Below are 72089 nucleotides of genomic sequence, written 5' to 3'. Positions count from 1 at the left end.
TTGAAAAAGATCTTTATGTAATATTAAAAGATAATGAAAGGTTTTTGTTTGCCCCTTTGGGTAAAATGCAGGAAAAAAAAAAGGGAGAAAAGAGAAAGATTCAGTTGGCCTCATGCTAACTTCATTGAGTCTTGTTTGGAAAGCTTTGTCTCTTCCATCAAAGTAAAGATTTTTGCCTTTTAAAAAGTTTTTTTGAGTTACCACTTTGGATAAATGAATAACCTATGATCCTATTTTATGATATTCAGTGTTTTAAACCTTTGATCTTTGACAACCTTGCCAAAATCAAATTATAAAGTATGTCATTTTATGATCTAATTAATCCTTTAGACATTCAGTTCCCTGAAGTCCAAAAGTGATGTGTTTGGCTTATTTGGTATAAAAATCATACAGGAAGCATTGTCAAATATGAAATGGTATTTGGCTTTCTTTGGGCTATATTTGTGTAAATGTGTTATTGGTATATGTTCCAAAATTATGTGAAACTCCTATAATTCTGATATGACTCAGTATATGTTATCAGTAATAATGATAATTGTTATGTTAAATTATTGTGTGCCACAGAGGTAACCAAAATTCCTAGTCAATTATGGCTTTAATAATGGCTGTCCTGAGACTTTCTGTCATCCAAAGACATTTGTTGTCTTGTTACAATCCTCTTCAAAAGGTGTTTTATAATAGGCTGTAGGACTTTGAGAGGCATTCTTGGATGCAGCTTTCTAATAACTTTGGAGATTGTGACATTAGAATAGAGGAAAACTTTTAGGACTCTCATGGAGAGCTGAAATGTTCATGAATATCAAGCAGAACAGGAGTTAACTGAATGGACTGAACTAATGGGAAACTGAAGTAATCATTTTTTGAACTTTTTGCTGAAAACATTGCTGATCCTTTTCTTTCCAGAGCCAAGAAAACTTTTCTTTTGAGCTATGTATAGCTTTTAACAACTGAGTAAAATATAATCCTATGATCAAAATTTGGAGCATATTTGTTTCTCTCTACTTGATTTCTCCAGAATTTGGAAACTATTTGAGTATTCTCAACTTATGACAGTATAGTTATTGCATAAGTGCAATAAGAATCTGCTTTCTTTTGTAACAGGACACAGCTGGAGAAACTGGTTACTTTACCAAGACTGGAATGGCATGTTTTCCTTTAAGGAATCTAACTTGACTTACAGAGCCAATAAAAGCCCCTTGGGAAAACTGGCCTTATACCTTGTCTATACAGTCCCCGTATAGGGTTCCTGACTGGTGGTAAGTAAAGCATGTAACTTTTTAAGAGGCCCAAGGGCCCCGGGTTATCCTAGGACCTCAAGAGGAGAGGAATATACCCAACTCATAGTAATTTGACGGTACAAACCCATGGCTGGGCTCAGCTTTTAAAAAATCTTATCTGAGATTCCTTATGAAACAGAGTTCCATCAAAGCCAATTTAAAATGCCTATGTGGGAATAATTATTCTTGCTGCATTTTATGCAAATAATCAGGCCAAATATAATAAGACTAAAGTTTATCTTGCAAACATATCAGTTCTATCATGATTCATTTTTAATAACAATGGGAACTGATGAGAGAAAAATTATGTTTAAAAAAAACCTACAGTACACCTGTTGTTATCTGTTCTTGAGTTTTTTCTGCAGTTTGGACTAGATCCTAAAGTCTTTGTGGGCTACAAGTCTCCAAACTAATGCTTTCAAATCTTTACTTTTAAAACTGGGAATTGCACTCCTTACCCTAGTACTCATTATTTACCTTATAGTATGTTGTTCCCTTAAACACGGTACTAAAACTATAGATGACAATACTAATGCCTTTTCCATGCAAACCTTGGAACCCCAGCCAGACCTGCATGAGTATGCTCAGACAGTTGCAAAGTGGTTCCACTCCTCTCACTTTGAGATCAACACCTATCCTCACTACGCCCTATCAGCAGAAAGAAGTTAGAGCGATCTTCACCCTTTTTCCATCTTCTTTAGCCAACACTTTAAGATTAAGGTGTTATAAAACCCAAAGGGAGAGATTGAAACCACCATTGCAAAACTGTAACTGAGACAGTGAAAGAGATCTGACCTAACCAACTCCATCTTGCTTTTAACTTCCAAGTTGTCCTTGTTGTTTCCTGGGCATAGGCACAACTAACTTTGGGAGGAACTTAGTTTACAGTTTAAAACAAAGAATGAGAACAGGCTTTTTCAAAGGCAAATTCCCTCTTTGCGTGGGGACTAGACTGCCTTTTTAGGACTAACAAATTAGCCACAAGATTAGAAATTATGGGCCGGGCATAGTGGCTCATGCCTGTAACCCCAGCACTTTGGGAGGTCAAGGTGGGTGGATCACATGAGGTCAGGAGTTCAAGACCAGCCATGGCAAAACCCCATCTCTACTAAAAATACAAAGCATGGTGGTGAGTGCCTGTAATCCCAGCTACTCAAGAGGCTGAGGCAGGAGAATCACTTCAACCCAGGAGGCAGAGGTTGCAGTGAGCCAAGATTGCGTGATTGCACTCTAGCCTGGGCAACAGAGCAAGGCTCTGTCAAAAAAAGATTAGAAATTATGGTTTAGGAGTCATGCAGCTGGAGGCTACAATATTCTGACCCTCCCTAAACTGCTCATAAGATCAGTGCTTGAGATATTTTACAGATCCTGCACTTGACGGATTAGCTAGCACCACGCAGATCGATAAACTGGCTCATCTGATCTTGTGGCCCCCCACCCAGAAACTGACTCAAAACAAGATGATAGCTTCTACTTCCTGTGATTTCTTCTCTGACCTAACCAATCAGCACTCCCGGCTCACTGGCTTCCCCCCACTCACCAAGTTGTCCTTAAAAACTCTGATCCTTGAATGCTTGGGGAGACTGATTGGAGTAATGATAAAACTCCAGTCTCCCCCTCACCAAAAAAAGTATAATAAAGGAGCTGGGCATTGTGGCTCATGCCTGTAATCCCAATAGTTTGGGAGGCCAAGGTGAGAGGATTGCTTGAGCCCAGGAGTTCGAGCCCAGCTTAGGCAACATGGTGAAACTCCGTCTCTACAGAAAAGACAAAAATTAGCTGGGCATGGTGGTGTGCACCTGCAATCCCAGCTACTCGGGAGGCTGAGGTGAGAGGATAACCTGAGCCTAGGCAGTCGAGACTGCAGTGAGCCGTGACTGTACCACTGCATTCCAGCCTGGGTGACACAGCAAGATCCTCTCAAAAAACAAAAATAAAAAAGTATGATAAAGGTATATTGTGAACAACTCTCTGCCAATAAACTCAACAACCTAAGGACAAATTCTTTGAAAGATGCGATTATGAAAACAGACTCAAGAAACATAGAAAATCTAAATAACTCTGTATCTCCTTTTAAAATCAAATTAATGACTTAAAATCCTCCCAAAACAGATCCTCCATCCTCAGATGGCCCCATTAATAATTCTTTTTTTTTGCTCAGCTTTCTGATCTACTCATTAATAAGTTCTATTAATCATTTAAAGAAGAAATAATACCAACCTTATGTAAACTCTTTCAGAAAGTAGAGGTGTGGCATTTCCCAATCCATTTCGTGAGACCAGCATTATCCTGATAACATAAACATATATATAAAACATAAAAATGAACATAAAAACATAAATATAAACATAAAAATCTACTTAAAATATTATCAAATTGAATGCAACAATACATAGAAAGAATAAGACCTTATGTCCAAGGATGGTTTATCCCAGATATGCAAAATTGGTTCAACATATAAAAATCAATTCATGTAATTTACCATATCAGTAGAAGAAAAGAGAAAAACAACTTTAATATCTCAATAGATGCAGAAAAAGCATATGGCAAAAAAAAATCAACAATAAATAGAACTGTCAATAAACTCAGAATAAAAAAGAACTTTCTCAAACTGATGAAAGGTCATTCCACAAAACACAGCTAACATTACACTTAATGGCAAAAGACTAAATGCCATCATCCTAAGATAGGGACAAGGGAAGGATGTCTTCTCTCACTGATTCTACTAAATATTGTACTAAAGATCCTAGCTATACAGCATGGCAAGAAAAAGAAGTAAAAAGGCATGCATGTTAAAAAGAAACGAGTAAAACTGTTCTTATTCAAAGATAACACTATCATATACATAGAAAGGCCTAAAGAATATGCAAGGAAAAAAAAATCTACTAAAGCCAATATGTAAATTTAGTGAGTTTCCAGGATCCAAAAAGTCAATCGTATTTCTATATACTAGGCAAAAAAAAAAAAAGCCAAACTAAATTAAAAAAAAAAAAACGGTAATTTATCCACATAACAAACCTGCACATGTACCCCTTGAACCTAAAATTAAAGTAGGAAAAAAAAAGAATTTCATCTACAATATCATCAAAAAAAATTTGTGGCTAAATTTAACAAAATCATACAAAACTTGTACACTGAAAACTACAAAACAATGCTGAGATTGAAAACCTAAGTAAAGGAAAAAATACACCATGCTCCTAAACTGGAAGGCTCAATATTAAGATGTCAGTTCTGGAGGGTGGAGCCAAGATGGCCAAATAGGAATAGCTCCCAGCGTGAGCGACGCAGAAGATGGGTGATTTCTGCATTTCCATCTGAGGTACCAGGTTCATCTCACTAGGGAGTGCCAGACAGTGGGTGCAGGACAGTGGGTGCAGCATACCGTGCACGAGCCGAAGCAGGGTGAGGCACTGCCTCACTTGGGAAGCGCAAGGGGTCAGGGAGTTCCCTCTCCTAGTCAAAGAAAGGGGTGACAGACGGCACCTGGAAAATCGGGTCACTCCCACCCTAATACTGCGCTTTTCCAACAGGCTTAAAAAACGGCACACCAGGAGATTATATCCCACACCTGGCTCGGAGGGTCCTATGCCCACGGAGTCTCGCTGATTGCTAGCACAGCAGTCTGAGATCAAACTGCAAGGTGGCAGCGAGGCTGGGGGAGGGGCACCTGCCATTGCCCAGGCTTGATTAGGTAAACAAAGCAGCCAGGAAGCTTGAACTGGGTGGAGCCTGCCTGCCACTGTAGGCTCCACCTCTGGAGGCAGGGCACAGAAAAACAAAAAGACAGCAGTAACCTCTGCAGACTTAAATGTCCCTGTCTGACAGCTTTGAAGAGAGCAGTGGTTCTCCCAGCATACAGCTGGAGATCTGACAACGGGCAGACTGCCTCCTCAAGTGGGTCCCTCACCCCTGAGCAGCCTAACTGGGAGGCACCCCCCAGTAAGGGCAGACTGACACCGCATGCAGCCGGGTACTCCTCTGAGACAAAACTTCCAGAGGAACGATCAGGCAGCAGCATTTGCGGGTCACCAATATCCGCTGCTCTACAGCCACCGCTGTTCTGCAGCCACCGCTGCTGATACCCAGGCAAACAGGGTCTGGAGTGGATCTCTAGCAAACTCCAACAGACCTGCAGCTGAGGGACCTGTCTGTTAGAAGGAAAACTAACAAACAGAAAGGACATCCACACCAAAAACCCATCTGTACGTCACCATCATCAAAGACCAAAAGTAGATAAAACCACAAAGATAGGGAAAAAACAGAGCAGAAAAATCGGAAACTCTAAAAAGCAGAGCACCTCTCCTCCTGCAAAGGAACGCAGCTCCTCACCAGCAACGGAACAAAGCTGGATGGAGAATGACTTTGACGAGTTGAGAGAAGAAGGCTTCAGACGATCAAACTACTCCAAGCTACAGGAGGAAATTCAAACCAAAGGCAAAGAAGTTAAAAACTTTGAAAAAAAATAGACGAATGGATAACTAGAATAACCAATGAAGAGCAGTCCTTAAAGGAGCTGATGGAGCTGAAAGCCAAGGCTCGAGAACTACGTGAAGAATGCAGAAGCCTCAGGAGCTGATGCGATCAACTGGAAGAGAGGGTATCAGTGATGGAAGACGAAATGAATGAAATGAAGACAGAAGGGAAGTTTAGAGAAAAAAGAATAAAAAGAAATGAACAAAGCCTCCAAGAAATATGGGACTATGTGAAAAGACCAAATCTACGTCTGATTGGTGTACCTGAAAGTGACGGGGAGAATGGAACCAAGTTGGAAAACACTGTGCAGGATATTATCCAGAAGAACTTCCCCAATCTAGCAAGGCAGGCCAACATTCAGATTCAGGAAATACAGAGAATGCCACAAAGATGCTCCTCGAGAAGAGCAACTCCAAGACACATAATTGTCAGATTCACCAAAGTTGAAATGAAGGAAAAAATGTTAAGGGCAGCCAGAGAGAAAGCTCAGGTTACCCACAAAGGGAAGCCCATCAGATTAACAGCGGATCTCTCGGCAGAAACTCTACAAGCCAGAAGAGAGTGGGAGCCAATATTCAACATTCTTAAAGAAAAGAATTTTCAACCCAGAATTTCATATCCAGCCAAACTAAGCTTCATAAGTGAAGGAGAAATAAAATACTTTACAGACAAGCAAATGCTGAGAGATTTTGTCACCACCAGGCCTGCCCTAAAAGAGCTCCTGAAGGAAACACTAAACATGGAAAGGAACAACAGGTACCAGCCACTGCAAAAACATGCCAAAATGTAAAGACCATCAAGGCTAGGAAGAAACTGCATCAACTAACCAGCAAAATAACCAGCTAACATCATAACGACAGGACCAAATTCACATGTAACAATATTAACCTTAAATGTCAATGGGCTAAATGCTCCAATTAAAAGACACAGACTGGCGAATTGGACAAAGAGTCAAGACCCATCAGGGTGCTGTATTCAGGAAACCCATCTCACGTGCAGAGACACACATAGGCTCAAAATAAAAGGATGGAAGAAGATCTACCAAGCAAATGGAAAACAAAAAAGGCAGGGGTTGCAATCCTAGTCTCTGATAAAACAGACTTTAAACCAACAAAGATCAAAAGAGACAAAGAAGGCCATTACAGAATGGTAAAAGGATCAATTCAACAAGAAGAGCTAACTATCCTAAATATATGTGCACCCAATACAGGAGCACCCAGATTCATAAAGCAAGTCCTGAGTGACCTACAAAGAGACTTAGACTCCCACACAATAAGAATGGGAGACTTTAACACCCCACTGTCAACATTAGACAGATCAACGAGACAGAAAGTTAACAAGGATACCCAGGAATTGAACTCAGCTCTGCACCAAGAGGACCTAATAGACATCTACAGAACTCTCCACCCAAAATCAACAGAATATACATTTTTTTCAGCACCACACCACACCTATTCCAAAACTGACCACATAGTTGGAAGTAAAGCTCTCCTCAGCAAATGTAAAAGATCAGACATTATAACAAACTGTCTCTCAGACCACAGTGCAATCAAACTAGAACTCAGGATTAAGAAACTCACTCAAAACCACTCAACTACATGGAAACTGAACAACCTGCTCCTGAATGACTACTGGGTACATAACGAAATGAAGGCAGAAATAAAGATGTTCTTTGAAACCAACGAGAACAAAGACACAACATACCAGAATCTCTGGGACACATTCAAAGCAGTGTGTAGAGGGAAATTTACAGCACTAAATGCCCACAAGAGAAAGCAGGAAAGATCCAAAACTGACACCCTAACATCACAATTAAAAGAACTAGAAAAGCAAGAGCAAACACATTCAAAAGCTAGCAGAAGGCAAGAAATAACTAAAATCAGAGCAGAATTGAAGGAAATAGAGACACAAAAAACCCTTCAAAAAATTAATGAATCCAGGAGCTGGTTTTTTGAAAGGATCAACAAAATTGATAGACCGCTAGCAAGACTAATAAAGAAGAAAAGAGAGAGGAATCAAATAGACGCAATAAAAAATGATAAAGGGGATATCACCACCGATCCCACAGAAATACAAACTACCATCAGAGAATACTACAAACACCTCTACACAAATAAACTAGAAAATCTAGAAGAAATGGATAAATTCCTCGACACATACACCCTCCCAAGACTAAACCAGGAAGAAGTTGAATCTCTGAATAGACCAATAACAGGCTCTGAAATTGTGGCAATAATCAATAGCTTACCAACCAGAAAGAGTCCAGGACCAGATGGATTCAGAGCTGAACTCTACCAGAGGTACAAGGAGGAACTGGTACCATTCCTTCTGAAACTATTCCAATCAATAGAAAAATAGGGAATCCTCCCTAACTCATTTTATGAGGCCAGCATCAAACTGATACCAAAGCCTGGCAGAGACTCAACCAAAAAAGAGAATTTTAGACCAATATCCTTGATGAACATTGATGAAAAAATCCTCAATAAAATACCAGCAAACCAAATCCAGCAGCACATCAAAAAGCTCATCCACCATGATCAAGTGGGCTTCATCCCTGGGATGCAAGGCTGGTTCAATATACGCAAATCGATAAGTGTAATCCAGCATATAAACAGAACCAAAGACAAAAACCACATGATTATCTCAATAGATGCAGAAAAGGCCTTTGACAAAATTCAACGCTTCATGCTAAAAACTCTCAATAAATTAGCTACTGATGGCACGTATCTCAAAATAATAAGAGCTATCTATGACAAACCCACAGCCAATATCATACTGAATGGGCAAAAACTGGAAGCATTCCCTTTGAAAACTGGCACAAGACAGGGATGCCCGCTCTCACCGCTCCTATTCAACATAGTGTTGGAAGTTCTGGCCAGGGCAATTAGGCAGGAGAAGGAAATAAAGGGTATTCAATTAGGAAAAGAGGAAGTCAAATTGTCCCTGTTTGCAGATGACATGATTGTATATGTAGAAAATGCCATTGTCTCAGCCCAAAATCTCCTTAAGCTGATAAGCAACTTCAGCAAAGTCTCAGGATACAAAATCAATGTACAAAAATCACAAGCATTCTTATACACGAATAACAGACAAACAGAGAGCCAAATCATCAGTGAACTCCCATTCACAATTGCTTCAAAGAGAATAAAATACCTAGGAATCCAACTTACAAGGGACATGAAGGACCTCTTCAAGGAGAACTACAAACCACTGCTCAATGAAATAAAAGAGAATACAAACAAATGGAAGAACATTCCATGCTCATGGGTAGGAAGAATCAATATTGTGAAAATGGCCATACTGCCCAAGGTAATTTATAGATTCAATGCCATCCCCATCAAGCTACCAATGACTTTCTTCAGAGAATTGGAAAAAACTACTTTAAAGTTCACATGGAACGAAAAAAGAGCCCGCATCGCCAAGTCAAACCTAAGCCAAAAGAACAAAGCTGGAGGCATCACGCTACCTGACTTCGAACTATACTACAAGGCTACAGTAACCAGAACAGCATGGTATTGGTACCAAAACAGAGATATAGATCAATGGAACAGAACAGAGCCCTCAGAAATAACGCCGCATATCTACAACTACCTGATCTTTGACAAACCTGAGAAAAACAAGCAATGGGGAAAGGATTCCCTATTTAATAAATGGTACTGGGAAAACTGGCTAGCCATATGGAGAAAGCTGAAACTGGATCCCTTCCTTACACCTTATACAAAAATTAATTCAAGATGGATTAAAGACTTAAATGTTAGACCTAAAACCATAAAAACCCTAGAAGAAAACCTAGGCATTATCATTCAGGACATAGGCATGGGCAAGGACCTCATGTCAAAAACACCAAAAGCAATGGCAACAAAAGCCAAAATTGACAAATGGGATCTAATTAAACTAAAGAGCTTCTGCACAGCAAAAGAAACTACCATCAGAGTGAACAGGCAACCTACACAATGGGAGAAAATTTTCACAACCTATTCATCTGACAAAGGGCTAATATCTGGAATCTACAATGAACTCAAACAAATTTACAAGAAAAAAACAACCCACCCCATCAAAAAGTGGGCGAAGGACATGAACAGGCACTTCTCAAAAGAAGACATTTATGCAGCCAAAAAACACATGAAAAAATGCTCACCATTACTGGCTATCAGAGGAATGCAAATCAAAACCACAATGAGATACCATCTCACACCAGTTAGAATGGCGATCATTAAAAAGTCAGGAAACAATAGGTGCTGAAGAGGATGTAGAGACATAGAAACACTTTTACACTGTTGGTGGGGCTGTAAACTAGTTCAACCCTTGTGGAAGTCAGTGTGGCGATTCCTCAGGGATCTAGAACTAGAAATACCATTTGACCCAGCCATCCCATTACTGGGTATATACCCAAAGGACTATAAATCATGCTGCTATAAAGACACATGCACACGTATGTTTATTGCAGCACTATTCACAATAGCAAAGACTTGGAACCAACCCAAATGTCCAACAATGATAGATTGGATTAAGAAAATGTGGCACATATACACCATGGAATACTATGCAGCCATAAAAAATGATGAGTTCTTGTCCTTTGTAGGGACATGGATGAAATTGGAAATCATCATTCTCAGTATACTATCGCAAGAACAAAAAACCAAACGCCGCATATTCTCACTCATAGGTGGGAATTTAATAATGAGAACACATGGACACAGGAAGGGGAACATCACACTCTGGGGACTGTTGTGGGGTGGGGGGGGAGGGATAGCTTTAGGAGATATACCTACTGCTAAATGACAAGTGAATGGGTGCAGCACACCAGCATGGCACATGTATACATATGTAACTAACCTGCACATTGTGCACATGTACCCTAAAACTTAAAGTATAATAATAATAATAAAATAAAATAAAAATAAAACAGGGAAGAAAACAAGAGCTCTAGAAATGAAAAAAAAAATGTGGCACATATACACCATGGAAAACTATGCAGCCATAAAAAATTATGAGTTCATGATCTTTGTAGGGACATGGATGGACCTGGAAACCATCATTCTCAGCAAACTATCGCAAGGACAAAAAAACAAACACCGTGTGTTCTCACTCATAGGTGGGAATTGAACAATGAGAACACATGGACACAGGAAGGGGAACATCACACTCCGCGGACTGTTGTGGGGTGGGGGGAGGGGGGAGGGATAGCATTAGGAGATATACCTAATGCTAAATGATGAGTTAATGGGTGCACCACACCAACATGGCACATGTATACATATGTAACAAACCTGCAAATTGTGCACATGTACCCTAAAACTTAAAGTATAATAATAATAAAATTTAAAAAAAAGATGTCAGTTCTTCCCTACTTGATCTATAGATTCAACACTGTCCCTATCAAAATCCCAGCAGCTGTTTTCATAGAAACTGACAAGGTGATTATAAGATTTTTATGGAAATGCAAATGACCTAGAAAAGCCAAAATCATCTTCAAAAAAATTTTAGAAACCAAGGTGCAAAACTTATACTAAACATTTTCAAGACTTACTAAATAGCTACTTATCTACTGACTATAAAGCTACAAACCTGTGTGATGTTGTCATAAGCAAAAATAAATCAGTGAAACATAACAGAGATTCCAGAAATAGATACACATATATCCAGTCACTTAGCTGTTTATAAAGGTGCTAGTGCAATTAAATGGGGAAAGGAGTAGTCTATTCAACAAATGATGGTAGAGCAACTAGGTGTCTAAACGGAAAGAAATAAACCTTGGCGCTCTCTGTATCATGGCCTTAGCATATGATATGCCAGAATTAAGTTAAAATGGAGTTGAGACCTAAGCATAAAACTACAAACCTTCTAGAGAAAAAAACAGGAGAATATCTTTGTGACATTGCAGTAAATACAATTTTTTAGACAGGATAAAAAACAAAAACACTAACCATAAGGGAAAAATGGGTAAGTTGGGCTTTATTAAAATGTTTTAAATTATATTCTTCAAAGTTATGTTAAGAAAATAAAAGGGCAAACCACAGACTAGGAGAAACTATTTGCAATACCTATAACATAATAGTGACAAGACAAACAACCCAATAAAAGGGCAAAAGATTCAAACAAACACATCATAAAAGAACATATGCAAATGACCAATGATATATGAAAAGATACTCAACATCATTAGTTGTCAGGGAGATGAAAATTAAAATTACAATGAGATACCACTTAACAGACACCAGGAAAATGGCTCAATTAAAAACATATGAGAACCAAGTGTTGCCAAAGATGTGACACCACTAGAACTGTCATACATTGTTGAGGGGAGTACAGCGCTTTACGACCCCTTTGGAAACTATTTCGCAGTTTCTTAAAATTAAATACCTATCTACCATATGATCTAGAAATTCTACTCCAAATATTTATTTAGAGTAAATGATTATGTTATTTATTTGCATATCTTCTTTTTGATGTGTCTGCTGGAATCTTTTGCCTTCTTGCTGGGTTGTTTGTCTTATCACTACTAGAAGTTATAGGTATTACAAATATTTGTGATATTTAGTTAAGAGAAAGGAAGACTTACATTCACAAATGACTTGTATCAAATACTCACAATAGTTGTTTTCACAATAGCCCAAACAAGAAACAATCTAAATGTCCATCAGCAAGGATAAACAAGGATAAACAAATTGCTGTATGTTTACCCAAAAGAATGCCACCCAGGACTGAAAAAGAACAAACTGCTGATAAACACAGCAACGTGAATAATTTCACAAGACATTACGTTAAGCAAAAGAAGTAAGAAACTTTTAAAAGACTATATATAGGCCAGGTGTGGTGGCTCATGCCTGTAGTCTCAGTACTTTGGGAGACTGATTCAGTAGGATCACTTGAGCCTAAGAGTTCAAGACCAGTGAGACCCCATCTATACAAAAAAAAAAAAATTAAAAATTAGCCAGGCATGGTGTGTGTCTATAGTCCCAGCTACTCAGGAGGCTGAGGCAGGAGGATCCCTTGAGCTCAGGAGGTCAAGGCTGCAGCAAGTTATGATTGCACCACTGCACTCCAGTCTGGGCATCAGAATGAGACCCTGTCTCTTTAAAAAAATTAATTAAAGAATATATATAGTATGATGCCATTCGTATGAAGTTCAAGAACAGGCCAAACTATCTACAGTGCTAGAAGTCAGACTAGTAGTTACCTCTTTAGGTTAAAAAAAAGTTCAAGGTAGGCCAGGTGCTGTGGCTTACACCTGTAATCGTGGTGAGAGGTGACAGCGTGCTGGCAGTCCTCGCAGCTCTCGCTGGCTCTCGGCGCCTCCTTTGCCTGGGCTCCCACTTTCGCGGGACTTGAGGAGCCCTTCAGCCCGCCGCTGCACTGTGGGAGCCCCTTCCTGGGCTGGCCGAGGCTGGAGCCGGCTCCCTCAGCTTGCGGGGAGGTGTGGAGGGAGAGGCGCAGGCGGGAACCGGGGCTGCGCACTGCGCTTGCGGGCCAGCGCTAGTTCCGGGTGGGCGGGCGCTCGGCGGGCCCCACACTCGGAGCAACCAGCCAGCCCCACTGGCCCCGGGCAGTGAGGGGCTTAGCACCTGGGCCAGCAGCTGCTGTGCTCGACTTTTCACCGGGCCTTAGCTGCCTCCCCGCGGGACAGGGTTCGGGCCCTGCAGCCCGCCATGCCTGAGGCTCCCCTCGCCCTGGGCTCTTGCGCCGCCCCAGCCTCCCCGAAGAGCGCCACCCCCTGCTCCACGGCGCCCAGTCCCATCGACCACCCAAAGGCTGAGCAGTGCAGGCGCACAGCGCGGGAATGGCAGGCAGCTCCACCTGCGCCCCAGTGCGGGATCCACTGGGGGAAGCCAGCTGGGCTCCTGCCTCTGGTGGGGACTTGGAGAACCTTTATGTTAGCTAAGGGATTGTAAATACACCAATCAGCACCCTGTGTCTAGCTCAGGGTTTGTGAATGCACCAGTGGACACTCGTATCTAGCTACTCTGGTAGGGACTTGGAGAACCTATATGTCTAGCTAAGGGATTGTAAATACACTAAGGGGCACTCTGTATCTAGCTCAAGGTTTGTAAACACACCAGTCAGCACCCTGTGTCTAGCTAAGGGTTTGTGAATGCACCAATGGACACTCTGTATCTAGCTACTCTGGTGGGGACTTGGAGAACCTTTGTGTCTAGCTCAGGGATTGTAAACGCACCAAACAGCACCCTGTAAAAACAGACCAATCAGCTCTGTAAAATAGACCAGTTGGCTCTCTATAAAATGGACCAATCAGCAGGATGTGGGTGGGGCCAGATAAGAGAATAAAAGCAGGCTGCCTGACCCCCAGTGGCAACCTGCTTGGGTCTTGTTCCACCGTGTGGATGCTTTGTTCTTTTGCTCTTTGCAGTAAATCTTGCTGCTGCTCACTGTTTGGGTCCACATTGCCTTTATGAGCTGTAACACTCACTGTGAAGGTCTACAGCTTCACTCCTGAAGCCAGTGAGACCACTAACCCATAGGGAGGAACGAACAACTCTAGACACAGCGCCTTGAGAGCTGTAACTCTCACCACGAAGGTCCGCAGCTTCACTCCTGAGCCAGTGAGACCATGAACCCACCAGAAGAAGAAACTCTGAACACATCCGAACATCAGAAGGAACAAACTCCGGGCACGCTGCCTTTAAGAACTGTAACACTCACCTTGAGGGTCCACGGCTTCATTCTTGAAGTCAGTGAGACCAAGAACCCACCAATTCCAGACACAGTGGCACTTTGGGAAACTGAGGCAGGAGGATTTCTTGAGCTCAGGAGTTCGAGACCAGCCTGGGCAACAGAGGGAGGCCCCATCTCTACAAAAAATAAAAATAGGCCAGGTGCGGTGGCTCACACCTGTAATCCCAGCACTTTGGGAGGCCAAGGCAGCAGATCACAAGGTCAGGAAATTGAGATCATCCTGGCCAACATGGTGAAACCCCGTCTCTACTAAAAATGCAAAAATCAGCTGGGCATGGTGGCGCACACCTGTAGTCCCAGCTACTCAGTAGGCTGAGGCAGGAGAATTGCTTGAACCCGAGAGGCTGAGGTTGCAGTGAGGCAAGATTGCCCCACTGCACTCCAGCCTGGCAACAGAGCAAGACTCCATCTTAAAAAAAATAAATTAATTAAATTAAATTAATAAAAAATAAATTAGCCAGGTCTGGTTTTGCATACCTGTGGTCCCAGCTACTCAGGAGGCTGAGGTAGAAGGATTGCTTGAGGCTCAGAGGTCAAGGCTGTAGAGAGTTGTGACCACGCACCTCTGCACTCTAGCCGGGATGACAGAGCAAGACCCTGTCTCAAAAAAAAAAAGTTCAAGGTGTACACTTGAGATGCGTGCATTTTAATGTAAGTAAAATATGCCTCAATTTGCATTGTAAATTTATTTTTAAGCCACCTCACTATTAAGCCTTTGATGATTTTTCTGTCACTACTCTTCTACTAGCAAGGTTATGCCCACAGGTACCCCTATACTTTACCAATTTTTACACTGCTCAAAGTCCATTCAGTGGTGGGATTTCCTGCATCCTCCCTAAACTGCTAACAATTAGTGTCCAGACCAGCTGCCATTTTGAATGGCAGCTACAAGGTCAGCTATATTTATGAAGCACGATATGTAAAAACAATCTACTGGAACACTTTGTTGGGGAATTTATGTTCCATATTTTTCCAAATCAGCAGAGACTCCACCTCTGAGCTCTTGTCTGGCTGAGTGATAAAGGCAATCAGATTCAGACCAATCACCAGAATGACCAGCTACTCAACAACAGTGATCATGCAGAGAGGCTCACAAAGCAAGGTTGTTTAAGAAACCCACACAATGCACAATGCCTGGTGGTCACTGACCTTTTCAAAGGCTTATGGAATTATTTGAGACTTGGAAGAAATAATGTACTGTCCCAAAAACTTACAAAATTAAAGTTATAAATGTTTAATTAAATGTCTACAAAATGTATGATGTTAGTCAACTAAAACCTACCTCAACATATATATGTAAATTATACTAAATGTGCTATATGGCTACATTTTAACGTGTTTGGTGTGAGGTAGGATGAGGCATCCAACACAGATTTGTCTTAATTGCATGAAGATTGGGAAAATGCGGCCTTGCTTGCATGTCATGTGGTAGCTTTTCTGTTAAGTCTAATAAGCTCCTCCTTTTTTTGTGGACATAGAGATTGCAATTGCTTCCTTCATTTCTGGAACCATAAGGGAAGTCAGCCTACATGGTCCTAGCAACCAAAAGCCCAAACTCGACAAGGCAGGAGAAACAGCCATCTGGTACCAGTTAGAACCTTTCCTTTCGTGAGACCCCCTCAGCCTGTGACACATTTGAAGTCACTTTATTTCTTACTCTGCTTGCCCTGTGTGCCGTCCCAAGATGTCAACTGATAGTTTCTGGGGTCACAGATCCCAGAAAATTCCTGGAGCGTAAGTCATTTGAATGTGTGCTCACTGCGTTTTTTTTTTGTTTGTTTTTTTGTTACCACTGACCTTCAGGATGGAGTGGAGAGAATATTCTTTTGGAATGGAAAATATATGTGCTTAGGAGTTACCCAGACCTGCATCATTCATGTTTTGGTCATCATTTAGCAGTGGTTGGAAACAGCGCTGGGCTGGAGTGGGGGGTGGTTTTGTCCAGGTTCTACCACTTACAGGCTTTGTGACCTCACATAAATCTTTTCTCTCTGAGCCTCAATTATCTCATCTGTGAAATGGAAGGAAGAACCCCAGTTTCACAGAGCTGCTGGCATGAGAATTAATAAGGTATGTATATCATGATATTAGCACAATGCCTGGCATGTAGTGAATGCTCTCAACACTGTCAGACAGAAAGAAAGTTAATGGTTGCCAGGGGCTGGAGATGGAGAGTGACTGCTGAAAATGGTTATGGGGTTTCCTTTGGAATGACGAAAATGTTCTAGAACTAGGTATTGGTGATGGTTGCGCCACATTGTGAATATACTAAATGCCATTCAATTGCATGCTGTAAGGTGTTAAAAATGATCAACTTTACATTACATGTATCTTACCACAATGAAAGAAAAATAACTGGTAGACCGTCTTTTCCACCCCATAGGGTTAGTGGGGAGAAGGAGGAAATTAGAATCTGCCCTGAATCCCTCCCAGAAGGGCAGGAACTGAGAATCAAGACAAGAGCAGATCCTTGAGCATCAGCCTGGTGAAGGAGGGAGAGCTTGGGTTGGGGCATCACTGAGTGTGGCTCACTTGGTGAGGGAAGGGGTAAGGGCAAGTGGGCAGCAGGCAGGGACAGAGATGGCACTGCTCTGAGATTTCAGATAACCAGTTACATGCAGTGAACGTCACTGAGGATGCAGAGTGTGAGTCATAGATTAGAAAGGAGACAGCAAGCCTGGAAAAAGTGAGTCATGGGGAGAGGAAAGAAAACGTCATTCATATAAAGAGGAAAAGAATGACCAAAGGCAGCATGATACAGTGCAGAGGGCTCCCTCTGAGGCTTGTGGATAGAATCATCTGGAAGTGCATCAATATCACCAATGTCCACCACCCTCCACTCCCCCATCCCTACTGTGGTTCTGGTTCTAGATGATTTGGAGAGGCCACATGGTGGAAAAGGCCAAGCTTTGGAATTTCAGGTGACCTCCTACCACTTTGTAGCTGTATGACTCCAGACAGGTCACCTAATTTTTCTGTGTCTCAATTTCATCCTTTGTGAAACAGGAAAACTACCTACAAAGTTGTTAGGAGGAGTTAATAAAATAGGCAGGTAAAATACATGCCCCAGAGTAGATGTCTAATAAATATATGCTCTCTTTCTCCTTCTCTAATGGTACGTGTACACTCATGAATCCATTTTCTGTTTCCATCAGTCCATGAAGCAAGAGAAGACACAAAAGGGAATTTTGAATAGAGAACTGGAACCATTTCCCATAAGAAGTGTATGTAAAGATGATGTTTTAATTACAGCCCTCATTATAAGAGTTAAAATCGGCCTGGCGTGGTGGCTCATGTCTGTAATCCCAGCACTCTGGGAGGCCGAGGTGGGCAGATCACGAGGTCAGGAGATCGAGACCATCCTGGCTAACACAGTGAAACCCCGTCTCTACTAAAAATACAAAAAAATTAGCCAGGTGTGGTGGCGGGCACCTGTAGTCCCAGTTACCCGGGAGGCTGAGGCAGGAGAATGGCGTGAACCCGGAAGGTGGAGCTTGCAGTGAGCCAAGATCGCACCGCTGCACTCCAGCCTGGGCGACAGAGTGAGACTCCGTCTCCAAAAAAAAAAAAAAAAAAAAAAAAGAGTTAAAATCTACCCTAGAGGGCAGTTTTATTCATAATAGTAAAAAGAAAATGGAAACAACCCAAATGTCCATCAACAGAAGACTAGATAAATCAACTGTGATATACGTTAGTTACACAGCAATAAAAAGATCAAACTGCTGATATACCCAGCAACATGGATGTCAACAAATGTTATGTTGAGCAAAAGAAGGCAAACATACAAAAAAGTACATACTTTATGACGCTATTCAAATGAAGTTCATGAGTAGACAAAACTAACCAAAAGTGATAAAAGTGAAAATAGTGGTTACCTTTCAGTGGTTTTTGACTGGGAAGGAGCACAAAAGAGCCTTCTAGAGTGCTGGGAATGTTCTATATCTTGATTTCTTTGGCGGTTTGTACATGTGTAAAAATATGTCGAATTATGCACATAAGATTAGTGCTCTTTGCTGTATGTTATACTCCAGTTGAAGGCAGGAGGGAGACCGACCTACCACAGAAATCTGCAAGGGTGTACTGCCACATCGTGCTGAAACCCAAGCTGCAATTGTACAAATGGCTCAAAATCCCTTTTGACTAAAGGATAAAGATTGAAAGCAAAAGACGTATTTTGACCAAGTGTGGAGGGAAACCAACTTTGAATGAAACACGAATAACAGATAAGACAATGAAAAAAGTGCTTCATTGTGATTCTCTTAATAGTACTCAATAAAAGTATCTTTTAAGTTTTAGTATTTCTTTCTGTCATTCACACATAGCTGTTTTAATTTAGAGTCCATTTTTATAGGAAAAGCATGATAAAGTTGAAAACTGGGTTGTAGGCAAGTCTAACATATTTTTGTGTGAGACATATTTTGTGTGTGGATACATAGCAGGTGTGTATATTTATGGGTTACGTGAGATGTTTTGATACAGGCATGCAATGCATAATAATCATGTCAGGGCAAATGAGGTGTCCATCACCTCAAGCATTTATACTTTATGTTACAAGCAATCCAATTCTACTCTTTCACTTATTTTTTAATATACAATTAAATTATTATTGACTATAATCACCCTGTTGTGCTATCAAATATAAGATCTTATTCATTCTTTCTATTTTTTGTACCCATTAAACATCCCCCTTTCCCCCCAACCCCCTACTACCCATCCCAGCCTCTGGTAACCATCCGTCTACTCTCTAGCTCCATGAGTTCAATTGTTTTAATTTTTAGCTCTCCAAATAAAGTGAGAACATGCAAAGTTTGTCTTTCTGCACCTGGCTTGTTTCACTTAACATAATGACCTCCGGTTCCATCCAAGTTGCTGCAAATGAGAGGACCTCATTCTTTTTTATGGCTGAATAGTACTCCATTGTGTATATGTCCCACATTTTCTTTATCCATTCATCTGTTGATGGACACTTAGGTTGCTTCCAAATGTTGGCTATTGTGAATAGTACTGCATGAACATGAGAGTGCAGATATCTCTTTGATATACTGATTCCCTCTCTTGTGAGTACATACCCACCAGTGAAACTGCTGGATTGTATAGTAGCTCTTTTTTTATTTTTTTGAGGAAACTGCAACCTGTTCTCCACAGTGGTTATACTGATTTACATTCCCACTAACAGTATACAAGGGTTCCCTTTTCTCCACATCCTCTCCAGCATTTGTTATTGTCCTTCTATTGTCTCACTCCATTTTAACTGGAGTGAGATGATATCTCATTGTAGTTTTGATTTGCATTTTTCTGATGATCAGTGATGTTCAGCACCTTTTCATATACCTGTTGGCCATTCATATGTCTTTTTTTTTTTTAAGATGGATTTCTGCTCTCATTGCCCAGGCTGGTGTGCAATGGCATGATCTCGGCTCACTGCAACCTCTGCCTCTGCAGTTCAAGCGATCCTCCTGCCTCAGCCTCCCGAGTAGCTGGGATTACAGGTGCCCAGCTAATTTTTGGTATTTTTAGTAGAGACGAGGTTTCACCATGTTGGCCAGGCTGCTCTCGAACACCCTCAGATGACTCACCTGACTTGGCCTCCCAAAGTGCTGGGATTACAGATGTGAGCCACCATGCCCAGCCTCATATGTCTTCTTTTGAGAAGGGTCTATTCAGATCTTTTGCCCATTTTTAAATTGGATTATTAGATTTTTTTCCTGTAGAGTTGTTTGAGCTTCTTATATATTCTCATTATTAATTCCTTGTCAGATGGATAGTTAGCAAATATTTTCTCCCATTCTGTGGGTTGTCTCTTCACTTTGTTGATTGTTTCCTTTGCTGTGCAGAAGCTTTTTAACTTGATGTGATCCCATTTATCCATTTTTGCTTTGGTTGCCTGTGTTTGTGAGGTATTACTCAAGAAATCTTTGCCCACTTCAATGTCCTGCAGAGTTTCCACAGAGTTTTTGCATTGTGGTTTTGTAGTTTGAGGTCTTAGATTTAAGCTTTTAATTCAAAATTTGATTTTATTTTTGTATATGGCAAGAGATAGGGGTCTAGTTTCATTCTTCTGCATATGGATATTCAGTTTTCCCAGCATCATTTATTGAAGATTAACTATCCTTTTCCCAATGTATGTTCTTAACAACTTTATCAAAAATGAGTTCCTGTAGGTGTATAGATCTATTTCTGGGTTCGGTAGTCTGTTTCATTAGTCTATGTGTCTGTTTTTATGCCAGTATAATGCTATTTTGGTTACTATAGCTCTGTAGTATAATTTGAAGTCAGGTAATGCGATTCCTCCAGTTTTGTTCTTTTTGCTTAGGATAGCTTTGGCTATTCTGGGTCTTTTGTGGTTCTGTATAAATTCTAGGATTGTTTTTTCTGTTTATATGAAGAATGTCATTGGTATTTTGATAAGGATTGTATTGAATCTATAGACTGCTTTGGGTAGTGTGGACATTTTAACAATGTTGATTCTTCCAATCTATGAATATGGAATATTTTTCTGTTTTTCGTGTGTCCTCTCCAGTTTCTTTCATCATGTTTTATTTTCCATTGTCAAGATCTTTCACTTCTTTGATTAATTTCCAGGTACTTAATTTTATTTGTAGCTATTGTAAATGGGATTACTATTTTCAGAATTTTCACTGTTTTCACATAGAAATGTTACTAATTCTTTCTTCTCTTTGATCAATTCTGCTATTAAGAGACTCTGATGCATTCTTTAGTAGTCAGTTGCATTTTTCAACTTCAGAATCTCAGCTTGATTCTTTTTAATTATTTCAATATCTTGGTTAAATTGATCTGATAGGATTCTGAATTCCTTCTCTGTATTATCTTGTATTTCACTGAGTTTCCTCAAAATAGCTATTTCAAATTCTCTGTCTGAAAAGCCTAGAGGTGTAGATATGTGACCTTTCTCTGAGAGATAGAGAAAGATCACGTATTTCTATCTCTCTAGGATAAATCCCTGGTGACTTATTTAGTTTGTTTAGTAAGGTCACGTTTTCTTGAGTGGTCTTGATGCTTGTGGATGTTCATTGGTGTCTGGACATTGAAAAGTTAAGTATTTGTGGTAGTCTTTGCGGTCTGAGCTTCTTGGGAAAGCTTTCCAGGTATTCGAAGGGACTTGGGTGTTGTGATCTAAGTTTTTGGTCACCGTAGTCATATCAGCATTAGGAGGCACCCCAAGCCCAGTAATGCTGTGGTTCTTGCAGACTTGTAGAGGTGCCACTTGATTGTCTTGGATAAGATCTGGAAGAATTGTCTGGATTACCAGGCAGATATTCTTGTTCTCTTCCCTTACTTTCTCCCAAACAGACAGAGTCTCTCTGTCTCTGTGCTGAGCTGCCTGCAGCTGGGGGAGGGTGGCACAAGCACCCCTGTGGCCACCACCACTGGGACTGCACTAGGTCAGACCTAAAGCCAGCACAGCACTGTGTCTTACCCAAGGCCCACTATAACCACTACCTGGCTACCACCTTTGTTTACTCAAGGCTTTAGGGCTTTACAGTTAGCAAGTGGTGAAGTCAGCTAAGCTTGTGTCCTTCCCTTCAGGGCAGCGAGTTCCCCCAAGCAGGTCCATAGATGCTGTTTTGGGACCAGGGCCTGGAGTTGAAAATCTTAAGAATCTGCCTTGTGTTCTATTCTACTGCAGCTGAGCTGCAGACAAAGCTACAAGTCAAGTCTTTCCCACTCATCCCTCCCCTTCCCACAGGCAGAGGAGTCTCTCCCCATGGCCACCACCACCACAGGCCCATGGGGAGTACTGCCTGGCTACCACCAATGTTCACAAAAGGCCAAGGGCTCTTCAGGAAGCTTGTGGTGAATGCTGCCAGACCTAGGACTCACCTATTAGGGCAGTGGTCTCCCCTCTGGCCCAGGTCAGGTCCAGAAATGCTGTGCAAGAGCCAACGTCTGGAATCAGGGATGCTTAGAGCCCACTTGGTGCTCTGCCCCACTGTGGCCAAGCTAGTACCTAAGCTGCAAGATGAAATCCCCTTTACTTTTCCCCCTGCTTTTCTCAAGTAGGAGTCTCTCCCCATAGCCACCACAGCTGGGAATGTGCTGGGTCACACCTGAAGTCAGCACATCTCAGAATCTCACTCAAGGGCCGTAGTGTGTACTACCTGGCTACTGCTGTTGCTTATTCAGGGCCCAAGGGCACTTTAGTCAGCAGGTGGTGAATACTATCAGGACTAGATCCTTTCATTCAAGGCAGCAGGTTCCCTTCTGCCTTATATGGCCCATATAAGCCCAGGGTATGTCTAGAAATGTCATCTGGAAGTTAGGTCCTGGAATGGGTGCCTCGGGACTCTGCCCAGTGCCCTAACCTACTGTGGCTGAGCTGATATCCACGTGGCAAGACAAGTCCTCTTTTCTCTCCTCAAGCTGAAGGAAGGAGTCTTTCAGAGCTGTGAGTTGCACTGCCTAGGGTTGGGAGACGGGTGGCGCAAGCACTCCCTTGGCTATCTCAGCAGGTCACATGCCCCTCAAGTCCACTGGCCCCAAGTGCAGATCAGACTTTCCCAGGAGTTGTAATCCTTGTGGCCTATACTGCCTTTCAAGTTTATTTAGAACCCCAGAGCCCTTTAGCCCGTGCAGCAACTGGGATGGATGGTTCCCCTCTGGCTAGGGCTGATCTAAATTCTCCCTCAGGGGTATTAGCTGAGTTCTGCCTGGTGTTGCTTTCCACTGTAACAAGGAAACACTGAGTTCTAACACAAAGTCCTACAACCACTACACTCTCCCTACACAGATTCTCTGTGCAATGTGGCTGCTGCCAGGGATAGGGGAGGGATGGCTCTGGCAATTCAAGACCATGCTTCCTACCTTCTTCAGTGCCTCTTTCAGTAATATAAAGTTAAAACCAGGTACTACAATCATTCACTTCAATTTTTGTTCTAATGAAGGTGCATTTTTTGTGTAGACAGTTGTTAAATTTGGTGTTCCTGCGGGGAAGACAATTGGTAGAAGCTTCTATTCTGCCTTCTTGCTCTGCCTCCTGCGTTTCTGACACTTTTTTTTAACTCAAAAATTACTAAAAGAGTGGACTGTGTGTACCCAACAGTCTTTGTTTCTCTGTTGTTCTATAATTACATAACTTCACTTCTTAAGCTCTTTGCTTGCAACTGTATTGAGCTGCTACCAGGTCAACAGTAAGGCCATTGTGATGGTCTTTGTAACAGTCTAGGGATAGGGCCCACAGAGGCAGAACAGAACTAAGAAAATTCAGATTCACTGAAGTAGACTTTCCACGTTTCCCAGCCCCTCTGAACACCTTTCCTATGTATGAGGAATTTTCCTCATTATAGGTTCCTCCTTTTCAAGGCACAAACCAGAAAACTCACTTTCCATTCTTTCTTGTAGCTGCAGGACAGACACATGAGCTGGGCTCCACCAATCGACACAAAATAAAGATAATTTTAATTCTAAATAGAGAAAAGAGAGGAAGCAAGTGTCACACAGAATCCATTTTCCAGCAAAAGTGGCTGTAGAAGCAGCCTGTTTTGGGAGGCAGCAGTAGTGGGGTTTGGGCAGCAAAGGTGTCATTTGAGATGGCTGTGTCCATGGCAGTAGTAGAGGCATCTCCAGTGCACAGTGGCCACCATTCCTAGGTGCAAAGCCTCCAAGCCTAATTCCCTGGTCCTCCCAGTGGCTCCATGAGCTATGTAATGTCCTATAATAAATTCCTTCCTGCTTATACAGGCTAGAGAGTGTTCTGTTGTTTGCATTGAGAGTCCTGAATGAATCACCCATTGTATTAGTCAGGGTTCTCCAGAGAATTAGAACCAATAGAATATATGTATATTATTATTATTATTATTATTTGATTTCCAATAATCAACTAATACAGTGGTTTGTGTATTAGTTGATTATTGGAACTTGAATAATAATATACATCTATTGGTTACACGTTTAGGTTGTGGTTTGTTACACAGGTAAACCTGTGCCATGGTAGTTTGCTGCACAGATCATCCCATCAGCTAGGTATTAACATTAGCTATTCTTCCTGATGGCCCACCTCCCACCCTCCGACAGGCCTCAGTGTGTGTTGTTCCCCACCATATGTCCATGTATTCTCATCATTCAGCTCCCATGCATAAGTGAGAACATACAGTATTTGGTTTTCTGTTCTTGTATTATTACTGAGAGAGGTAGAAATATATATATATATATATATATATATATTTGGTCTTTATATATATATATATTCGGTCTTGAAATATATATATATATATTCGGTCTTGAATATATATATATATATTCGGTCTTGAATATATATATAGTCAGTCTTGAAAATATATATATATATAGTCAGTCTTGTATATATATATATTTGTAGTCAGTCTTGAATATATATATATATATAGTCAGTCTTGAATATATATATAGTCAGTCTTGAATATATATATATATATATAGTCAGTCTTGAATATATATATATCTATATAGTCAGTCTTGAATATATATCTATATAGTCAGTCTTGAATATATATCTATATAGTCAGTCTTGAATATATATATATATAGTCAGTCTTGAATATATATAGATATATAGTCAGTCTTGAATATATATATATAGTCAGTCTTGAATATATATATATAGAGTCAGTCTTGAATATATATATATAGAGTCAGTCTTGAATATATATCTATATAGAGTCAGTCTTGAATATATATCTATATATAGTCAGTCTTGAATATATATATATAGTCAGTCTTGAATATATATATATATAGTCAGTCTTGAATATATATATATAGTCAGTCTTGAAAATATATATATATATATATAGTCAGTCTTGAATATATATATATAGTCAGTCTTGAATATATATATATATATAGTCAGTCTTGAATATATATATATAGTCAGTCTTGAATATATATATATATAGTCAGTCTTGAATATATATATATAGTCAGTCTTGAATATATATATATAGTCAGTCTTGAATACATATATATTTTTTCAGTCTTGTGTGTGTATATATATATATGGAGGATATACATATATATATATGCACATATCCTCCATATCCATGGGTTCCACATCTGTGAATTCAACCAAATGCAGATCAAAATATTCAAATACAATAAAAATAATACAAAGAAAAAATACAGTATAACAACTAGCATTTATACTGTATTAGGTATTATAAGCAATCTAGAGGTGATTGAAGTTATACATGAGACTGCACATAGGTTATATGCAAATACTATACCACTTCATATAAAGGACTTGAGGAACCACAGATTTTGGTACCCGTAGAGATCCTGAAACAAATCCCCCACAAATACCAAAGGATGGCTCTATATAGCTTTATTTTTAGAAATTAATTCACATAATTGTTGGGGTTGGCAAACCTCAAATCCATAGGGCAGACTATCAGGCTGGAAACTCAGGCAGGAGTCGATGGCTATAGTCTTGAGGCAAAGTTTCTTCTTTTCCAAGAAACTGCAGTGTTTGTTCTTGAGGCCTTTCAACTAATTAGGTGAGGCTCACCCAAATTATTTAAGTAATCTCTTTCACTTAAAGTCAACTGATTGTAGATGTTAATCACATCTACAAAATACCTTCACAGCCACACCTAGATTAGTGTTTGATTAAATAACTGGGTGCTATAGCCCAACCAAACTGACAGATAAAACCAACCATCACATCCACCAAATCAAAACTCCAGGAACAAATGTTTAAATTACAAGCATTAAGATTCTTCACTCTGAAGAAGCTTTCTTGGTGCATTTAGCCTGTTTCCCTTTGCAAAACTTTCATGTGCAGTTGTCTGTACTAAGCAAAGTCTGCCTAATCTAGGCACCTGCATTCAAGAGAGGAATACCTCTGGAACCCATCCCATTCTTCCATCCTCAAAGCCCTTCCCCTAGCCCCAGCTGCCATCAGCTCCTGGTTGGACCACGGCTGCAGCCTCCTCAGTTCTGCTAGCTTCCTGTCCTTCCTGCTCTGCTCTGTCATCCACCCTTCCCGAGGGTGCTCTTTCCAAAACACTCGTCTGATTGCATGTTCACTGACTAAAAGTCCCTCCAGGGCATTAGAGTGCTTGTGTCACTCAGTCCAGCAGCCATAAAGGCTTGATTACAAGCAACAGACACAAACTCCAACTGATTTAAGCAAAAGAGGAGTTCCTGGAATAGGCCACCGGATGGAAGGAAAAGCTAAAATCTTGAGAAGGGCAGGGATCCAGGCTGCCCTGGGGATCTCGGAAGCAGGAACAAATGGACCATCTTGTCAGAGCCAGCTGTGGGGATGAATCAGAGTCAGTGACCTCAGTCTCCATGGGCCAGTTTTTAAGGAGAGGGTGTCTGATTGCCCAGGATTGATTCACAGGCCCACCCCTTGGCCAGAATGCACCCCTGATAGAACCACCAAGACTGAAATTAATAAGAGAGGAGAGGATTCTCAAGCAAAGTAAGAGGTATTAGCAGAAGAGGGGAAATAGAATCTGCAAGAAAGGACAGGACACAAGCTCTTCATGGAGAATTCCAGCACCCGAAGGATCTTTCTACGTCAGAGCAACTGCGAGAGCAAGCAAGGATTGCATTCCCTGCATTCAGCAGGGGCCAGAAGGAAAGATGGGAGCAGTTTCCAGCCAACTAAGGAGAAACAGGAATTTCTGGACCATAAGACAGGAGACTTAACCCCAAGGACTGTCAGACTGAACTCTAGTTTCCCCTGTTATTTCTGGGCCATAGCTCTTCCTCAGAAATGCTAAGGCCAAAGTGTGGATCATGAAGAACCTTCCCTCAACCCCTCATCTTACCCCTCTGTCCTCTCTCCCTGCTGCCTACAGAGGTCCTGAGGAAAGGGTCTCGGAGCTGGAGTGAAGGGCTGTCTGCCCTGAGATCACTGCTGTTGGGTCTCTGGTCTTGAGAGCACAATAGGGGAGGACAGAGCAGAGGGGGTTAGAAGGGAAGTCACACTCACCTTGTATATATCTTACTTCATTGTTTCCTTATTTATGGTCTGTTTCTCTGCCACTGGAGTATGAGCTCCATAAGGGCAGAGCCTTGTCTGTATTGATTACTCACTGCTGTGTCCCCACACGTGTTACAGGAACTGGCACATAGCAAGCACTTAGGAAAATACATATTTGGGACTGAATGAGTAGCCTGAATATCAGATGGAGGCTACACTCCACCATTCTGTCTTTGATCCTGAGCCAGACAGGCAAGATCAGGCCTGGAACTGAGTCAAACCAGGAATCAAGAGAAGCACAAGCTCTGGACTCAGCCTGTGTGAGGTGTGTCACTCGACCACTCTGAGGCTGCTTCCTTGGTTTTGAAATGGAGATTATAGCATGCACTTCACACTGTTGGTGTGAGAACAAATGAGAATTAAAAGTGTGAAATTGGAACACAGTATGTGCTCTCCTCCCCAGGTGCCCCCTCTGTTGTATGCTCTGTAAGGGAGGAAGTTGTTTTAATCAGATGGTGGGAACTGAATGTTATATTTTCCGGGGCTGGGGCAATGGGTGTTTTAAGAGAGCTTCCTGAAAAGGGCAGTGCCTGGCCCGCAGGGAAAAAGGAAGCACCAGTGGTAGCATGTCTATACAGTGATGGGCCCAAGGATCCCAGCAGAAAGTCTCATGCTGCAACCTCTAGCACGCCCAGCCATGGCTATGAGAAAGGCTAGTCACGTTCCAGTGTTGCCTCTGCTTTGGAGGATGGGACCAAAAGAGATATATAACAGGCAACTTTAGAAAGTGAATTTTATTAACTTCATGAGAAACAGCTGCCATGAGTCAAGACCTGGATGGCGATAGAGCTCTGGTAGCTTCCAACCAATGGCGTGAATAAAGCCCACCTGTTCTCTCTACATCCTCAGACTAGGGTCTTAGTGGGGGTCCCAAGAAGAACACCCCACCTCCTTGCCCTCTCAGTGCAGGCACAGATTCAGGGAATGCATTCTTGTTGGACCTTAGGATATCCCTCTCTCTGATATCTCACTGAACAGGAAAATGAATCAAATCCACATTCTAGACACTCAGATGCTGACAGATTTGGGACACGAGCCACTGTTCTGGATCATCAGCCAGGAACACAACACTTCGAATCACCAATCAGAAAGTCAAGATTCTGGAATGCAAAATAAGAACCCCCTAACTTTCTAGCAGATTTCATCAGTAGCTCCACATTCTAGAATGACTGTGTTACAAATCAACCAGAAATCTGACATTCTAGGTTGTCAACTAAGAACCCAGTATTCTGGCAGACCAAATGAGAACCACTCCTAACAATCTGAAGGGCTAACAAGGAGTTCAGCATTCTGGAAGAATAAACAGAATCACAATATTCCAGATAATGGGTGAGACTTGAAGTTCTAAATGTCAACCCCAACACTCACCATGCCAAACCAGAAAATGAGCATTTAAGACCATCAGCCCTGGCCTCAGCACTCTGGAATGACAAGCACAAAGCTCTCCCCTCCAGAATGCTGCTTTCCTGCCCCTCAGAGCTCTGTGGATGGTCGCTCCACAGCAGGCCCATCATCCTGACTGGCATCCGGCACACGGAAGGAAACGTAGGGACAGGTCTTGGTGTTGAGGCAGACCAGCTTCTTCAGTGTGGCCGTCTTGACGATGTTAAAGCCCACCTCGCCGCCAAATGTGCTCGGCTTCCAGTACTCCGGAGAACAGATGGGATTCCCTAGGAGACCCTTGAGGGAAAAGGGAGCCCCAATTTCTATCATACTCTCCCCAAAGATAGAGTTTGGATGGCACTTTTCAAGAAGCAGTCCGGGGTAGAACTCCAACGCATCAATGTCTCCATACAATTCCTCTAACTCTGCTGCCATCTCCTTCTCTCCTACAAGGAGATAAGGGGAAACACTAGCGTCAGATCCATGATGCCATTAAGGTCAACCTGGGATGGGACCCTTCCAGGTCCACATTTTTCTGGGGATAATAGGGACTCCAGGAGAATAACTTGAGCAACTGAGCATGTGCCCTAGAATTTGGCCTGGTTGGCACTGGGGAAAAGGGTCAAGAGGAAAAGCACAAATTGCCCCTCCTCAGGGACTGGGTCTAGGGAAGGAAAATGCTACTAAAGAGAAAGTCAGGGGCCTAGATCTGCCACCAAACAGCCTATAACCTTGAGCAACTCTGGGCCCTAATTACCTGATCATTACAGAAGGGAGAATGCTCCCCATCTGGCTTCCTTCACAGACAGATTTCAAGACCTTAGCCTGGGCCAAGCCCTTTTATTACTAGAGCTCGAAGATGTAACATGTCTGAGCTCACACAGAAATTCAGCGGCAGTGTTCCTTCTGCCCCCGGGGACCATTTGCCATGGGAGAGTAAAGAATAACTAAGATGCTGTTCCAGGATCACGGGGAACTCATGCACAGAATCTGCTCCACTCTGCAATACCCACACGTTCATGGATAGCAGCCAAGGGGAGACAAATGTGGAGCTTCCCTTCTTCCCTGCCCAGTTCCTCAAATCCATCCTCCATTGGGAACTCTCATGGGCCATAGCACACCCTGCTTCAGGGGCTCCCCATTGTATGTGACAAGGGTTGGCAACCTGGTTGCCCAACATCTGAGGATATTGGGAGAAATATATATATACACACACACACATATATAAATATATATATGTGTATATATATGTGTGTATATATAAATATATGTGTGTGTATATATGTATAGATATTTATATGTATATATTGATATATATGTATATATACTCTATTCATATATATATATTCATATATATGTATATATACTCTATTCATATGAATATGCAGATTCTTGGGCACCACCCAGGCTGGTTGAATCAGAATCTGTAGGAGAGGCATCTGAGATTTGGTATTTTAATCAGCTTTCTAAATGATTTTTATGCAGCTGGCCCATAAGTGGGTACTTAGAAAGCACTAGACAGAACAAAACCCAAAATATTTAGTATGAAAACAAAGATTCTACACGGTTTGGCCCCAACCTCCCATCACTAATCCCACAACATAAGCCCCTTGCTCCAGCCACATCTACGACTATTTCCCCAGATACCTGCTGTCTGACCTCTATGCCTTTGCACTTTCTTTTTTTTCTTTTTGAGATGGAGTCTCTCTCCGTCGCCCAGGCTGGAGTGCAGTGGTGCGATCTCGGCTCACTGCAGGCTCCGCCTCCCGGGTTCACGCCATTCTCCCGCTTTAGCCTCCCAAGTAGCTGGGACTACAGGCGCCCGCCATCACACCCGGCTAATTTTTTTGTATTTTTTAGTAGAGACGGGGTTTCACCATGTTAGCCAGGATGGTCTTGATCTCCTGACCTCGTGATCCGCCCGCCTCGGCCTCCCAAAGTGCTGGGATTACAGGCATGAGCCACCGTGCCCGGCAGCCTTTGTACTTTCTATTGCTCTGCCTAAAACACTCCTTCCTGTCTTCTCCCACTGGAAAATGCCATTTGTTCTCCAAACCCAGTTGAAAAGTCACCTTCTCTCCCCAAGCAGGATTATTTACCACCCTGGCAAAGCACTTCCACGCCCATTGTAAGTCTGGTTGTTACACATTGCCGCATGTATTGTCCCGTTCTATTTCCTTGATGTCTCCCTGACTTTGCTGCCAGTCCCTCAAGGGCAGGGACTGCATCCAGGAAACAGCTGCTCACCTACGAGCTCTTGGAAGGAGGTGTAGGGCTTCATGCCAAACCTCTTGCGGTACTCATTGAAGGGCTGCAGCCGCATCTCCCGAGACTCCCTGATGACATCCACAGCCACGTGCAGGACGTGGTGGTCCATGTTCCTGCCCCCACCGATCTGCCGAGAGAGAAGCACAGCAGTGGTCTGGGAGCCAGGCCAGGCTGTTCTGGAACCTAGGTAAGTTCCTGGGACAAGAATCCCTTCTGAGCTAGGATGGAGAGTGTTGGGCAGCCTAGCAGTTGTGATGCTGCAGACCTGCCCCTGGGCCTGCTGCTGTCATGCTCTCTCAGGAAGCCCCTCTGAGTCTCAGCTTCCTCATTTTTTTTTTTTTTGTGGGTTTTTTTTTTTAGACACTGTCTCACTCTGTTGCCCTGGCTGGAGTGCAGTGGCACGATCTCAACTCAGTGTAGCCTCAACTTCCTCAGGCTCAAGCGATCCTCCCATCTCAGCTTCTCAAGTAGCTAGGACTACAGGCACATGCCACCATGCCTGGCTAATTTTGTTTTATTTTATTTTTGTAGAGGTGAGGTCTCACTATATTGCCCAGGCTGGTCTCAAACTCCTGGCCTCAAATGATCCTCCCACCATGGCCTCCCAAACTGCCGGGATTACAGGCATGAGCCACCACACCCAGCAGCTTCCTCATCTTCGAAGTGTGGAATGGGCCAAGAGGACCTCTCTTGTGGCTCACACTGCTCCCCAGTCCATTGAATTACACCAAGAGGTAGTGTAACCCCCTGTGAAGGGAGGGAAAATAGAACTCAAAGCCCAGGTAACCTGGTGAGATAAAAAAGGCTGCAGAAAAAGATTCTGATTACTAACAGTTAAGGTGCATTAGTCTAAAGAAAGCTCTGGTGCTGGCCAGGCACAGTGGCTCATGCCCGTAGTCCCAGCACCTTAGGAGGCCGAGGCGGGTGGATCACTTGAGGCCAGGAGTTCGAGACCAGCCTGGCCAACATGGCAAAGACCCATCTCTACTAAAAATACAAAAATTAGCTGGGTGTGGTGGCAGGTGCCTGTAACCCCAGCTATTTGGGAAGCTGAGGCAGGTGAATCACTTGAACCCAGGAGATGGAGGTTACAGTGAGCCGAAATCACAACACTGCACTTCAGCCCAGGCAAGAGAGCAAGACTGTATCTCAAAAAAAAAAAAAAAAAAAGAAAAGAAAAGAAAGAAAAGAAAGCTCTGGTGCTTAGGAAGAAATAATAACATTCATGCTTAAGTGATAGTCATTTTGATAGAACAACTATAATTGGGCAAAAAAGAAAGGCACAGTTGGATGAAATCATACAAGCAAAGCAAGCGGAGGATGGTGCCAATTACAGCTTTACAAGCTGTGGGGCTGTTGAGGGTTGAACTGTGTTCCCCAAAATATTAAATATGTGTTGAAGCCCTAACTCTCTGCATTTGTGAATGCATCCTTATTTGGAAATGAAGTCTTTGCAAAAGTAATCAAGTTAAGATGAGATCCTACTGGATTAGGGTGGGCTCCAATCCAATAATTGGTGTCTTTATAAAATGAGGAAAGACAAGCTCAGGGAGAGCACCACAGGATGATAGAGGCAGAGACTGGAGCGATGCCTCTGCAAGCCGAGGAATGCCAGGGACTGTCGGCCACCACCAGACGCCAAGGAGGCATAGAGCCTTGAGAGAGAACATGGCACTGCTGACACCTTGAATTCAGACTTCTAGCCTCCATCTGTTGCTCTGAGCTTCCCAGTTTGTGGTACTTTGTTGCAGCAGCCTGAGGAAACTAATACAGGGACCTCAGGCAGCTGTTCAAGCTAAGTTTGAGTTCCTGTATATGTAAAAATGGGGAAGGGAAGAGCATCTACCTGATATGGCTGTGGTCAATTTAAATGGGATAAACTATGCAAAGCTGTTATCTCAGTATCGGTCACATGGGAACCCCTGAGAGGGCAGCCATGGACAATGGTTATCAGGGGAAGCCCTGTCTTATCATCACTCACTCTTCTTAATATCCTGAGAGTCTCCTGTAATCCCAGCACCTTGAGAGGCCTAGGCGGGCAGATCGCTTGAGCCCAGGAGTTCAAGACCAGCCTGGGCAACATGGCAAAACCCCATTTCTATTTAAAAAAAAAAAAGAAAAGAAAAAAAGTCTTGAGAGTCCATACATCTCTGCGGCCTTTCTGCCTTGTGCCAGGTACAATGCTGGGGCTTTTCACGCACATCATCATGGTCATTCCTTGAAAACGTTCTGAAAACCGTCCAGCCTCACACAAAGGCTATTGTCTCCGTTCATGTCTTGTGTCCCCACAAAGAACCATAAAGAAACCGACAAAGAGGCCATAAAGCAGCCAACAGCTGCCCACCGGGTCACCAAATGCTAATTTCAGTCAAATTACCAGAAGGAAATGGAAATCTATGTGTGCCACAGCTTCATGACAGGGTTTAGGGACAAGGATTAGAGAGAAGCAGAGGACTGTGAGGCAACGGGGGAGCCAGAGACTGTGATGAAGCAGATGGGAGCTTCCGAATGTGGAGAAGGGGAGATTGAGGAAGGCGTTGTCTGGGAATTCCAGGGAAACAAAATGTGTTTGTTTGCTAGGGCTGCCATGACAATGTACCACAGACTGAGTGGCTCAAACAATGGAAATTATTTCCTCCATCTGGAGACCGGAGGTTCAAGATCAAGGTGTCAGCAGGGTTGGTATCTCCTGAGGCCTCCTTCCTTGGCTTGTAGACGGCTTTCTTCTCCCTACATCTTCAGGTGGCCTGCCTTCTGTGTGTGTGACCTAATCTCTTCTTCTAAGCACACCAGTCACACTGGATTAGGGCCCACCCTAATGACCTCAATTAAACTTAATTACCTCTTTAAAGACCTTGTCTCCAAATGCAGTCACATACTAAGGTTCTGGCGGTTAGGATTTCAACATACGAACTTTAAGAGAGCCTCAATTCAGCCCAGAGCGGTGGCTTATGATTTAATAAACACCATAGACAAGCACTGTTACATACATTACCATGCCCTGAATGTCCTTCTGTTCCTCAAATTGCCATGTCCTCTGACTTCCATGCCTTTCACCCCTGCCATCATCTCTATTTGGAACACAGCCATCCCCTGCCACTAACACCACCTCTTACTCTGGGAAATCTCTATCCCTCCTTCCAATTTCTGCTCAGACATCACTTCTTTTCCCATAACCCGCAACTCTGGGTCAGATGTCCCTCCCTGACTCCCAGAGCATGGTGAGCTTTTGTACTATGGTTTATAACATACTCTTAGAATTCTGATAACATAGGAGAAGCTCTTAGAGCAGTGCCTGACACACAGTAAGGGCCCTAATGCTGTTAGCTGTCATATGATTGCCATCACTTTCTAGGGTGTGAGCACTGAAAGATGAGCCAAGAACCACATAGGTCTTGTTCCCACTACATTTCCAGTACCTGGAGTAATGTCTGGTATTGTGGAATGAACAAATGAACCAATGAATTCATGCAGGAATGCTTACATCTGCCCTGTAGAAGTGACATTAGCCCCATTTTACAGAAGAAGAACCTGGAATTTGGACCCAGGTCTGCTGGATCCCTCAGCCCACCTGCCCTCACCAGCACTCCTCTGGGGCTTACCCGGCCAGCACTCTGGCGAGAGAAGGCGTCCACCAGGGCCTCGACCCCATAGTCCACCAACATGGAGGTGTTGAACAAGAACTGCTCGTAGCTGTACTCCTGGGAGCCCACCTTGAAGGAGTCAGGCATGAGGGGGTGCCAGTGGTAGAGATGGTTGAACTCCATGGCAATGCGGTTGCGGTATTGGAACTGGACACCGAACAGCAGCTCTGGGTCAAATTTTAGCTGCAGGAAGTAGCCGCTCAGCTGCTGCACGTACTCCTCAATGACAATCCTGATGGTCTCCCCTGGGCAGGGGAGGATTGGAAATAAGGTCAGCCAAGCACAGTGATTTAGATGCCCAGCTTGGAAAGCAGGCCAGTTCATGAGAGGTGCTTGCTTTTGGTCTCTTTATTGTTGTTGTTGTTGATGTTTATTTTTATTTTTACAGATGAGGTCTTGGTCTGTCACCCAAGCTGGAGCACAGTGGTGTAATTAAAGCTCACTTCAGCCTGAACCTTCCCGGGCTCAAGCAATCCTCCCAACTCACCCTCCCAAGTAGCTGGGACCACAGGTGTGCACCACCACACCCAGCTTTTTTTTTTTTTTTAAGAGATGGGGTCTCAGTATGTTATCCAAGCTGGTCTTGAACTGCAAGCCTCAAGCACTCCTCTCACCTCAGCCTCCCAAAAGCCCTGGAATTGCAAGTGTGAGCCACCACACCTGGCCTTGCTGTTGATGTTTAATTTTGTTTGGCCTCTTCCATTTTGTCTCTTTGTAACAGGATGTGAAAATAGAACTTTTGGTCTATTTTGACTGAGGTCTCAAGACAAGAGCACCAGCTACTCCCACATTTCAGAGGGAGGTTCTAGGCCCAGCTAAGCAGGACATGCAAAGGAGGTGATCAAGAATTGGTCTTGTGACCTCCCTCCTGAAGCCCATTAAAAGAAGGTGGAGAGACTACAAAAGATGGAAAAGTGGAGGATTTACTGGTGAGAGCTGTCATCACGCTGACACCCTCGGTGATAGAGGGGGACTTCAAGGAGACCACTCAGAGCTGCTGCAGTGGCAAAAGAGAATACTGAGGACAGAAGGGGAGCCTAGCCCTAAATATATTTCAAAAAACATATTTCCTATATGTTCTTATATAACAGGATTCTTATAAATAAGTTTTTTCTGTGCCCCATTTGTAGCTATAACCAGCTAGAAAGCCAAAAGCCAGGGAAGATGCAAATTGAACATTCTGTAACAAAATTAAAACTGGGCAACTAGACATTGAAAGAAACTGATATTCAGGCCAATTAGCCATTAGACAAATTGGCTTTTGGAAATTGACCTGGAGCTACAGACTGTGGGATCAGCAGACCTGGATTCAAACCTTGGCTTTACCATTTCCCACCACCTGAGCTTGGGCCGAGTTACTTAATCTCTCAGAACCTCACTTTCTTTAACTGTAAAATGTGTGTTATAATAATATCAGTGCAGCCAGGCGCTGTGGCTCATGCCTATAAACCCAGAACTTTGGGATGCCGAGGCGGGTGGATCACCTGAGGTCAGGAGTTCAAGATCAGCCTGGCCAACATGGCAAAACCCTGTCTCTACTAAAAATACAAAAATTAGCCAGGCGTGTTGGTGAGCACCTGTAATCCCAGCTACTCAGGAGGCTGAGACACGAGAATCGCTTGAACCTGGGAGGCAGAGGTTGCAGTGAGCCAAGATCACGCCATTGCACTACTGTCTGGGCAACAGAACAAGACTCCATCTCAAATAATAATAATAATAATAACATCAATGCAATACTATATTAGGGTTGTTGAGAGAAGTAGACAATGAATACAGCGAAACTGCTGGCACAACGCCTGGCATAAGAGGGGGTGTCCATATATGTCGGCCAAAAGTAGGAATACTAAGTGTAGACACGAGGGGGAATCCCTTTCCAATACTCACATGTCACAGATCAGACTCAGGCTTGCAACCCCTTCCCATTCAAGAAGATCCCCCTTTGTGATGGAGTGGAAGTAGCATAAATTTTGGTGGCAACCAGACCTCAAGTCTCCATGTGCTGAGTGTCCCTGGAGAATTCACTTAACCTCTCTGAATCTTGATTTTCACAGGGTAATCATACCTGGCTCATGAGGTTGTAGGGGAGTTAAATGAAGCACTGGATGTGTGGTGCCCTAGGGTCCTGCCTTTGGACACAGCTTCATCTCCAGCCAGTGTGCTGGACAGCCTCCAGCTCTCTCTGGTCAAGGTCTTTGCGATGCTAAAACTTCAGAACCAGCCTCTCTTCCCTCTAATGACTGTTCCTATTCCCAATGTCTGGCTCTTCATGGCTCCAGTGAATTAGGCTCTATAATTGGGACCAGCCATGCCCAGTGGTGCCCAGAGGTGGGGGAAGGGAGTTACTGGTGACTCAGAGTGAACATGGTCTGGACAGGGATGTCAGGGGCCAAGCTCCCAGGCAGGAAACCATCTGACATTTTAGGTTGCAGACTCGCCCCCGTAGGGAACACAAAAATATCCTGTCCCTGAGTCGCCTAGAAGCTACCAAACTGCAAGAAGGTAGATACATGCAGGCAAGGGAACATGAAGATTCCTGAAGGCCGGGCAAGCTACAGTTTGGACCCTGCACATGCTGGGAACCACAAGTATGCATCTGGGTGCAGCACACGGGGGAAACCGAGACTCAGGGTGGCTAATCAAATGTGCTGAGTCACCCAGCTAATAATCAACCATCACAGTCATCCATTTTCTGAAGGCCTGCTATGTGCTAATTGCCCTCCCATTCATGATCTCAATAAATCCTTACAATCATCATTCACCCCGATGTACAGATTTGGAGACCAAGGCTCACAGAGGTTGAGGGGCCTGCTCAAGTTCTTCTAGCCACTAAGCAGAAGAGTGAGGATTCTAATCCCAGCCTCCACCTCTAAGTACCACCCCGCCCCCAACTTCTCAGGATGGAGGGCATGACCTTCCAGGGCAGGGCAGGTCTGGAGTCCTCACCTATGAGGATGAGGCGGGTCGTCTGGAAAAGCTGCTCATCGCCCCAGGTGGGGTGCTCAGCTTTCAGCAGGTCACACACACGATTGTGCTCGCGTAGCCAGAGCGTGGCATACAGCATGAGCCCGGGAAGCAGCCCAAACACCTCCTGGCCCACAGCCATCTGGCTCTGGGGCGGGATGCCTCGGGGGTAGTGCATCAACACAGGCGCCTCTTCTACCGAGGGCGGGTACATTTCTCCGTCCAGCACCTGTGGGATGGGGCCACCTGGCAACCTGGGGTTGGGGGTCACCCGCGGCTGCCTACAACCAATCCCTCCCACTCCTGCCTCCAGCTGCCAGTTCCCCTCAGGCAAGGCTGTTGATTCCACCTCCAAAATGTCTCTTAAAATCAGTCCCCTCCCCTCCATCTCTACCACCACTACCTCAAGCAACCCCCACTCATCTTCCACTCTGACTCCTTTCCCTAAGTGGGCTCCCTATTTCCACTCCTATCCCCAGACAGGCCAGTCTCTGCACTGCACCCAAGCAAAAAAGAAAAAAAAGAAAAAAAGAAAAAAAAAACCTTAAAAAAAAAAACAAAACAAATCTTGCATCATGAGCTGACTTAAAACCTTTCCAAATACTCTCTCTGCTCTTGGCAGAAAGTAGAATTCCTTAACACGGTCCCCAGAGACATCTCCACCTTCCCGTAAAGTCATTCTTACCCTCGATCACTAGGCTCAGCAAACGCTCCCATTTTTACACTCCCTCCAAGTCACCAAGCTGCTCTCCACCTCTAAGCTTTTGTACTTGCTAAACCCTCTACCTGGAAAGCCCTCTCCCATTCTTAGCATCCCTAACTCCTCCTCATCCTTCATGCAACTCTGTGTTTATTTGTAACTTCCTAGGGAAGTTTTACCCATCATCCAAACGTTCTAGTGGCACTCACAGCTTCTCCCTGGTGGCAGCTACAAGTGTACCTAATCACATGGCAGCTTCTTCATTCATTCAGTAAATACCTGCCAAGAGACTACTACGTGCCAAGTACTGTCTTTAGCCCTAGAGATTCAGCATCAAACTTTTGTTTTGGTGCTTGCCTAAGATTTGCACGATCCAATATGGTAGCCACTAGCCATGTGTGGCTACTGAGCACTAGAAATTTGGCTAGTGTGAATGAAGAACTGAATGTTACTTAGTTTAATTTATTTTATTTAGGTTTATCTTAATTTCTATTTGAATTTTAAAACTGATACTTCAGCTATTGGAAAACCTTTAAGTATGCGTGGAACAAGTCAGACATATCACTACTTATTCAGCTGTACATTTTATGAAATCTTAATACAGATTAGATCACTCCAGTGAAAACGGAGCATCCAAATTGAGATGTCCTGTGAGTGTGAAATATACACCAGATTTTGAAGCTTCAGCATGAAAAAAGAATGTGACATATTTTATTAATAATGTATTGATTACATGCTAAAATGCTAATTACCTGGACATATTGCATTAAGTAAAATGTATTATTAAAATCATTTCACCTGTTTCCTTTTCCCTCTTTTAATATGGACATTAGAAAATTTTAACTATGTATGTGGTTCACATTATATTTCTGTTGGACAGTTCTGATTTAGACAAAAGCCCTCATAGAATGAGCACCCTAGAATTTGTCTGTAGTTTTCTGAGGGCAGGGCCCATAACTATAATGGTCACTACTCAATCACCTGTGCCAGGTATATTCTCGTGTCCAATTAATATTGTGGAATAATTAAATAAATAAATGCAGAATACAAATGTTCATCTCCTATTGAGCTCCAAAATCCACCTCCCTGGCTGACATGGGAGGCCATGTCTGCTCCTCCCTGGCTTCTCATACCTGCTGCCTCCTCCCAGGGTATACTGTCGCTCCTGGCACAAGCCTCCCACTCCCACGGGTGGCCCTCTCAGGACATGACCCAGACCCCCCCGCCAAGCAGTCTTTGCCAGGGGAGACCATGGGAGACCCCTCCCTCTGCCCTACCCCCTGGCCCAGCACTACCTGGTACTTGAGTTTCCCATCCTTAAAGAGCCGCAGTTGATACTGACGCTCCAGATTGTCTCCATAAATGTGGCCGAGGTCTACCTGTGGACAGACAGGGGTTCCCTCAGGTCACCAGGGTTCCAGCCCACTGTCGATGACATGCGTGTGCCAAATTAGGTCCAGAGCAGTCCCGAGCCCCTCCTAGGTACTCACTCCATGGCCCAAGGCCTTGGTGAAACCAGGACCCATCTTGCCAGCAGTTTTGAAGAACTGGTGGGTGAAGTGTTGTGCAAAGAAGGCAAACATGAGGTTGGTGCCTTGGGGGTCAGGTATGAATTTCCTCCTGAGCAGGAAGCGGCGGGCCAGGAGCTGGGCATCTGGCAACTGCTTCTTCCCTGGTTGGGGGGTAGGAAACAGCAGTAGCTTCTCCTAACTGGATCTTGCTGCCCTGGGGACATCTGGGCTCACCAGGCAAACTGGCCCAAGCAGGAAGCCCAGAGTGGCCTCCTCAGGACCACCTCCCCACCACCACCAAGTAACCCACTCTCTACCAAAAGACCCTAGAAGTATTTATGGGTGAAGTGGCATGATTTTTAGAATTTTAAGTGGCATGATTTTTAGAATTTGATTTAAAATACTTTATAAAAATATGAGAGGGGAGAAGTGAAATAAGATGAAGAAACTGTGGGTAAATGTTGAAATTGAAAGATGGGTACATAGTTCATTCTGCTTTTTTCTCAACTTTTGTGTACCTTTGCAATTTTTCCATAATGAAACATTTCACCAAAAAGAAATAAAGAAACAGAAAAAAACAAACGTGAACTCCCTTGCCCTGAGTCAAGGTAGCCTGTGTTTGCAACTGACTATGCTATTTGCTAGCTGTGTGAATACAGATAAGTCATCTCATCTATCTGAGTGTCAATTTCTCCATCTTTAAAAAGGGGCAAATGATACCCATTTGATACAGTGAATCTGAGGATTGCAAGAGATAATGTAAGCATGGCAGAGAACCAGTGGGTAGAATTTTTTAAATCAAAGGTCAGCAAGCTTTGTCTGGAAAAAGCCAGATAGTAAACATTTTAGGCTTTGCAGACCATACAGACATGTCACATCTATTCAGTTTTTGCTACTGTAGTGGGAAAGCAGTCATAGATGACACATAAACAAATGTGTGTGGCTGTGTTCCAATAAAACTTTATTTACAAAAACGGAGAGGTGGGCTGAATTTGGCCTGCAGGCTGTAGTTTGCCAACCTATTTATTTATTTATTTATTTATTTATTTATTTATTTTTGAGACAGGGTCTCACTCTATTGCCCAGGCCAGAGTGCAGTGCTGCAATTATGGCTCACTACAGCCTCAACCTCCTGGGCTCAATTGATCCACCCACCTCAGCCTCCTGAGTAGCTGGGACTACAGGCACACACAACTACACCCAGTTAACTTTTGCATTCTTTTGTAAAGAAGGTGTCTCACCATGTCATCCAGGTTGGACTTGAACTCCTGAGCTCAAGCAATCCACCCACCTCAGCCTCCCAAAGTGCTGGGATTACAGACGTGTGCCACCACACCTGGCCCTGTCAACCTATTTTAAATGATGCCAATCTTTCTATGTCTGGCATAAAGACAAGTCATCCTTAGAATAAGTATTGAGAGGCCTTCCTTAATTATGTCAGTGTCAAATGAGTTGTCACCCAATGCCCTCACAGAAAGGAGTAGAATTTTTTGAGTTCTGGTAAAGGCATCTCTTCACAATGCATCAAGATGTGAGCCCTGATGTTGAAGGTTCAAGATCAATGGAAATTACTTGGATTAAGATGGCTGACTGGGTTCCTCTGGCAGGAAAAAATATCAAGTACACCTAAAGAAAATCCACCAAAAGGGAAGTTAGAGGGAGTGATCTGTCAACCATAATTTGGAATCATCACTCACTGACACTGGGCAAGCATTGATTTCAGCAAAGTTGGCAAGACCCAGCTATCCTGGTAGAATGGTCAGGCTTTGGGAATAGCAGCTAACCATATGATGGAAAACCGTCACAGTAGTGCTCTTGAGACCCAAGCAGGGACATGGTGCAAGGTTTTGAACCCAAAAAAGCACGTAACCATGAGGCTGCACAGGACTGGCATTCAACAGTGCCACCATGCGGCAAGAACTGAAGTACAGCAGCAGTGGACTGATGAGCCTCCCTTGTCCTCTCTGTACTTGATGCTGAACTGATGGGTCTGAAATGAATAATATCCCAGGTTTTTGGATAATTACAGGTGGCATGGGAAGGTCTTACAAGGAAGACCCCTGCCAGTGTGGCTAAGTGGAGTCTTGAGCAACGAAAGAGAAAAATGTGACTTATTTGTACCTTACACTGGTGAAGCATGTAAAACTATTTACATTTGTAAAGAACCAAACACAGAGACAGCACCCAATAAATAGCTCACTATTCATTCTTTCCTACGTCTCAACTTCTAAGTCACTTCCACCCCAGCAGGACCCAACTCATCATTAGAAAAGGATCAAGCAAAGAGGCACCCTGGAACTATGGAAACATTGGTCTGACTCTAGGTGACCTCAGGAAAGACCCTCTGCTGCCCTTTCCTGTTCTCAGCCCAGGCTCTGGACATGTCATATGTCTTGCCTCAGTCTAGCCATCTGCAGAATTGGGTCAATAATTGTTCTTCTGCCTGATTTTTCCCAAAGAGAAGAACTGAGCACCTCCTGTGATCCCCAGGCCCAGCTCCTCACCCCATTTTACCTTTGGTTCCCATGGGTGTGGGGCAGTCTTTAGGCACAGAGGGCAGAATACGAGTGTAATAGCTCACGTTGGAGAAAGACTCCCAGCTGATGTAGTCATGTGCTGAGTTGTAGGTGGGGGGACTGGGGATAAGGTTGGAGCGCACTGCAGAGAGCAAAAATAATGAATAATGGTGACAAGCGTGTTTCCACCCCCAGGTCCACCCCAGTTCTTGCCTCCTCCTGGGTGGGGGCTTATTTTATCAGGCATCATAGACTCTCCCCACCCACTACCATTATCAGATGCCAAGAATCCAAAAGGACTAGCAGGCTTGCTTGCTCCCCCAGGTCAGGGGGCCCTGTCCCACACCCACCTGTGAGTACCAGGCGCATGAGCATCTCTCGGATGAAGGTGGCATTGACAAATTCCCAGAACCAGCGCCCGTGAGTGAGCAGGAAGTGGGTGAAAGAGGGGCTGGGCCGCAGTGAATTCCGGAGCCAGGTCCACAGGCCAGCTGCAGGGCCAATGGGAGTCACTCAGTTGGTCCTTCCTACCAGGACCAGAGTAGCCAGAGTGGAAGATGGGGCTCTGAGGACAAGGGCCAGGATGGAACAGAGTAGCACCTATGGGGAAGCGGGTAAGGATGGAACCTTGGGAGCAATGACACATGACAGAGCCAGAACCAGGCGTGAGGACAGGGGCCAGGGCATGTGGTGAAGACTCACCATGGAACCCAGAAGCAGGGAGTGAGGATGGACCAAGAGCGAGAGCTCATGCTGAAGCCAGGTCAGGGGGAGGGGCAGAGCCAGGCAAGGAAGGAGAACAGGGCCATGGCCAGAGAGGAGGGTAGGAAGTTAGGGTCTAGGAGAAGGGGCCCGGGGAGCAGAAGGGCTCAAGATGGAAGGAGTGAGGGCTGAAGGCCCAGCTCACGGATGGTGCAGTTGGGGCCGGAATAGCCCGTGCGGGTGCAATCACACTGGTAGCGGTCAAGGCCGAAGCGGATACAGATGCCCTGGTGCTGGCATGGATAGTAACAACAGGGATTCACTGTGGGTGAGAAATGGAGGTCAGAGACCATGCTAGGGTGGCCTCCTGACCCCCATCTAGCCCCTGATGGGGGAATGAGGGGCCAGAGGCATGGACTTAAGTCGCAGCTCCATCCTGAATCATTGGGTGCCAGGGCTTCAGGGTTCCCCCAAGGGCCCCCCCGTTCCCACCTCTCTGAACATAAACCCCTCATCCTGACATTTCCAGGCCCTGCTCTGGAACTCCAGCCTAGCCCACATCAGGCCCCCAGGGGAAGTGCCCCCTCCCTCCCTATTGCCACCAAACGGCGGCAGGAGAAGAGTCCCCGGCTGTGACACTGAAGGTTAAGAAACAGCTGATAAAACTCCACAGCCACGGGCTTCTAGAGCGTTCACTTCCTGCCTAGTCAGAGTTCAGCAGCAAGAGCAGGCCGGGGCGGGGTGCGGGGGCAGTCAGAAAAGGGACAAGGATGAGGAGGGGGACTTCTCCCAGAACACCACCCCAGGCTCTGAGCACCTGAACACTAGGAAAATGAGATCCCTCACCATTCCTCCATTTCTGCAGAAGGTAGAGAAGAGCAGGTATCATAGTGTCCACATTGCAGATGGGGAAATTGAGGCCAGAAAAAGGGAAAGCCAGATCTATCACCCCACAAGTCTCACCAGACCAAATGCCCATCCCTTCACTTCCACTCCACCCCCACAGCCTCAGCAGCCAAGTCTAAGGAAAGAAGTTTTCCAGAACCCTGGGGACAAAGGGTGGGTGTGCAGGAGGAGGGGGACTCCAAGGTCTCAGCTGCCTCAGCCCGCATTCCTGATGGAATCAGACCTGGCCCACATCAGGGTGAGGTCTGGGCTCTAGGATACAGAAGAAGGTCACAGACCAAGGGAATAGGAGAGTTAGGGCTGGAAAATCTCCTGGGAGGGTGCATGGAGAGCTCTGGCATCCGCCCTGCTGCCTCCTGGAGAAACTCTGTAAGGAAATCCCTCTTGGCATCTAATCCAGATCCCTCAGACCACCACCCCCTTGCTAAATCTGCCTCAGTGATTCTTTAGCAGCAAAGTTAATGACTCCTCAGGTTCAGTAGGATCCACCATCACCCCCACCACCATCACTGTTCAGTGAAGGAAACTGAGGTTCAGGGAGAGGTGACAACTTGGCCAAGGAAACAGAACAGAGCTGGGCAGACCAAAAACTCCTAGCGCCTGGCAGGAGGCTCCATCTCTGACCTTACACAGAAAACGCCGAGCTCCTTTCTGCAAACATACTTCCTTGTCTGGGCTCAGAGCCAACGTTACAGGGAACATGTATTCTTTGTGCAACTGGTTATTGCAGGTCAAAAGGGTAGTGAAAGGCCGGAGCAGCTGAGGATGAAATGCTGTCATCTCAGGGTGCTAGGATCAGAGAGCATGACCCTGGGCAAGACCTGCCCCCTATCCCCTGCCCTGGTCTCAGTCTCCTCACTTCACAGCACAGGGCTTGACCTGGGCAGCAGAGTCCTCTTGGTCCCCATGTCGAAGACGGCAACACCACCTCACATACACACACACACACACACACACACACACACAAGCAAGGACCACAAGAATCATGCAAATTAGTTTTGCTTAAGCCCTGGCAACTCCCCACAGCCCCACAATGGCCCCAGCAGGGGTGTAGAAGGGAGGGGTCAGGGGAAGAAGGCTGGACAAAAAGGCTTTATCAGGCAGCCACAGGCGAACCTGGCAGGCAGGATCCAGGGAAAGGGCCTGGCAGTACCCCAGCCCCCGCCTCCCCCAGCCACAGGCCCAGAAAGGCCAAGAGGCCTCCGGATCAGCCCCCGTGCTGGCTCAGAGCTCTGGTTCCCCCCAGAAAGGATTTGTCACCCTGCTAGAACTCTTCTTTTTGCCCCTCCTGCTGGCCTGGCTCTCTCACCTGCCCAGGAGCCCCTGTAGCACCCACTGCCCACCTCCCAACCCTGGCACACAAGGTCCCCTAGGACTCACGGTCCAGTTCTACCACTCTAAGGGCACAGGGGTTAGGCCTCCCCTAGGCTCAATTTCCCCATCTCTGCTACAGCAGGGATCTCAAAATGAACTCCAGAGGTCCGTGCAGCTCAAACATTCTGCGCCAGCCCCTCCCTTAGCCCCAAACCCTCAGCATCTCCATCCTTCATCCAGGCTGTTAGCCTCCTTAATACATTTCCTCCAAATCAGCTGAGCCCACGCCTTGCCTCCCCAAGAAGGCTTCCCCGAATGTCCACACTCCCTCCTCCCACTCTCCCTTGCCCTGGCTCCGGGTTCCAATTCAACCTGCTCTTCTCCACCATAAGCTTCCAGGAGAAGGGACCCCCCCTTCCCTTACGGCTTTCTCTTCCCCCAGCACAGGCTATGCACACAGTTGGGGCTTAACCAGGTCTGGGATCCAGATGTGGTAGCCAGAGCTTAACGAATGTTTGTGGAATAAATAAAATGAAGTGAGGAGATTGGTCATGCCCAGCCTGACCAAAAGGAGTCCCTCATCTTCCAGGCCCTCAACAGCTGTCTGAGGTGGAGCCGGAAGGCCTCCTGCCGTGGTCCCAGAGCTCTGCCTCGGCAGGCAGAAGAGCCACAAGCTCCAGACGCCGAAGCTGGAACGGCTGCCCACACGCTCCCTGCCAAGAGAGGCTGTGCAAAGCTGAGGCTCCTCCCTCCCAGGCCGGCCCGTCCAGCTTCCCCCCTTCTCCCCCCTTCCCACGTTCTTTCCATAGACACCACTGCTCCAGGGCAGGAAAAGTTCTCCCAGGAAGGACAATAGTGGGCCTGCTGCTGGTGCCCCAAGGTGTCAGGGTAGGCGGAGAGGAGACTGGGTGCCACTAGACTACAGCTGGACCATCATAGCCCAGCCAGAAAGCCAGGGCTCCAGCCGACCAAGTCTACAACCTTCCACACCCACACTCATTTATCTCCCCAGCACTCCCTAGGAGAGGTAGGTGAGACTCCCCATTGCACAATGAGGAATGTGAGGCCCAGAGAAAGCAGGAGGCTTGCCCAGACCCCACTGCTTTGAAGTTGCAGAGCCAAGACCTAAACTCCCTCCTCCTCCTACTCCTGGAGGTGCCCAGGACTGGATATGGGGAAGGGATGGAAAGAGAGAGTCGCTTTGATGCACGGACTGGGGATGACCCAGGTGGGGTGGATTTGTCACATTCCTTCAAAGTGAACCTTGAAAATCCAGAACGAATGAAACCAGGACCCCAGGGGGATCACCATCTCTTGCCACAACCAGACCTTTAGGAAGTATTCATACAGGAAGGCCTTCCTTCGGTCTAACTTCAATCCTGCATGTTTTCATGCCAACTCAGTTCTGTCCTCAGTGGAGGACACCCCTGTTCATCAAGAAAGAGAACCAGGGAGATGCAGGCACCAAGTCTAATTCACTTTGAGTCCCCCATACTCAGCACAGGGCCAAGCACCAAGTAGTTGCTTGGGAGAGCTGTATTAGAGAGTGGCTGCTCTTACTGGCTGTGCATTCTTGGGCAAGTCCCTCCCACCTCTGGAGCCTCATTTTTCTGTATATCCCATGAAGGGGGTTTAGCAGGCGGGCTAAAGGAGGCCTTCCTTTTGATGTCCAGGCCTTCTACTCCGGGTAGAGCCAATCTGTCCCTCTCCATTATTTGTATCAATACAACCCTCCCACAACTGCCCCATCAGCAGAGAACATTCCCATTTGCTCTCACTGAGTCCCCAAGACATGCGGAGGCAGAGATGATCAGCACACCACACTGCATGCCAGACACACACAGCCGAAAGGTCAAGCTGCTAGTCCCCATCCCCACAGATGAGGACTGTCCAGGACTGCCTGGTTCCAGAACCTTTCCAAGGGTTTGGGCAAGGAACACCCCCTAGCGCAAAAGTCAGGGCTCCAGGTCCAGGACTGAGCGTGACTAGGGGACAGGCACAGCCAGGGAACACCAAGTCCTCCAGGATGCAGAGGCGTCAGGCTTCAAGACTGCCCAGTGAAGAGGCAGGACCCAAATCCCCTAAAGAATAATATTTAGAGAGGCTCTGGGGACCTGGCAGCCAGAGAGAAAAAAAAAGGTGGGGGACCCTGACTGGTCTGGCCTGGGCCCCAGTCCCCACACCTAAGCACTACCGCACCAGACCCAGACAACTGGGCCCAGCAGCTGGAAGAGCCTGCTGGAAGGGAAGCCCTCTCCCAGCCCACAGACCCAACTGGTGCTGGCGAGAGCAGGCGCAGGCGCCTGGGCAGCCTTGCACAGTTGGGATCTTGCCCCATGTGCCCGGGTCAGCTGGCCTGGGGCTCCTCTGCCTGGCACGCAGCTCTGGTTGCCAGGTCATGCCCTATCCCCATCTAGAAGATGGGCACTGAGTCAAGTCCAGAGACTAGAGGGGAAGTACTTGAGCATTCAGGCCCCCCCCGGCACAGCCTTGCCTCCAGGCTGGCCTCCATCTCCTCACCCACCAGAGAGGCGAAAGCAGCATTCTCTCCCTCCGCCTGCCCTCTTAGGTGAGTGCAGCCCTCATCTCTTCATCTCCTTTGCCTCTAGAGGCAAAACACAGGCTTTGGCTTCCTGAGGCAGACGCCCAAGTAGCTTGGCCTTCAGTTTACTCACAGACTTGGAAATACGAGGGCAACCCAGACCTTCTGCCTCTGCACTCCACCTGTCATTCGTTCTTTCCTAGATCCTTGCAGGAGCCTCGGTACCAGTTTTCCGGCCTCCAGTCTCATCTCCACATTACGCATCCATCCTCAGCCTCCTGCTCCACATTACCCTTATGGTGTTTCCTGGTCAAGTTTCTTAGTGTTTCCCCCACCCGCCACCTCCTTCAAGGTCCAGTCCAAATGTTATCAGATCCAAGAAGCCTCCCTCAATTCTTCACACTGAGAGGCAGCTGCTCCCTCCCCTGAGCTCCGCACACCCCTGCTCCCTCCCCTGGGCTCCCCACACCCCTGCTTCCTCCCATGAGCTCCGCACAGCCCTGGTCCCCTTGGATGACAGTCTGTTGGCATTTCTGGCTCTACCATCAGCCTGTCAGCTCCTCCCAGCTCTGTGTCTCCAGGTCCCATCCAAAGACTGGCATAAATAAGCCCTTGGGAATGAAAAAAAACAATTCTGTGTAAACATTTATTATATAAAAGGGAACAGAAAAGGCAAAAAACAAAATAGCACAGACCGTAGCTCATTGTGCGTTAGTGAATGGACTGAAAAAGAATACAGACGGGTGGGACCTGTATACCAAGGGTGCCTGGATGAGGCCAGATGGGGCCTCAGAGGAAGTGCTGGGCTGATCCAGGGACTGACAAGATGGGTCAGCGAGGCAGCCTGATGAGCCCCTTCTACTCCCCACCACCAGCTCACTGCGGGGATTCAGACAAGTGGCCTCACTCCCTCTGGGCCTCAGAGTCCCCTTCTGTAGACTGAGTCTAACGCATCTCTCTGGCAGGGCTGTTGAGAGCACCAAAGAGGTGGATGTCCACAACCAACCTTTGTAAACTTTAAAGTGCTGGCCACATGAGTCTTCCTCCTCCTCTTCCCATAAACCAGACTTTTATTCAACCCAAACCCTTTCCTAGAGCACCCTCCATCCTCTCTTTGGGTTCCCTAAATGCCACCCACCCAAAGCCTCTGTTTCAGGAAACTTGGTCTGATCCAAAATCCATGTACATATCTTTCCTCTCTCCCCCACGCACCAGATCCTTAGAGCATCACAGCAGAAAGTGCAGATTCCCTCTGCCCCCTCCTGCCCTCTCTGGGCCTCATTTTAGAGATTTTACACAGCTAGGTGGTGGAGGAAACTATGTCCAGCTGGGACACACGCTCACATACACGCACACACACAGAAGCAGTGAGCTGGGGGAGGAAGGTTGGCTGAGTGAGGAACTGAATTCCTTCACCTGGAACCTGGCACATGCATGGGGGAGGGAAGGGCGGAATTTCCCCATCAACCTCCCCCATGAAACCCAAAGTGGCTCAGGGTCCATTGTGGGTAGAAGCAGCTTTCTGTGGAAAGACCTTGCGAAGTGTGTGGACGCAGACAGACCTGAGTTCAGATCCTGGGCCCACCATGTATTGTGTGAGCTTGGGGGATCATGGCACCTACTTAGCCTCAGTTTCCTCATCTGCTCAATGGGGATCTCTTAAACCCCAGAGGAAGCATCCCGGCTCGTAAATGTATTTCCATCTCCCATGTTCTCCCAAAGTCTTCACCAGGGGAGACCTTCTCCACTGGCAATGGGAATCAGGATGGGTTCCCAGACGGTTAGAGGCTGGAGAAAGGGAACTCATTTCCCTTGGTGCCTGCGGCTTCCTCCCAGAGGCCCCTATAGGAAACAGCGGGGTTGTTGGGTACAGAGGCTACTTAGACATCTGGGGCCCAGAACAGGTGAGGGGGATGGATAGGGACTGTCCCTTCTCCCCAAGTTGGCACCAGATCCCAGTCTGCTGTTTCCCCTGAAAGAACTAGATAGCCCATTAGCCAAGGCCACACCCCCGGGGGGCTTCAGGGAGCCCCCATCCCACCAAAAGACTCAGCCTCGGTCCCCTTTCTCAGCACCGCGAGCAGAAAGGGGAAGCTGGGCCCGCTGGAGGGGAAAGGAGGGGGTTGAAACCAGGCCAGGGGCGCAGGACCGGGGATTCCCGTGGGGAGGGATGGGACCGCCTACCTGGCGTGGGCGCCCCTGGGTCCGCGAGCAGGACGGAGAGCGGCGGGAGCAGGAGCAGGAACAGCAAGAACCGGAGCAAGAGACTCCCTGCAGAGGAGAGAGACGAGGGGCTGAGCCTGGCATTCAAGGCTCCGCCAGGAGGCCAAGAAAATTCCCCACCGGGCACCGGGGTCGCACTCACGGCTCATGGCGCGGCTGCTGGGGTGCGGGACGCAGAGTGCAGGCTCCTGTGCGTGCGCCTCGCACACTGCCCGGAGCTCCGGCCCATCCCCTCCCCACCCTTCCCCCGGCTCCACCCCCGCTCCTCCCTCCAGCTGTCACCTCGGCTGCCCGCTTACTTCCTCTGCCCAGCCCTGGCCGAGGCATTTTATTAATTAGTGTATGATCGCCGCTAAAGCGGCTTTTCACCCCAGATCCTTGAAGCACTTACGTTTCTAATGCCTGGTGGCACTAGATATAGACAGGAAACTGAGGCTCAGAGACGATGCTCAATGTTGAGGTCACCCAGGGCTTACGGACAGAACTGGGGATGGAAGCGGCTCGTCTGAACCACACATCCTGCCCCGCAGAGAAGAAAGGGTCTCAGAGTCCCCTTCTGTAAAATGGGTCTAACGCACTCTACAGAAAAGGGTAGAGAAGAAAAGGGGCTAGAAACAGGGCAGTCTGCAGAGAAGAAAGGGGGCTACAAATGGGGCAGTCCAGCCTGGCCTGCTGGTGGTTTCCTAGATAAGAAACTCACTACTCCTCAGACAGATCTAACAGGAAGGACTTACTTCCCCCATGGGCTGGTCTCGGCCCTCTGAAGCCACAGGTCTCTGCCAGAAATGAAAAGACCGGGCTCCAAAGTCCAAGAGAGCCTAGTTCAAATCCAGACTCCACAGCTTACTGGCCGTGTCACCTCGGACAAGGTACTTATCTTTTCTAGCCCTCAGTATTCTCATCTATAAAATCGGCTTAATAGCAAAAACCATCCCAGAGGGTGGTTGTAAGATTCAATGAGGGAATGCACACAAATCTCCTGGTGCAGTGCCCAGCATGTAGTAGGTCCTCAGTTATCAGAAGGCATTTTTTCAAAGATCTCTGAACTCAGATTCCAGGGCTGGCCAGGGTCCATGCTGTAGCTAGACTCACAACCACCAACGAATTTACAGAATCCCAGCATCCAGCTCTCCTTTTCTCCAGCTCAGGAAATACCTAGAAGGAGGAAGGAATAGGTCCAAGATCACCCAAAGTCCCCTGGTCCTGGCACCCACAAGTCATCTCCCTCAGTTTCCCCAGCACACCCAGCCATCCTGTGGGCCCCACAGTGGGGAAAGCTGGCAGGAGGGCTCAGAGGTTCTTGTGCTGGCTCCTGGGCATCGCTGGGTGCGGGTGCAGGGTAGAAATTAAGCCAGGTGGGAGAGGCGAGACCTGTTGGGAAGCCCCTCCCCCATTCTCACCCAAGCTGTTCCCATGCTCCCCGGGACAAAAGCCAGCTGCCCTAGGGAGACAGAGCAAGCCAGGGCAGACCTGGAGAAGGAGTGGGGCAGGAGGAGGGCCTGGGGCTCTCAGGGTGCCAGGACCGGCTTCAGCCTTCCCTTCCTCCCCAAATCAAGGGCCCCCTGGCATTTACAGGGCAAGGAGATGGGATTATCAGCAAAAGGGATGGGGACAGGGTACAGGTGTGGGGGTCCAGTTGTCCAAAGAAAGGGGGAGTTTCTGGTGAGAAGAAAGGAGAGACAGGTTTGAATGAGGTTCCATCTTCCACTCCCAGGCCCTCCCTCCCTTTGGGCCCTGAGCCCATCAAGTCACCACACCTGTGCCTCCTGCTGACTTCCAAGCCACCCGTCTGCACTCAAAATGAGAAACACTTGTGTGGCCCTGGGGGCAGAGCCTTCGCCTCAGAATCAGGAGTGAGTTCAAGTCACTTCTTCCATGGTGTGCTGTGGTCACCTTAGACAAGCCTCTAGGCCTCACTGGGCCTCTGTTTCCCCATTTGAACAACAGAATGAGCAGATCAGATGGTCTCTGAGGACTGGTCCAGTTCCAGCATGGAGCAATTGAGCCCTCACTGCAGTCAGGCTCTGTGACCAGCACCGCAGATCTCAACACAGCTGCAATACAGGAGAGGATGGAGTCTGAGAGAGCAGGCAGGTGCCGAGGCAGCCCTCCAGGGATGAGGCAGGACGAAAAGCATGGAGTGGGGAGAAGGTAGATGAGAGAAATGGTGGCAGAAGTGCCAGGGCTTGGTGACCGATTAGCACTAGAGCTTAGGGGAAGAAAGGTACTGAGGACACCTAGCTTTCTGGCTCAATGCTGGTGGTAATACCCAGGGAAGGGGAGCTGGCATGGATAGGTGGAATTTGAATTTGGGCTTCTTGTGTTTGATCCACCTCAGGGGATGAGGAGGATCAAACCTTCCCTGCCTTCTCCAGCTTGGCCCATGAGCCGGCACCCCCAACTGCCCCAGCATGCAGCTGGATACACAGGGGAGAGGTCCGGGGTAGCCCTTGCCCCAGCCCTGGGAAAAAGACCACAGCCCAGGGTCACCTTTTCCTGCTCCCTACTGCAAAGCTATAGTCTAAATGTCTAGGACTGGTGTCACCATCCTAGTCCTCAAGATTGTGAGCTTCCACTCATAGGGCAAGTCCACCTCCCATGTCCCCTGGGAGGCCTCCTCTAACATGCCTCCTCCTCCCCTTTCTCTCCTCTAGGAAGCCCCTGTGCCTTCCCTGGCCACAGCAGTGCCACTCCTGATCACATTGTCCCTCTGCCCCCCACCAACCTTATGAGGCTATGAGAGTCTTGGTCACTCTTGTAGCCCCAAGGCCAAGCATAGGATCTGGCGGATAAAAGACATCCAGGGAATGTTGGTTGCTTGAACAAAGAAATGAATGAGTGTCTAAAGGAGTAGTGAATGCATTAAAAAAACAGACCAGGTCCAGCACCAGCCTCATCAAAGTGACTGCCAACCACCCATCTGCTGTGACGGCCACCAAAAGTATCACTGCCTGCCTCAGTTTCCCTACCTTCTCCAGCTTGTCCCATGGGCCAGCACCCCCAACTGTCCCACAGGTCCAGCTTCACCCCAGGCCCTGAGCCCTTCCCAGCTAAGGCAGCAAGGACCTCCTTCCCTATACCCCACTGGTAACAAGGGGTAGGATTTCTCTCTGCATAGCCCCTTCCCCATTATCCACACCAATCACATGCCCTCCTGCTCACCCTAGCTACAGCCTGGATTGTAATGCTCCTGGAGAGGTCTCACTCCTGCTGGGCCCCACCCACTATTTGGAAAACCAGAGCTGACTCTTACCTGAATCACTCGTGGACCCAGCCCCACCCGGCCCCACCTGTAGAGGCAGCTTCTCAGTCAGGCAGGAAGGCTCTGGATTCAATCCAATATCTCTTCAAATCCCAGTCCTCCACCCCACCTGACCTCTCAGTGTGACCTTAAGCAGCAAACTGCCCTTTGTGGGCCTCAGTTTCCCCACCTGTAAAAACGTGGTTAATAATGCCACTCTTGCAAGAGTTGTTGTGAGGATGAAGTAAGATAGTCCCTGTGAGCATCCCCAGCATTCAGTAGGAGCTCAATGCTCGTTCTTTGTTGGCCCTCGCTTCTACTCCCTGCCTGAGCAAGAGGGTTGCATGAAAAATTCCCTTCCTCCTCCTCTTTACCTACTCAGAACCAGGCTAGGGTTGACCATTGGAGGTAATAATAATAATGGCTAATATTTCTTGAATATCTACTATGTGCCGGGTAGAATGCTATGTGTTTTAAATGCACTGTTACATGTGATTTTTCTCAACAGCCTTATAAAGTCAGTATTATCACTTCCATTTACAGAGAAAGAAACTGAGGCCCAGTGTTGAAGCAGCTTGTCCAAGATGCACAACCAATAAGGGTCAGGTTTCAAGGCCCAACCCTTTTGTTCTGGAATACTGGGTACCTGTACCCAAGCCCCAGCATAACCAACCAGTGTTTGAAGTTAAAAGGAAACAGAAAGGCTCGTTAGGGTGGTAGTTGGCTTGTGGAGCGATGCGTGGGATCCAATTTAAGCAACATAGTTCAGCTGAGAAGCTGAGAACTGAGAGTCACAAAGTAATGTTTTGGTTTTGGTTTTGGTTTTGTTTTTGTTTATTTTTTGTCAGGGTCTCACTCTGTTGCCCAGGCTGGAGTGCAGTGGTGCGAACTTGGCTCACTTCAGCCTTGATCTCCTGGGCTCAGGTGATCCTCCCACCGCAGCCTCCTGAGTAGCTGGAACTACCAGGTACACATCATTATGCCCAGCTAATTTTGTTTTATTTGTTTTTTTTGTAGAGACGGGGGGGTCTCACTATGTTGCCCAGGCTGGTCTTGAACTCTTGGGCTCAAGTGATCCTTCCACATTGGCCTCCCAAAGTGCTGGGATTACAGGCATGAGCTACCACACCCGGCCCACCAAATGCATTTACATCCCTTTCTCATTGAAACCCTCACAATTGCTGGAAGAAGAAGGTATCATGATCCCCATTGTGCAAAGAGGAAAATGAGGCTCAAAGATGTCCCTAGATTATGCAGAGAGGAAGAAAAGTGGGAGGAGTTTTAACCACTTCTGGAGCACTTACCATGTGGCAGACATTATGCTAAAGATTTTTGGTGCATCATCTCCTTTATTAACTCCCAACAGCCCCATGAGGTAGATTTTCCTCTTGTCCCCATTTTTATAAACAGGAAAATTAACTGACTTGCTATAGCCTATACCACGGGCTATAGATAGGTGGTAGAGCTGGGATTTGAGCCATGGCCTGTATGATTTCAACATTTACAAGTGTAACTCCCTATTATGCTCATGGCTAGTTATCTTGGATCCCAAACCCTGAATCCTTAAACAAACACCCAAATCCCGCCAGGGATGGGCCAAGAAGACAAACAAGACTCTAAGTGGAGAGTCCCCAAGTTCATCTGGGGAGTTTCCACTGCAGGTGCCCTGTCCTGCAGACCTCTCCACTAGACAGCCAGCACCATCTGCTTGGCACAGGATGGCTGAGTGGTCACGCCATGGCATCCTCCCCAGCCAGCCCCCACCATCAGTGTAATCTGCAGAGCCTCAGATATCAGCTCCTGGGATCAGGGGACTCAGCCACCTGTGACGGACAAACCAGGGGAAAGAGCCATTGTCTGGCTAGGGGACGTTGCTCAGGAAGTTTATGGGGCTGTAAAATACAAGTCCTCTCACCCCACTTCCTTCTCCACCATAGTTGAAGGAAGAGGAAGTGTTTCCACAACCCTCGTCTGGCATGTGGAACACTCTCCTAATTCTGCTTAGAGCATTCAATAGCTCCCATCATCCCCAGACCTCAGCCTGGACTTCAGGCCCTGGCATTTGCTAAGCAGCAGGATATCATAGAAAGAGCCCTGGAATGGGGACCCAGTCTGTCTGATTTCTTGTAACATGACCCCCTGAAATCACTGTGTGACCTTGAGCTAGTAACTCTTCCTCTTGGACCTCAGTTTCCCTACCTGTTAACTAAGCTTGGTGAACTAGGCATGCTGAGGATGAAGGGCAGGAGTTTTGGCGTAAGGCAGACCTGGGTTCAGAGCCCAGCTTCAATTCTAGCTGTGTGAATTTGAACCAGTCATTTGTCATCTCTGAGCCTCAGTTTCCTCATCTGAAAATGAGGAAAATAATAGTATTTGTTTCCTGGGACCATTGTGAGAATAAAATCACTTAGCTCAATTCCTAACATTCAGGAGGCGCTCAGTAAGTAATGATTACTGGTAGAATTATTATAATTAATAAGTATAAAATTACTCCAATTCTGTCATTTTGGCCCCAGACGCAAGAAAAAAAAAAAGTTGGACTAGATGCTTAGAAAGAATTTAAGAGAGAACAGTGGCCAGGCGTGGTGGCTTATGCCTGTAATCCCACTTTGGGAGGCCAAGGTGAGAGGATTGCTTGAGTTCAGGAGTTCAAGACTAACCTGGGCAACTTAGCAAGACTCCATCTCCCTAAAAAAACAAAAGAGAGAGAGAGAATGGTTGCAGGCAAGTGCTAGCTTAGTGTATCACGAATGCATGTGGTTACATATATCAAAAACCCCAAATATGGAGGCTTAAGCCCAAAAAAGGAGTGAGAATTATTTCTCTCAGATGACAAGAAGTCCAGAGGTAAGCAGCCCAGCCCTGTTGTGGCTTCTCAGCATCTCAGCAGTGCCATCAGGGGTCCAGATTCTTTCCACCTTTCTGCTCCGTCATCCTCAAAATAGTTTGTGTCCTTGCACTTAGCACTTCATGCCCATGTTCCAAACAGGAAAAGGTTGGAAAGGGAAGAGACAGCCCCAGGAGATTTCCATTTTATATTTCTTTCACCAGAACCGTGTCACGTGGCCTCACTTGGCTGCAAAGCAGGTTGAGAAATCGAATTTTTTGGAATAGACAGGGAAGGGACAGTGAGTTGGAAATGTCTCCCAGACTCCAGAAAGAGCCTCGTTCTGGCATGGGCTGTGGTTTCTGATGGGTGGCTTCTCTGGAGAATCCAGTAACCAGTGCATGCTGCAGACAGCAGAAGTGAGCAGACTTCTCTTGTCCCAGGATAAGGTCTGGGAATAGCAAGACCACAGTGGGTCAGAGCCAGCTGCTCCCTAGGAGAAGGCCCAATCCAGCCCCACTCAGGTGACAAAATCAGAGACTCAAAGCCAGGAAGGGACTTGCCCAAACAGGCCAGGTATCTTTCCTCACTGTGCTATGGCCTCTTGTAAAATAAGCGACCTTGGAACAAATCACATAAGAAACAGTGTGACCCAATGCAAGGACACCTCATCCTTAGAAAACCTACACCCATTGAACTGATAATTTAGGGGACAAGAATTCGCACTTCCAAAAATTCCTTCTGTTCTCAGGCAAGAACCGTAAAAGTCCATTTTCTCAAGCCTTTCAAACAGAACTGGACTGACTGACTCGTCATTTACATGGAATGCGTGTTCCTGCTTTAACACTTCATTAATAACTTACCATCATTCAGCCATATACAGTATAAAGAAACATTTTTGCTTACGTTATCTTCCCTTTTGATCTACACAGCAATTTTTTGATGTAGATGTTTTATGTTTGTTTTGTTTTGTTTTTTCTGAGACAGGGCCTCACTCTGTTGCCCAAGCTGGAGTGCAATGGCATGATCACGGCTCACTGCAGCCTCGCCCTCCTGGACTCAAGCAATCCTCCCACCTCAGCCCCCTAAGTAGCTGGGATTACAGGCACTCACCACCATGCCTGGCTGATTTTGGTTTGTTTTTTTTGTTGTTGTTGTTGTTGTTTGTTTTTTGTTTGTTTTTGTAGAGACAGAGTTTCACCACGTTGCCCAAACTGATCTTGAACTCCTGAGCTCAAGTGATCTGCCCGCCCTGGCTTCCCAAAGTGCTGGGATTACAGGTATGAGCCACCGTGCCTGGCCAACGTAGGTGTTTTTAGCCCCTGAATAAGTGAAGATTATTTCTATTACAAGCAACAGACACAATTCTAACTAATTTTTGCAAAAGAAGGGGAAGTATTTTCTCTCAAGCTGAAAATCCATGGACAGGCAAGGCTGTATCCAGAAATCATATCAGGTTCTCTCTCCTACCCACCCCTGCGCCTCTCTCTCTCCACCCCACCTCTCTTCTTCTCCCTGTCATCTCCTTCTCCTTTTCCTCTTGTTGGCTTCATCCTCAGGCAGGTGCTCCCCAAGTGATGTTACAGAGGTCTCAGGCAGCTCTAGGCTTACACTATTCTCATGCCCCAATCCCATATGGTAAGAGAATGCCTGCCTCTTGGCCTTTTTCTTGGTACCAGGAGTTCCTGGGACACTTGTAATTGCTCCAGGGCTAGCTCATGCACCTATACCTGAACCAACGGCTGTGAACAGGAAGATGGAATGTCCGCATGCTGACTGGCCAGTCCCAGACCACATGCCCAGGCGACTGAGAGTGGGTGCAGGATGTTCCCCAATAGAAAACTGGTTGCAGTCGGTCTGGCACAGTGGCTCATGCCTGTAATCCCAGCTCTTAGGGAGGCCAAGGCAGGCGGATCACGAGGTCAGGAGATCCAGACCATCCTGGCTAATATGGTGAAACCCTGTCTCTATGAAAAATACAAAAAATTAGCTGGGCGAGGTGGCGGGTGCCTGTAGTGCCAGCTACTGGGGAGGCTGAGGCAGGAGAATGGCGTGAACCCAGGAGACAGAGCTTGCAGTGAGCCAAGACCGCACCACTGCACTCCAGCATGGGCAACAGAGCGAGACTCTGTCTCAAAAAAAAAAAAGAAAAGAAAAGAAAAGAAAACTGGGTGCAGTCACCCAAAGAAGAGGGAAGGGGCACGGGACAGGCAGAAACAACTGATGACCACCAGCACTGCGTTTCTGCATTTGACAAAGAATCCAAGGCTCCAAGAGGGGAAATGGCTTCTGTCTGGAGCCTCGGAGCTGGTAGGTTAGGAGCCTTACTGGCCCTGGGTCCTGGGCCTGGATGGAGAGAAGGGGGAGGGCCATGTGGTGAGGGCACTCTTGCATGTCCAGAGCCTAGCTTGCTTCAGATCTCCTCAAGAGAGAGGGAGAGGGGTTTGCAAGGATGCCAGAAGCCAAAACTGCTTCTTCTCCATACTTCTTGGTATTTGCTTAAGCAGGAAAAGACCTTCGTGTTTATTGAGCAACCAAGGCATGCTAGATACTTCTGGTACTTCACATACATAATGTCTCCAATCATGTTTTTCAGAGGTGGGAACTGAGGCTAAGAGACATAAAGTGACTTGTCCAAGTCACACAGTCTTGGAATGGTAAGGCTGGGACTTGGCCCAGGTCTGGAATGACTCCAAAGCCTGTGCTCTTTTCTTGAATGTTTTCTCAATGGGGTGCTGTTGACAATGTGTGTAGGACTGTCCTGCACAGGGCAGAAATTTTAGCTGGCTAACAACCAAAATTTGCAACCCTTCTTGCGCCCCACATATCCAACTTCCACCCTCAGGAGGCTACCTCTGCCCCTGGATGACAACCTCAACCACCCTCACCAGCTCTGGCTCCTTTCCGTGGGCCCAGGGACTCACATAGAGAAAGCATTTGGCCGGGCATGTTGGCTCACGCCTGTAATCCCAGCACTTTGGGAGGCCAAGGCGGGAGGATCACCTGAGCCCAGGAGTTCAAGACCAGCCTGGCCAACATGGTGAAGCCCCGTCTCTACTAAAAATACAAAAACTAGCCAGACGTGGTGGCACATGCCTGTAGTCCCAACTACTCAGGAGGCTGAGGCAGGAGAATTGCTTGAACCCAGGAGCTGGAGGCTGCAGTGAGCCAAGATCATGCCACTGCACTCCAGCCGAGGTGACAGAGTGAGACTCTGTCTCAAAAAAAAAAAAAGAGAAACTATTTAATAAATGTTTCCTGAATGAATGAATGGAATAGAATACTCTTGAGTTGATCAAAGAGGACTAGGTGTGAATCCCAGCTGTACCATTTACTAGCCAGATGGCATTGAGCAAGCTACTTAAATCCTCTGTGTCTCAGTTTCCTCGTCTATAAAATGGGGGCAATCCTAGCACCATCCTCATAGGGTTGTTAGGAGGATCGAATGAGTTAATGCTTGTAAAAAGCTCAGGACACTGCCTGGTGCTTAGTAAGGATTTCATCAGCCTTTGTTAAATGGATGAATGAATGAATGACTATTTATATGTTTGTAAACTATAAACTCTGATTACAGTTCACACACACTTTGGCTTTTGTTATCTTGTTTGATCCTCTCCATCACCCTGCAAGAGAGCACTGTGTACATTTTTCAGATAAGGAAACTCAGGCAAAGAGAGATGAGATGACTCGGCTAGAGATTTCTGCTTGTTGAACTGCAGTTCCAAAGTTTCAGGCTCTGGCTTCTCTTTATGTGTGCTATCCCCACAAATATACATATTTTAAGCCAAGAATGAACAAGTGAATGAAGGAGCTGCTGGGATCCTGATCCCAGCCCCTCAGAGCAGCTTGACAGGGAGAGCTGCCCCGGCTCCACAGCTGGGAGGAGTCAGTCTTCCCTCCATCCAACCTGGGGCTCTCTCATGGGGCTGCCCAGTGGTTGTATGGGGTAAATGTGGGGTGTTTGTGTTGGGGGGCAGGTATGTGTGTGTTGTGGTGGGGCGGGGTTATGTGAGTCATCAAGGCACTGGGGAACGAGGAGGCCCAGCCATCCAGCCAGGACCACAGGAACACAAGAAAGACCTGGGTGGTGAGTAGGACGTGCAGCCGGCTGCCCACAGCCACCCACTCGTGAGGAGAGGAGCACCAGCTCTGTGAGCACCCCAGAGACTCCAAACCTGAACCCCTCCTCCAGGCCACCCTCAGGACAGAAACTGGGAGCCTCCTCAGGGCACCCAACACCCAGCACACAGGAGTGACCTCGCTGCTCTGTGATTCCTTCAGTTCCACTGCACCTATCCTGCAAATACTCAGAACATGGCATCTTGGCCAACCTCCAGACAGGCCCCGGGAGTCCTCAGCTCTCAAGGAGCTCCGAGATGATGGGGTGAGCCTCAGGAACAGAAGAAAAAAGACAGAGGAGAGCACTAGGAACCTCCTTGCAGTGACTCAGCTGCCAGATTCTTAGGAGGATCTCAATTCCCAAGTGCTGAAGGTCCACAAACCAGCACCTAACCTGTTGTCACCTCGCTGAGGCCACAAGTTCCATGACTAGGCCTCCACCTGCAAAACGTCTCTGGGCTGCCCACTCCCTTATCTTCTCACCTCTTCTCTGACAGACCATTCAGCCCACCTTGTCTGCACCGCAGTCTCCTCTGACCCTCACTCTCAGTCCCCCAGCACCCCCCACCACCCTAGCTCGTCACTCCCGCTCACCTCCCCTACCATCCTTTGGTTGCTGTCACCCTAAACCATCTATGGTTTTCTGTCACTCTCTTGGCAAAAAAGGACACACTGACCTGGCTTTACATCACACTGGCTGTGTGTGACCTTGGCCTTGTTGCTTCAATTCCTTGGGCCACAGTTCCCCCACCATAAAATAGAAGTATTTTGTGAGTGTTCAACACAACAATGGAAGCAAAAATACTTACCACATATTAGATGCTCAACAAATATTACATTTTCTTTTCTTCAAAGTCTGCTACCTATGAATTGGGTTAAGAAACTGAGAGGGGAGACTTTCTGACCTTTATGTTCCCCTTCATTCTCCTTAAAAAAATTTTTTCCAGCCAGGGATTCATCCAAACAGAACTTCTCGGCAAGAGTGAAGATTATGCAGGATAGTGATTCTCCACTGGAACATGCTGTAGCCTGGGAGGCATTTATGACTCACCTTTGGGGTATGTCAAGGGGATATCTGCACGTCTGTGTTCATTTCAGCATTATTCCCAATAGCCAAGATATGGAAGCAACCTAAGTGTCCATCAACAGATACATGGATAAAGAAAATGTGGTGGTCGGGCGCGGTGGCTCACGCCTGTAATCTCAGCACTTTGAGAGGCTGAGGTGGGTGGATCACGAGGTCAGGAGTTCAAGACCAGCCTGGCCAAGATGGTAAAACCCATCTCTACTAAAAATACAAAAATTAGCCAGGAGTGGTGGCGGGCACCTGTAATCCCAGCTACTTGGGAGGCTGAGGCAGAGACTTGCTTGAACCTGGGCAGCAGAGGTTGCAGTGAGCCGAGATCGAGATTGTACCATTGCACTCCAGCCTGGGCAACAGAGCAAGACTCCATCTCAAAAAAAAAAAAAAATAGAAAGAGAGAAGATGTGGTATGTAGATGCACTAGAATACTACACAGCCTTTAAAAAGACAGAAACATTCACAACATGGATGGAACTGGAGGACATTATGCTATGTGAAATAAGCCAAGCACAGAAAGACAAGTACTGTATAACCTCACTTATATGTGGAATCTTACAAAGTCACTCTCATGGAAGCAGAGAATAGGGAGGTGGTTACCAGAGGCTGGGAGAGGGAGGTGGGGAGGAGGAGAAATGGGGAAAGGAGAGATGTTGATGAATGAATGCAAAGTTTCAGTTGGGAAGAAGAAGTTTTAGTGATCTATTATACCTGCATGGTGACCACAGTTAATAATCACGTATTACATATTTCAAAATTGCTAAAAGATTTTTAACATTCTCATCACACACAAAAAAATTACAAGTCAGTGAAGTGAAGGATTTGTTAATGAGCTTGATTGAATCTTTCCACAACAAATACACAGATAAAAACATCACATTAGCCAGGAGCAGTTGCTCACACCTGTAAATCCCAGCATCCTGGGAGGCCAAGGTGGGCAGATCGTCTGAGCTTAGGAGTCTGAGACCAGCCTGGGCAACACAGGGAAACCCTGTCTCTTAAAAAAATGAAAAGAAAATTAGCCAGGCATGGTGGCATGTGCTTGTAGTTCTACTCAGGAGGCTGAGATGGGAAGATTGCTTGAGTCCAGGAGATTAAGGCTGCTGTGAGCTGCGATCATGCCACTGCACTCCAGCCTGGGTAACAGAGCAAGACCCTGTCTCAAAAAAAAAAAAAAAAAAAAAATCATATTTGATATGGTTTGGCTGTGTCCCCACCCAAATATCACCTTGAATTGTAATAATGCCCACATGTCAAGGGTGGGGCCAGGTGGAGATAACTGAAGCATAGTGGTGGTTTTCCCCATACTGTTCTCATGGTAGTAAGTCTCACAAGATCTGATGATTTTATAAATGGGAGTTCCCTGCACAAGCTTTCTTGCCTGCTGCTATGTAAGATGTGCCTTTGCTTCTGCTTTGCCTTCCATCATGATTGTGAGGCCTCCTCAGTCAGGTGGAACTGTGAGTCCATTAAACCTCTTTCCTTTATAAACTACCCAGTCTTGAGTATGTCTTTATTAGCAGCATAAAAACAAACTAATACACATTGTACCCCATAAATATGCATAATTATTATTTGTCAATTAAAAATAAATAAATTTTAAAAATAAAAAAGGAATCACCTTTGGGTATTTTTTCAGATTACACACACACACATACACACACACAAGTGAGCACACATGCATATGCAATGAGATTCTGATATTCCCTTCTTCCCATGCCATCATGAGCCTCCATTAGCAATGAGAGTGTAGAGTGCAAAAGAAAATGGAGAAACACTGAGAAAAATCATTTATATGCCAAATCATCTCAGACTCACAGTCTGCTTAGATCTCAGCCATGGACACCTCCCCTCACCAGGACTCTCCTTGCTGGAATCTCATGCCACCTTCCTAAGGCATGATTCTCCTGGATCTGTCTCCTAGGAGTCTTTTAACTTTCTTATCCCAACCAACCCAACTTAATTCAACTCAACTCAATGCATCTCAACTCTCCTAAATTCAACTCAAGCCAACCCAGTTCAATTTACTTCCACTCAACCCACCCAAATCAAACCTTACACAAGGTCAATCAAACTCAACTCCACTCAACTCAACCCAACCCAACCCATCCCAACACAACCCAACTCAGCTTAACTCTACTAAACTCAGTTCAAGCCAAACCAACTCAACTCATCTCCACTCAACCAATCCCAAATCAAACTCCACTCATTCAACCAAACTAAACTAAATTTGACCCAAACCTTTCTGACATGACACAACTATGCAACTCTACTCCGCTGTACTCTACCCAAACAAAACTATTACACTCAACATAATTTAACTCAACTAAACTCATCCCTGCCCAGCTCAGTTCTTCATTTGTATCTCCTCCTTCCTTCCAACAATAAAGACCTTCCTCCCACCTCCCCACCAGATATCCTGTCATTCCCTAAATGACAAAGAGTAATGCCTATCCCTAAATGACAGGATATCTGGTAGGGAGGTGGAACACAAGAGTTAATGCCTGATCTAATGAAAGAACGGGACATTTTTCTTTGGACTTTGCCTCTCCTTGCTCTTCTCCCAACTCTAACCACATCCCCATACATATAATAACTATCATTCGTCCCTAACTTTGCCATTTACTGCTACCCTTTAATGAAGCCCCAAGGCCACGAAGCCTCAGGCCTGTGAGGGCTTTCACCTCTGCCCACACCACCTCTAGGGAGGTGAAGTCTGGAGGAGATTTAGATTGGGAGGGCAGGGGAAATTCCAAAAGAAGATTTGATGGCCAGAAGAGGGACCACCAGACTGGACACCTTGCAGGGAAAAGCAGGGTCTGAGTTGACCTCCAGGGAGCAGAAAACTCTGTCCCTGGCTTCTCTGCTCCATCCACCTGGCGCTGTCTTCCCTCCTTTTTATGGCCCAGTCCTCCTTTGCCTGCCTTTATCAGCTTGGTGCTCTCTCGCTCACTCTTTCTCTCCCTCTCTCTCTCATTATCTCTGCTCTGTCTGTGTGCGGCCGTCTTGGACTCCCTTCCTCTTTCAATAACTCTGTATTGCTGTCTTCCTCTTGTTGACTCTTCCCTCTCTGTCTCTGTTTCTGGCACAATCTGCTTCATGTTCTAAGCTTTGGGTGGGGAATTGTTCCTCCTGAACAGAGATGCCTGCGTCCCTTCATCCCCTCCACCCTTTCTCCACCAGGGGAGCCCTAGGTCAGCCGTGACTGCCTGAGAACCAGGAGCTAAAGCTACTTCTCCAGTCAGGAAATTAGTATTAGACACAATAGAGCTGGAAGGAAACTGAGGCCAATCTTCTCATTTTATGGATGGGGAAACAGACCCAGAGACTGGAGGGGGCCTGCCCCAGATCATACGGAGTTAGGGGAATCAGAATGAGGCCCTCCTGAGGCTGGAGAGCCCAGAATCTGAACCCAGAGTAAGGAGATTTGAGCATCAGTTTGGGAGGTGGGTGGGACAACAACAGTGTCTGTCCCCAGAAGCCATCTTTATGAATAGAAGTATCAATCTTCATGCCATTACCATCTCAGAGCAGTGCCTCACTGGCTCTCTTTTTCCTCCATCTCTCTCTCTTCTCTGTGCCTTTCTCTACCTCTCTCATAGTAAAATGTATTGTCTGGAGGGTGGGGAGGGGAGCCAAGAAGCATTCTGGGTGTCCCTTTGATGACAGTCATCCACCACTGACCCCAACCCTTCCACCTCTTGGGGTCAGGACTGCCAGTACCATTCTGAGAGCAGCAGGGGGAAGGCCTCACAGGCCCAGGAGAGAGGAGGAAGCAGGAGTTTGCCTCCCACCACAGAGTGGCTGCTTGTGAGGGATAGGACTGGGGTTTTATGACTCAACTATCCTACATTCAACTCAGTTCAATTTATTTCCACTCAACCCACCTAAATCAAACCTTACCCAAGTCAATCAAACTCAACTCCAATCAAGTCAACCCAACCAAACCCATCTCAACACAACCCAACTCAGTTTAACTCTAATAAATTCAGTTCAAGTCAAACCAAGTCCCAATTCTAGACTGAATGTAGAATCCAGCCGTTGCACCCTTGGCCACAGGCCCCCCCAGCCAGCCAGGCACAGCCTCCATGACTTTCCTGGTCAGGGTGAGCTCTCAGACAAGGCCAGGGCTGCATTCCTTCCTATCTACCTCCCCCGCCAACCCCCACCAGCCTCCTGGGTAGTCCAGACTCCAGAAGCAACCAGTGCTGGGGGGTGGCTACTGGGCCAGAGGCAGGCTAGGGTAAGAAAAAGACCCCTCACCACTCCCACAGCACTCAGTGTGGCCCCTCCTGCAGCCCAGCTGTCTCCTCCCAAGCCTGTGGCCTGCTGTATCTCTAACGGCAATCTCTCCCGCTAGAGTTGCCTCCTTCAGCAGCTCAGAGTTCCCGGGAGCCAGCCTGGGCCTTCCCCAGAACTCTAGGATATCTGAATATAGAAAAGGAGAAGAGAAGGCTGTGGTCTGTGTGGTGAGCAGAGGAGAAGCTGGGAGGGGGTGGGGTGGCTGTGGAACTCGGCACTAGGCTCATGGACAGGCACCACTAGGACCCATCCTGACCCAACCTCCAGTTCCCTCCCCAACCGTTCTCTGAGCCCCAGCTTCCTGCCTTTCTGTAGGGGATGCCTCAAGTCATTGAGCCCAAACCTCCATTCAACTGATCTGGAGACTGAGGCCTACAGCTGGAAAGAGTTTGCCCAAGAACACGAAACAGAGAAGGAGCTGGAATCCAGGGCTCCTGGCCCCCAGGCCGGGGTCCTTCCCCAGTTTGCTCTCAAGATGGAGTTTGTTTGGGGCCCTGATTTCTGCCCCATCTGCCCAAAAGGTCAAATTCAGGCAGCCCACCCCCAACCCAGAGAGCGTCTTGTTTCTCAGAACCCACGAACTCAGGCACTGGAGGGAGCTGGGAATCTCGGAACCCTCACTCCGAGCCCTCCCTCCTTCCTCTTCCTTCCCTCTTCCTCTGGCTCCTCTGTTGACCTCAGGCCGGACTGACTCTTCCTTCCTCTTTCCCCAGAACCCTCTCCCCACCCCCAGCAGCACTGGGGATAGACAGAGAGGAGGGATCTCAGCCCAGTCCTGGACTTTGAGGCACATGGGTGGCAGACGTGCAAGGCAAGAGTCCATTTGCAGCCACCCTGTCAGGCAGCCTGCATTCTTGGACACAAGAAACTGAAATCCACCTCCCCAGGCTCCCGCTGGCCCTGCTGCTGCTCGGGGCCCACAGCACAGGTCATTTTCTCTGCCCAGTGGGCCCTCGGAGTCAGGCAAGCAGCAATCACCCTCCCTGCCAGCATCACTGTTTCCAGAGGCTACAAGCTCTCAGAGGCAAGCTCCTCCAAGAGGCATGAGTTCCGCTTCGGCCCTTACTAGCTGTGTGACTTTGAGCAAGTCACTTTGCCTCCCTAAATGGCCAAGCCCTCATCACTAACATGGAGATAATTGTATGAATGGGCTTTAAAGGAGAAAAGAGATAGCACGGATAAGCACTTGGCACAGAACCTGGCATTTAAATGGTTAATGTCATTATGAAGTAGAGGAAATGCCCCTGTTCTGACAATGGCTTCTCACCAGATTTGTATTATTTATTTTCAAATCCTTTCTGAGTCTAATCTAGTTTTTAAGTTCTGTCCTATAGCACAGAGTTCAAAGTTTAACTTAATAACCAGTTCCTGGCTGAGTGCAGTGGCTCACGCCTGTAATCCCAACATTTTGGGATGCTGAGGCGAGTGGATCACCTGAGGTCAGGAGTTCGAGACCAGCCTGGCCAACATGGTGAAACCCCATCTCTACCAAAAATACAAAAATTAACTGGGCATGGTGGCGTGCACCTGTAATCCCAGCTACTCGGGAGGCTGAGGCAGGAGAATCACTTGAACCCGAGAGGCAGATGTTGCAGTGAGCTGAGATTGCGCCACTGCACTCCAGCCTGGGCAAGAGAGGGAGACTCCGTCTCAAAAATAAAATAACCAGTTCTTTAGTGCTTACTTTGTGCTGAGCACCTGGAACAGGGAAGAATAAGACAGAAGCTTCTGTGCCCACAAGGTACCCACACTGTGATGGGGGACACAGACATTGACCACTGACCAGGCAATGACCATGGGATAAGTCCTGGGAAAGAGGAGAAGAGGAGGCAGGTGAGGTACATGCAGGGCACCTAACTCAGTCCCCAGGGTCTTCCCAGAGAAAAGGTGTTCGTAGCAGAGAAGACAGCAGGTGCAAAGGCCCAGAGACACAGAGTTCCCCTTTAGAGGAACTGTGAGAAGTAGACTGCATCTCAAATGGATAACAGCTAGTACAGTTGACCCTTAAACAATGCAGGGGTGGTGAGGCACGGTGGCTCGTGCCTGTAATCCCAGCACTTTAGGAGGCTGAGGCAGGTGGATCACTTGAGGTCAGGAGTTCGAGACCAGCTGGCCAACATGGTGAAACCCTGTCTCTACTGAAAATACAAAAATTATCTGGGCATCGTGGCAGGCACCTGTAATCCCAGCTACTCAGGAGGCTGAGGCAGGAGAACCACTTGAACCCAGGAGGCAGAGGTTGCAGGGAGCCTAGATCATGCCACTGCACCCCAGCCTGGCAACAGAATGAGACTCTGTCTCAAAAAAATAAAAATAATGCAGGGATTAGGGAAACTGACCCCCATGCAGTCAAAAATTCGCATGTAACTTTTGACTCCCCAAAAACCTAACCACTGAGAGCCTACTGTTGTCCAGAAGCCTTACCAATAACATAGCAGTTGATTAACACATATTTTATATGTTATATATATTATATGCTATATTCTTACAATAAAGTAAATTAGAGCAAAGAAAATAGAGCCCCAATAAAAACTCTGAACACTGAAGCTCAGGTGCACTTCCCCAGTTGGCAATACTCCACAGATACTGTCACATTGATACTAGGAGAGTGACATATTCTGATTCCATGGGAAGGACAATGGAAACTTTACTTTATGTTTGAAAGAAACCCCCCTGGGCTCTGCCCTATACATCTCTCCCTTTGGCTGATCTTAATCTGTATTCTTTCCCTGTAATAAACTATAACCATGAGTATAACGGCTTTCAGTGAGTCTTGTGAGTCTTTCTAGCAAATTACAGAACCTGAGGGTGGTTTGGGGAAACTCTTGAACTTGTAGCTGGTGTCAGAAGTGACGGTGGGCAGGCATGGTGGCTCATGCCTGTAATCCCAGCACTTTGGGAGGCTGAGATGGGTGGATCACTTGAGGCCAGGAGTTCAAGACCAGCCTGAGCAACATAATGGTACTGTGTCTCTACAAAAAATAAAAAATCAGCCTGGCATGGTAGTGCATACCTGCAGTCCCAGCTACTCAGGAGGCTGAGGTGGGAAGATCAAGTGAGCCCAGGAGGTCAAGACTTCAGTGACCCATAATCATACCACTGCACTCGAGCCTGGGTGATAGACTGAGACTCTTTTTCAAAAATAATAATAAACAAATAAATGAATAAATTTTAAAACTTTAAAATTTTTTGTCCAGGCACAGTAGCACACACCTGTAATCCCAGCACTTTGGGAGTCCAAGGTGGGCAGATCACTTGAGCTCAGGAGCTCGAGACCAGCTTGGGCAACATAGTGAGTCTTCATCTCTGGGGGAAAATAATTAACACAAAAAATGATTTTTTAATGTATTTTTTTATTAAAAAAATTTTTTAAGAAATGAAAGTGGCTTATGCCTGTAATCCAAGCACTTTGGGAGGCCGAGGCGGGCAGATCACAAGGTCAAGAGATCGAGACCATTCTGGCTAACACGGTGAAACCCCATCTCTACTAAAAATACAAAAAAAAAAAAAAAAAAAAAAAAAAGCCAGGCTTGGTAGCACGCACCTGTAGTCCCAGCTACTCAGGAGGCTGAGGCAGGAGAGTCACTCGAACCCTGGAGGTGGTGGTTGCAGTGAGCCGAGATCACACTACTGCACTCCAGCCTGGGCAACAGAGCCAGACTCCATCTCAAAACAAACAAACAAAAAAAAAAAGAAAGAAAGAAAGAAATGAAAGTGGTCTTATGTGGAGACTCTGCCCTCTAACCTTGTAGTTGGCCCCAACTTAGCACAATTTCTTATGTGATATTTCAGTTAATAGTGCCTCTTAGGCACTATTATCATCAATCCCATTTTGGAGATTGGTAAAATGAGATAAGGAACCTGACTGAGGTCACATAGTTATCAAATGACAAAAGCAAAATTTAAAAGCAGATACCGGCCGGGCTTGATGGCTCACACCTGTAATCCCAGCACTTTGGGAGGCCAAGGCGGGAGGATCATGAGGTCAGGAGATCGAGACCATCCTGGCTAACACGGTGAAACCCCATCTCTACTAAAGAAAAAATACAAAAAATTAGCCAGGCGTGGTGGCAGGCACTTGTAGTCCCAGCTACTGGGGAGGCTGAGGCAGGAGAATGGCATGAACCTGGGAGGCGGAGCTTGCAGCGAGCCGAGATCTCGCCACTGCACACCAGCCTGGGCGACAGAGCGAGACTCCGTCACAAAAAAAAAAAAAAAGGCAGATACCCAGGCACTAGCATCTACTGCTGTAACCACTGTGCTATGCTGCCCAGCTAGTGGGGGAAAGAGGGGGCCTGTGGGAAGCAGAGCTAGAGGGTTTGTAAGGGACTATTTCTAAGAGAGGTTTCCTGGCAAAAAGCCTAAGTTTTGTCCTGGGGGTAATAGGGAGCCATTGATGGTTTCAAGCAGGGAGAATATAAGTATCCATGCATTTTAACAAAGTCCCTCTGGATGTAGCCTGGGGAGTGGACTGCAGACAGGCCTGAGTCGGGAGAAGACCAGGTGAGGACAACGACACGGCTGGACCTGAGTCGTGGTCTTGTGAATAGAGAGTGTGGGACACATGCCATATATGCCTAAAAGGTAGGCTTGACAGGACTTCGGGACAGACCGGATTTAGGGGAAAAGAGAGGGGGAAGAGTCAAGGGTAAAACTCAGGCTTCCAGATTAGACAATTAGGGTATTAAGTCCCTTAGACTGGGAAAGACAGAAGGAAGAACAGATTTGAGGTGGGCCATACCACCATTAACGGTCCCAGATTCCCAAAGGGGTCAATGCCCCAGAACAGGGTAACCTCCACCCAGACACAGGATCCCATGTCTAGACCATCAGTTACCAGGACAATGCAGCTAGCTCCCGGCAGAGAAGTGGCACCCGCTCCTACCTGTGAGTGGCCACCAGGTGGCAGCATAGGCCGCCTTTTTCCAGGGCTGGCCTGGCAGGCCGACCAGCGGAGGGAAGAAGGAAGCATCTATTGCTGCTGGAGATGCAGCTTTGCCACGAGACCACGGAAACTGGACCACAGGCCTGTGGAGATGAGTTCCTGCAGCTACGAAGTCAAAAAAGCACCAATCTAGCAGTCAGGAGTCCTGGGTTCTAGATACACTAGGGACCCAGAGCAGATACCTGCCTCTCTCTGAGGCTACGGGTTTTCCTTAAAGAGGGCAAAACCTCCTTAAGGAAAGAAGGCCAGAGCTGCCAGACAGAGTGTTAATTCCTTCTCTGTTTTCTGTCCCCGACAGCTGTGACTTTTGAACATATTTTTAGAGGCAACTTCTTTTTTTACAAACAAAATCCAAAGACCCTCTCACTCCCTGCACCTCCATCCCATGTATAAAACAGAAAACATGTTTACACTGATCTGCTCTGGTTGGAGTAGAAGCTGGGGACTATCCCAAGCCCACACAGAGGATAAAATCTTCACCCTGACGTTGAGGCCCCTACCTCTCCAGTGCCATCCTCATTCTCCTATCCAGACTGAGCAATCTTTGCCCATCCTGGACTTTCTCTTGGGAATACCCTTCCCCTCCTCTCTTGATTCAAACCCTCCTCATCCTTCAATGTCAGATCCCTTGACACCTCCTCCAGGGACCCCTCTCCAAAGCCCCTAATGGAAAGCGTCACTCCCTCTACCACACTGCCCTGGCACCTCAGTCCCCCACAAGTACCAAGCACCTGCTGTGTCCGGGCAATGCAAACAAGTGAACAGCATCTCTCCTCTCCGATCCTGAGCACCTGCGGGGGTCGAGGGGCGGGGACCATGTCTGTTTCCCCCATAACAGTGTGCCCAGCCTCACCCAGCTGGGAGCTGGCTGACCAGCCTCTGCCCCACCAGGCTTCACTGAACCATGTTAGTGATCACCTTTTCTGGGCTTCAGCTTCCCCCCTCTGTATAATGGGGGCAGCTAACACCCAATCAGGACTGTGTGTAGAATCAGGACTAGCTACATAATTTGAGGGACCCTGTGCAAAATAAAAATACGCGACCCCTTGTTCAAATATTGAAATGTTCAAGACAATGGCAGTAGAAGATTAAACCAAGCACAAGTCACACACCTGTGGAGTCTATGCACTACACAAGAGGTCTGAAATCAGCCAACCTGTGCCCAAGCGTGTGGCTGTGTCAGCCGAAAAAGATGGTCTGTTTTCTTCATGTAAGTTCACTTTCTGTTGGTCAAGCTGGGGACCAGGAGGACTGCATCCTCCCATTAGGGAGCACATTTTCTCAAGTCAGACAAAGGTATGGTATTGGCCAGCAGGCACCCTGCCCGACTTCATAGCACTACCATGTAAAATGGGCTTGCTGAGTGAGGAGAGGGAACCAAAATCCAGACACAAGAAATTGGAGACCAGGGGCCAGGTGTAGTGGCAGGCACCCGTAATCCCAGCTACTCGGGAGGCTGAGGCAGGAGAATC

The 72089-nt window shown here is 46.4% G+C and overlaps 1 protein-coding gene and 1 pseudogene across 2 annotated transcripts; both read right to left on the bottom strand.

The window, feature by feature from the left end:
- Nucleotides 1-28151: 28151 nt before the first annotated feature.
- PTGS1 (prostaglandin-endoperoxide synthase 1) lies at nucleotides 28152-50339 on the bottom strand. 2 transcript variants are annotated; one of them, XM_054502299.2, is made up of 11 exons: nucleotides 50245-50339; nucleotides 50064-50150; nucleotides 43323-43439; nucleotides 42766-42906; nucleotides 42414-42557; nucleotides 39879-40060; nucleotides 39684-39767; nucleotides 37671-37917; nucleotides 34686-34972; nucleotides 31063-31210; nucleotides 28152-29261 (listed from the first exon to the last, which is right to left on the bottom strand). In XM_054502299.2, exons 1-11 carry the CDS (start codon nucleotides 50249-50251, stop codon nucleotides 28906-28908), a joined length of 1800 nt encoding a protein of 599 aa, XP_054358274.1. In that variant the 5' UTR covers nucleotides 50252-50339; the 3' UTR covers nucleotides 28152-28905. The 2 variants fall into 2 exon arrangements, with proteins under 2 accessions (XP_054358274.1, XP_054358276.1); XM_054502301.2 differs by lacking the exon at nucleotides 50245-50339 and having other exon boundaries at nucleotides 43323-43410; nucleotides 50064-50144.
- Nucleotides 50340-58094: 7755 nt separating this feature from the next.
- LOC134737976 (histone demethylase UTY-like) lies at nucleotides 58095-59373 on the bottom strand (annotated as a pseudogene).
- Between the last annotated feature and the right edge of the window lie 12716 nt (nucleotides 59374-72089).

Source organism: Pongo pygmaeus, chromosome 13 (genome assembly GCF_028885625.2).
Source record: "Pongo pygmaeus isolate AG05252 chromosome 13, NHGRI_mPonPyg2-v2.0_pri, whole genome shotgun sequence".
NCBI classification, from domain to species: Eukaryota; Metazoa; Chordata; class Mammalia; order Primates; family Hominidae; genus Pongo; species Pongo pygmaeus.
This window is presented reverse-complemented; position numbering and strand designations above follow the sequence as displayed.

Bases quoted from the DNA above. Each gene is read 5' to 3' on its own strand.
- PTGS1 (XM_054502299.2), bottom strand. The intron at 42,558-42,765 runs GTGGGTGTGGGA...TGCTCTCTGCAG, and splicing joins CATGCGCCTGGTACTCACAG to TGCGCTCCAACCTTATCCCC. The intron at 37,918-39,683 runs GTAGTGCTGGGC...CCCATCCCACAG, and splicing joins ATGGGAAACTCAAGTACCAG to GTGCTGGACGGAGAAATGTA.